Below are 60948 nucleotides of genomic sequence, written 5' to 3' on the forward strand. Positions count from 1 at the left end.
AAAAGAAAGCACTTGAACACTTGAGAAGACAGAAAAATCACTTATCTGATATCATGACATAACTGCCAAACACACCAAAATCACATTGATCAATTTCATCAAACATGCCAAACATTACAACCATATCAGGGTTCGAAGAGGATTCGAATCCAAGACTAGATCCACACGCAGACAACACTAAGAACCATCAGAACTTAACAAACCATAAACCACAAGCCTTTCAACTAGAAGAAAAACCATACATACAGTAAACCTAGACCAAGAACCACACCAGCTAGCCTTTTGATCATGGATGGCCACCTCCAACCTTGCCACCCAGCACAACAGGTACGGAAAGGGGCTTAATAGGTTTGAGATGGTGCCCAATAGAAATGAATGGGAAATGTCCAAAGTGGGGGATCAAACCAAACCCCGGATGTCCAAACCCATGTCCAAACGGTCCCTTGAAACCTCCATGGAAGTTGAGTGGATGGGAGAACTTTGGCTTGTTGGCAATGATTCTTCCTTCATTACTCGCAACGAAGGCGACAACAAGGAAGCCAATGATCAACAACATCTTGCTAAGCTTTTCCATCTTAGCTTTCTACTTTGCATGATGGATTGTTTTTCTCCCTCCTGTCTTATATATAAAAAAAAACTCCATATTGGATGTGTATGGTTGTATGGTTGGGGGAATTTCCTTTTCAGGTTAGTATAAATGCATGACACTGGAGTTTGGTCTTCCATGTTTGGGATGGTGTTTATAAAGAGTGAATGTGGATTTTAAGGATCCCCACCTAACATGAAAGAAGCACTCCAAACACCCTTCACTGAGCAATGGAACTACATGTGATTGCATTCATTGTCTTGCATCTGAACCGTTGTCTTGCCATTCTTGTGCAGTTGTTCTTATGTTTGCGTCCTTTGAATGGTGTTTGACTGAAGGGAAGGACCATCTGTCAGTGGGTGGTGGGGTAGCTGGAATAAAGGGCAAGATTCCTCCATTACTGTTCAAGTGCTTAAAACATTAAAACATCTGTTTCCAAATAGAGAATAACTTTTGGTACTCTGAAAGTGTGATGGTTGATACACAGGTACTGAGGAATTGAACAAATGGAGTAGAAGTGACTCAAATCAAACTGTTCAAGTTGTGAACCTCAGTTTAGATGGATTGTAAATTGAAAATTATTTTCACTTTGATTACTTAACTATCAGATTAGTGGACACTCAATTGATGGTTGAAATGAAGGATATCCGATGGCCATAGTTCATCAAACAAGTGGCCACGAATAAGTGGATGGAATTGTTCAAATAGTATGGGTTCGGCGCGATGACTTACACAAGTTGGGTCCCAAATTTTGGACAGTTTAATTTGGGTCAGTACCAGGGATCGAACCCTGGATCACTACATTGTCTCTACCAGTTCATCTAACAAGCAGGAGACTCGTATGAAGCGTATATGTATACTTTCATTGGGAGATGTGGACAGTCCAACTATTCTGAGCTGTCCATTGAGCCAACCTAAACTTAGTGCAAAAATAACACTGGCATGATTATTCTAACGTCTTAATGATGGATTTGCATTCCCTAGTGACTCTGGTGCCCACCTCCATACTGTTTGGTGCTGCACCATGATGTATGTGTTTTACACACATCTGTTTTGCCAGCTCATTTTAGTGAATGAGCCCAAAAACTAGGCAGATCAACAGTGGTGATTGAACGTCCATCGTTGAAAAGTTTCTAGAGCACACTGTAATGTTTTCTCCTGTTGAATAGTTTGCCGATGAATGGAAAACACAAATATCAGCTTGATCCAAAACTTTTGTGGCCCCCAATAAGTTTTTAAAGGTGGGCTTTCAAATCACCACTGTTTCCTATGGTGTGGTCCCCTTGAGATTTGGATCTGTCTCATTTTTGGGCCACCCTAAAATGAGGTGGCAAAATGGATGGATGGTATAGATAAAATACATACATCATAGTGGGGCTCACAGCTTTTTCCAGCACTGACCAGTATGGGGGTACTGGAGGAGTCACTACCAAATACGAGTCCCTAATGGCGTTTGGATTGTAAGTTACCTAAGATAAGTTACTTATGCCTAAAGTAGCTTATCTTAGTTTCTACTTACTAAGCAGATGAGTATGTTTGGCAAACAACATCCTTATCAGTCCTCTTTTTCGTCGCTCTTGATGCCTCTCTTCAATAGCTTATGAAAAGTAAAAAATCTAAAAAAATTAACTGAAGTGATTAAGTAGCTTTAAGTAAAAAAGTTACTTATCACTAATCATAAACCAAACTTGCTTATCTGAAATAAGTTACTTATCTATTGTTTTGAGTAGAAAAAGTAACTTATTTGGTAGTATCCAAATGGGCCCTAAACTTTTTCTATCAGCAGTAGATACGTAACTTATTTGAGATAAGTTTGATTTATGATCAATTATAAGTAACTTTGTTTATTATTTAAAGTTAACTACTTGCTTCAATTTAATAAGTAGAAATCAAGATAAGCTACTTAAGGCATAAGTAACTCATCTTAAGTAACTTATGATCTAAACGCCTGCTAAATGATAGCATATGAAAAGATATTATTTATGAAAAATTAGTCCAGGGCCTATGGTAGTTTTGAAACTGATGACATTTCTGTGAATTCACTAATGGAAACTCCAACCTCATAAACTTACCTTGTTTGGGCCTGTTTTTATAGGAATATCCTAACCACTCCATCAATCAGTTAGGAGACATTCCATCAATCAGTTAGGAGAGCAGAATTTGTATAGAAGACGGCAATTTTGGAAAGATAGGATCATTGTATGGGTGCAAATGGGTCTGGACAAAGGGCACCAAGACCAGACCCCTAAAAGATTCAGGTCAGAAATTTGAACCTAGAACCAACCCCTTAAAATTCATGTCAGGTTTAGGTTAGAACCAAGTAAAAAATAGCCAACCTAGGTTAGGTTAGAGTTTTCTTGAACCCTAACATAGCCTATTTATCACACATTATTTATAAAAATTGAAATTAAAATTTTACATAAATAATATTCCAAACCATCTTATGGTTGGCAGCCAATGATTTTGATGGTAAAAATAAAATACCTAATCCTAATTCAAAGAGTGAAATCAGATTATTAAGGTAGATTTGCACCCATGGGTCAAGATTTTAGACCCAGACCAACAAGCCATCACATCAGGTTTAGACTCAGACCGACAAGCCATCACATCAGGTCTGATGATCCGACAGATTTGCATTGGGCTGTTGTTGCACTTCTCTGCATGCATTGGGACTATCCTAGGAGCACTAGGACCGGACCATTCCACGTGAAACCCAAACAAAGTACATGCATACACATTGGCTGTTCACATGGAACACATGCATACACATCACTGATTGCAACTGGAAATCACCACGCTGGACTTTTCCAGTGTGATAAGCTGGACAATGTTCCTGTTTGGAACACAGGATTAAATGGTATGGAATTGCATTAGATGGAATTCACACCATTATTGCTCAACAATTGCATGTCTGGAAATACCATGGTATTTTGATGGTCCAATCCCCCGTTTGGGATCAACTTCCTCTTGCGAAAACACTGTAGTAAGGGACTGTTTGGACACACTTCCTCAAGAGGTCCCCAGAAAAGGTCTCCATCGTTATTCTCTTGAACGTAGAATGACAAATTCCAACCAATTTCTTTTACTGGATATTTGTCAATATACACAAGTGGTTTCAATCTTCCAATGAATGAGACTTCGAGGGCTACTTTAGAAGCTCAATGTTTCCACTAACGGGAGAATGCCATTTTCTTGGAAAGCATCTTCCACCCATATACTTTCCAAGCTCCCAAACAGGCTTATGGAGATCTCCTTGTCTGATGGGACCAATCAGATCAGCAGTGCCCATTATCGAATCATTGACCTCTTGTACAGCATCCTGAACTGCAGGAAACTAGGGATTTGCTGAAGCTGAGGAACCTAGAAATTGTCAAATCAATTTATCACATGTACACAGCACATATTAGAAAACTGATCTTTGATTGGATTGTATGAAATACCCTATCCTGTGGTTTTTGGACAACTACATCCCAAACCATGTAAAAAAAGAGAGTTTACCAGAACAATAAAGGCAACTTGGGTCCGCAACTGTGAGCATAAGTAAAACAGTTGGCAAAGACAATGTTCTCAAAACTAGAGTGCCGTTTGGAAACAACTAAAGTTCTCCATCTGCCCTAAGGCGAGCACCACCAATACACTTCCATCGATGGTTAAAAATGTAGAAAAAGTGAACTACAGCCTCCTCCCTCTTCTCCCGCCCTTTCTGCGAGTGCTGTCGTGGGGGATTGGGGTTTTATCCTCTGAAACAGTGTAAAGACAAAAGATGGGTATTAGAGACAATCTTTAGCGACTTTAAGCAAGCAGCAATATTGCTTATGATAAAAGAATTGTGGCAATTTAATTATAAACAAACTATGACTGAAACGAGAAAGAATGAAACCTGGCAGTCAGGGCAATGACGTTGAAATGTTAGTTCAGTTCATCAACAGAACTCACCATTCATTAGTCAAATTCTTTTTTTTTTTTTAAATGTAGGTAAAACTTCAAGAGATTCCAATGTTCCACACTTTTACTTGATCTCTATTCTCTATTCAAAACTAAGAAGCAAGGGTCATATTCTCACAATGATGGATTCTAAGGTCAAACTGCTTACCAGACGGGCCCTGCTGTGTATATGGCCTGGATCAAAACAACAGGGCATACGTACATAGTTATCACATGGACATGATCTTGGGCCACAGCATATATACCAAGTTGTGGTTGCCTGATGAGAGGGGTTTGAATCTCACAGGGGGGAGCCACATTGGCACATTTGGGATTGGGACAAAGTGCATGTCCACAGAGGACATCCACAAAATGGCATTGTAGAAAATGCAATCTTCTGTTAGAACAAGCAACATGCATCTGCAATTTATCCAAAAATGGAACCTTACATTCACCTTTTTTACTCTAATCATGATAGGAATGATCAAGATATATGTTTTTACATAGAGGTAGCCAGAAAAATCAATCTATTAGCACAAGTAATGGACAAATGCGCAACAATAAGACTGCCAATGGCAGTTTAATCAATAAAGAGATGCATTCATTGTCATAACAGATTAATTTCTTATGCCATGAAACCTATTCAAGTTTGCATCTGCCAAATATAACAGTCTACAACGCAAATACTGAAACTACTGTAACACTGCATGAAAATAAAAAGGGTTTATAAGCACGAAAAGGACATTACCAATGCGACCAATCTTCATTCCAGACCGTGCAAGAGCTCTGAGAGCAGATTGGGCACCAGGACCTGGCGTCTTAGTCTTGTTTCCTCCAGTTGCACGTAGTTTAATGTGAAGGGCAGTAATCCCAAGCTCCTAAATTGATATGAAGGGAGCAAAAAAGAGCAGTCAATGAAGCTGATACTGTGCTTTTCCATCGGGAAGACAGCAGAGTTGCTCATATGATAAAATAAAATAAAATAAAAACCTTGCAGCGTTGTGCAACATCTTGTGCTGCAAGCATGGCTGCATAAGGTGAGGATTCATCCCTATCAGCTTTAACTTTCATCCCACCTGTATGCAAAGAAATTTGTCAGACATTACATGTCTATTATTTGGTCGAGATCAAACTGGTGTTCCTTTTTCCTCTTACTTTTAGTTTTGGTGGATAACGATATTTTATTAAAGCAAAAGAAAATCTTCATGCATACAATCCTCGAAAGGCAAAATTACAATAACAGGAAAGAAAACCAAATAAAAAAAGCAAGGGACTAATAACTTTGAAACAAGCTAAATCCATGATACAAAGATTGATACCATGATCAGGAAAGGAAACCAAAACGCTTAGCCTCCAAATCAAGTATCTAATTATAATCTGGTCACAGAGGACAGTCAGTCTCCAATGTTCGGCTGAATGTGCGCCCTAATCCAATTTTGGCGAGGTGCATCAATTCAACAATGAACAGAAACCCCTGAACAATAATAACTAGTAAACAACTCAAACTTTCCACCAGGGCTTTGGCTACACTCAAATCCAGAGCCTCTACTGGGCTGGAAAGACCTTTCGAATGTCAAACCTTCCACCGGGGCTTTGGCTTCAGCTACACTCAAATCCAGAGAGCCTCTACTGGGCTGGAAAGACCTTTCAAATGTCTATCACTTCATCAAGGATTACAACCTCAAAATGGCAACCAGAGATGCACTTTGGAGTCCCTGCCAACCCTCTGTAGCCAGCTTAGAGACTCACAACACCCAGTTCCCATCTCTACATAAATTCTTCACACAAAACAAAAACCTGATGACCGTCCTTTCAATTCTATCAAAGAGGATAAGATTTGAAGATTCTCATCTTTAAATATCCAATTTCTACCTTTCCAGATTCTTCATAAGATTGTAGAAGGAAACATGCCAAACACATGAAAAAGAGGAAACATGAACTGACCAAATGCTTTTCCCTCTCTTCTCAAACATGCACGGTTCTAAGAGCAATATTATGGTGATTTGCCATGCTATGGCACCATTTGTCCCCTCAGACAGCATTAAATACCTGTCCCCACTGCCAGCATTAAATGCAATGGAATCTTAGCTATCATAAATGGCTGACGCCCAGCATGATGTGTGTGAAATCCAATCCATCCATCACTTGCACCAGTTCAGGCTTAGGCTTGAGACAATAAATTGGGCTATACGAAACTCAAGTGGGCCGCATGAAATGGAACAGTGCGGATAGAATTCACATCATCAAAACCTCATTGGGACCCACAGAGATTGTAGATCGGGCTGATCTTTGATTCCCCCCTTCATCTAAGCTGTGCTACCCTTTCGAACGGATTAGATGCCATATAAACATAACAGTGGACACTAGGAAGGTTTCAACGGTGAGCATTCCCATTCCCCTTGTTTCTTATGGTGTGGCCTATTAGAGTTCTGGATCGGTCCAATTTTCGCTGTGGAATCAGGGCCTAATTTGAATGTAAAGTCCTAATATGATCTAGCACATGTGATTGATGGACTGGATATTTTACACACATTATGGTGGGCCCGACACAGATCTATGTCATTCAAATTACCTCCATTGCATCTATTGGCACAGAAGGAGGCATGTGTCAAAAAAAAAGGTACGAATCACCTCAAAACAAGTAGCCATAGCAGCAATCCAGTTCTAAATAACGGTTACAAAGTGTGACTCACTGGAGACAAACAGGTGCAACACACAACCATCTTGGTCGGGTGACTCTTTTGTCCCTGCTGAACCCGATACAACTTGGGAGAAATGGGAGTTGCATCAGTTAGAACCTACAACCTCCTACTTAGAAACAGATCATAATACCCCGGGCATTATTATTCAAGTTTTATTGATTTGTGGATTGAATCTTGACATCTAACCTGGATATTCTTGAATTGACCAGCAAATACGACCTATTTTGAAAATTTAGTCTTTTAAGGGATATTTTTCCTGGATGACCTAAGAAACACTAATTGCAAATTCTAACCCATAGACTCAATCATTCGCCAATTCGACCATAAAAATAATTTAATAACCTTAGATCTCAAAATCCATCTAGTCACATCATGTAGTGAGCCACTCCCCATCATGGTAATCTAACCATCGAAGCATCACATCCGTTCACACGCATGACCACCCGACAAAGTGAGCCGATCACATTGTCCCTAGACCTTGCCTGAGTTCTTACCGTTGAAATCTCTATCTAATCACCACATCTTGAGATACTTCCATCTTAGTTCTCTTAGGGTATTTTAAAGCTTACACGCTTTGAACTTCGTAAGTTCACAAATACTTGACCATTTGAGATTCCGTCCAACCTTGATTTAGTACCTTGTACATTCTCTTGACCATCGGACCACTCAATCATAGTAAATCGACTAGTCATTCAATGCAATCTAGCAATAACAAAAACCTATTGATGCAATCTAGCAATAACCAGTCATTCAATGCTGTCTAGTTGTCTGGTTCTAAAAGTTCACATAGATTTAGTAAGGTTTAAACAAAGATAATAAAAGATAAAATACATTGCATACCAGTGACACGAACCAATGTTTCTCTCCCAGACAAATCAGTCACATGCTGCAATGAAACCAAAAGTTATCACCGACTGAGATTGGGAATGAGGTGAAAAGAAGAAGAAGAAGGGGATAGCACACTCACAATGAAAGTGTCATTGAATGAGGCATAAACATGGGCAACACCAAAAACATTCTCCCCTTCTCGTACAGTCGGTCCAAGTGTGACATTTTCCTCTTTGGGTTCCCTGGTCTTTCTTCTGGACTGTAGAAAACCCCACCATGATTTTATTTTTTTTCAAAAAATATATTAAAATGAGCAGTGGAAGATGGGAAACAAAAGGTCTAAAAAGGTAATCATAGTACTCCAGGCTTCCACCAACTTTCAACTACCAGCCCATAAATGAATCCTTCAAAGTTCATTTTTGCATGGAAAGAATTATAAAAATAGGATAACTTGCACTGACATGATAATACACCATGATGATACAAAACCTCTAAAAACAAAAGAATGCATCGAAGGCACTATTGCAATTGACAAAAGAAAAGTTTCCATATTAAAAATAAAATAAATATAAATAAATAAAAAGGTGCTTGCAGAAAGTATAATTCTCAACAATCAGCCAGTACCCAATTTGTTACTTATATATAGAATTCAAAAGAACAACTCAGCAAGGGTAGAAAAGGACTCTTGTGATGAAAAGAAGAAACAATTCCTCAAGTGCCTGCTAAAAAATCTGCCTGCATCGAGTGCTTTGCAATCCCAAGTCCCAAACATCTTCTCTGATCCCAAACAAAAGACTATCAACCCAAGTTTTAAAAATAGCTTCATAACTCAGACACGGAGATGTGTCAATCACAGATATTGTGCTTGTAAGACGTAGCAATGGTGGACGGTATAAAAGATGTATCCTATATAAATACAAATCACAACAGGAGAAGTTCTATAAATACTTATTGAGATAGAACACTAGACTTCTGTAAACAGTGTAAATATTGCCATGAGCATAACAAAAATGACACCAAAGGCACTGACAACAACATAGAACAGCAATTCTATGCATGTTTAGCGTGGATAACAAAAAGCAATTTTTCTTGCATTTTTATGGAAAGTTATAATATTATTATTTTTAAATAAATAGTGGTAACATTTGTACCTATAGAAAATACCCGATTGATACTTAATCATCAAACATCCGCACAGATATAAATGACACATCAGCCACATCATCTTATTCGAAACAATGGGTATCAGTTGTGGAGCCATCTGATGAGGCAATGACTGCAACCAAAATCAATGCTTTAACCAATAGATTAAACCGATGAGAAGTTTACCAGCTACTGATGCATCATGATGTGGTGTCTTAATGCAGCCATTCCGTATGAGATTCCATGATCCAATCCAGACCATCGACTTGACCAGCCTCACCATAGACAACAGATGACCAGCACCACCAAATCCTCTGAATCAGAAGATCTTCCCATCCAATCTTAAGCGTTTTATTTATTTATTTATAACTAACCTCAGCTGTTTCTTCTTTTTTCACTTACCCATTGGACAAATCGAATGCCTAGCATCTTCTAGCATGATGGATTTTCACGGCATCATCCATCCAAGGTGGGGCCCACCAGACCAACCATCCGAACACCCGCCGTGGGCCCCATTTGTACACACGAGTTGTATCAGGTCACAACGAACCAATAATTCCTCCAAAACGATGGAGATTAAAATCGAAGTAGTGAATTCTCTTAAGCAAAAACCCATGCATTAAACACTTTGTAGACCCAAATTTCAAAGAAATTAAGACAATAAGACCGACAATTTACATAAGAATGTGCTACATATATTCACAATTAGCAATCTATGCATCTCAAAAAGGAAAAAAAAAAAAAGTAGAAAGAAATCATACACAAAAATCATAAGAAAAAGCTCGTATTATCGATCACGACCGTTTAGATTTAGCATCTTCCACAGATGTTTAAAAGATGCACGTTCCATCACCGTGCGATCGACACCAGACTGTGAATCTCTCTCGAAAAAAATATATATATATCTTCCAGTTGTAGGGATTTACACAGTTCCAACGGCATATGTCAGGAAGCGGAAAGAGAAAGCAGAAGAGAAGAATCGCTTACCATGGCTGCAGAATGGGAGAGATGAGATTGAAGGCTAGGATTTTAGAGCTCTTCTTCAAATACCAGAGAAGAGAGCTCTCGCGCGCTTCCGGTTGTGTTTATACCACCGGTTAGGGTTTTGATGGGTTCCTCACTGGTGACTGATGTACGCCACCTGCGTGCAACCCGGGTTACAGGAATCTCTTGCAACCCCAAGCTCTGTGGGGCCACCGTGATGTTCGGTTTATATCCAGTACGTCCATCCGTTTCTTCATCTCAATTTAGGACATGAATCCAACGCTGTTGGAGATCCAAAACTCAAGTGGGCCACATCAATGGCGAATGAACTCCCACCATTGAAACCTTCTTGGGTCCACAAAAGGTTTGGATCAGGTTGATCTTTGAGTTTTCCTTTGTCCTGGGGAGGTGGGTGTAACCTTATGAACGGGTTGGATGGACTATAAAAATCATGGTCGATCCCAGCCCGTTTAGGGTTTTCAAAGACAGTTTTTTCAAGTGACCCTGCAGATATGATGTTGAATGCATGGTGGGGTACACCTAATGAACAACTCGGATCTTCCACAAAATATGTGGATGGGACAGGCTCAGTTGCTAGGGCTCAGGCCAGGGTCTGACTATTTGAGACCATCACAGGTCCGGGCCAAGCCAGCATTCCGGACTTGGACAGACCTTTTTTTTTTTTAACACACGCACACACACAACCTCACACTCACGCCTTGGTGGAATTTCACCACCTATGGGTACTCGAACCCTTGACCAGGTGTTGACAGGCCTAGTCCTCTGAGAAGGAATCATGTTTGGACGTGAAAGGAACAGTCCCCTACATAAGACATGAATGTACTTCATCCTGGCAGTTCATCAGGCTGGCCCACTGCAATGGGCCTAGCCTAAAAATCAGGTTTGCCATAACTCTGTCCGCTTGCCGGGTGAGCCACACTTGAATGGTGACTGTCTCAATTTATTTCTGACCATCATATGCATGGGCCACCATGCCATATGAGGGTCCCAATTTTTTATCCAGGCCAGTTTCAATGTGACCCACCCAAGCCAACCGAAAAACAGCTTGGCTTGGATCTTGCACGTGGCGTGTTGGCAAATTTGGAGGAGAGCAGAATAACTCCGGCCCCAGTCTCACCCAAGATATTGCGGGCATTACCATGGGGCCCACCTTCATGTATGCATTCTATATCCATGCTGTCCATCCATTTTGCCCGATCATTTTAGGACATGAGCCCAAAAATGAAGCAGATCCAATTCTCAGGTGGACCATACCATAGGAAACAGTTGTGATTGACTATTAATGGGCCACATAAGTTCTGGGTCAAACTGATATTTGTTTTTTTAAAACCCCCTTCATTAAGGTTTTTTGTGACCTCGTCAAGAGGTTGGATGGACAGCATGAATATACACCCTAATCCATAGCTCAAGTGGTAGACTGAGTGGGGAACACCTCGTTTCAACACCGAGGTCTTGGTATCCATTACCTAGTGGGGGTGGCTAACAGTGATGTGTGAACTGACAGTGGGGCGTACTAACAAGCTAACAAAACAACAACAAAAAAAAAAAAAAAAAAAAACCGGGTTGGATGGCAAATAAACATTAGGGAAATATTAGGGAGGGACCTATGAAGTTCTAAATGGTAGGGCATTTAATCATCACTATTTTCTATAGTATGGGCCGCCTGAGATTTGGATCTTCTTTATTCTTTCGCTCATGCCCTAAAATGATCTGGACAAACAGATGCAGCCACTTACATACTTCATGGATGTAGAATACATACATCAAGGTGGGCCCCACAGTAAGGAGAGTGAGGCAGGGCCGCACCTAAATGCTTTTCGCATGGAGTCGGATTCTTTCTCTGGGTGCAGCCACTCCCCATCTAAACAGCTTTTCCACATCCATTGATCGGGTTATCTCTTGCTTTGGAAATCCATGATAATGGATGTTTGGGACCACCTAACCGATAGCCCAAGGCAGATGCTGCAGTTGGGCGAATAAAACGTTGTTCACACAAATAAGAATTTCAATCATGGCTCTTAAATGGATTGGCTGATAACGAAAATGGATAATAAATCCAAGAAAACCATACATCTAGGATCCACAAATTGTGTCAGTTCTGTTAGTCATCCATCAGATTTAAGCTCCACCAGATGCACAGTCTGGATCATCTGCACATGCACCCATGTGGCCCATTGCGTCAAGGACCACACATGCATGCATGCCTGCACCTCTACACACGAACATTACATTCATGGGACATCTGAGCCATGCATCAGGTGTCCCTGGCATCGAACAGGCTGCTGACTTACAGAAGCAATGGATGGATAAATCAATAAATCAATAAATAAAACCAGCAGCCCAAATCTAATGCCTTCATGTAGCCAACCTGATGAGCTTATTCCAGACTACATCCAGTGGAGCCCACCTCAAACATGCCTTTTTGACGCTTTCAAACATTTGGGAAGAAAAAACAGAGCACAGGAAAGATGAGCCAGAACACACTAAAAGAAGAAATCTAACAACAGATCTTCAGATAACCATCCTCCGTTCCAACAAGAAATAACCGTGAAAAGGGAAGAATGCCAATGCTTGATAGAACTGACAGATTTCTCATTCCACGATCGGACATGTATAGTTTCTGAGGCAAAATTCGCTGCTCTCCATCCTGGTGTGGAGGCACAGAAACAGTCGTGTTAATATAAAGGAAAGGTCTCCATTTTCATTTTCCATTTTAGAGGTTCGTTAGTGCCACACGCAAGCACAAGACAGCACTTCTACGAGCTGCCACATGCACCAACATAGCACATTGACGCAACATTGAAAGCGCCCATCAGGTGGGTCCCACTGCATTAGTACTCTGTTTCAAGAATCAGGCGTCAGATGTTAGAAACAAATGGGTGGTGTGCAAAAACTCAGCCAATTTTTTTTTAGGCTGTCCATTTGTTTCATAATCTAGCACACTTGAACAGCAAACCAGCGCAGTTGTTTAGCAAGGATGTCGATACAGTGGGCCCACCTGATGGACAGATTGGACCTCACACCCATGTGGCACGTATGATGCCATGTAAAGGAGCACCACATACATGATTGTGTTGTTAGACTGTCTTATGTGGAACATATGGTGCCATATAAAGGAGCCCCCTAACATGATCTTAGACCTTGTTGTGGGATCAAAAGTTTAAATGGGTTCAGTAAAAAATGACTAAAATCACATTTCTTACTTCATCTGCACATCTAGAAAGAGAGGAGAGACCGATCTTGTTCTTGGATACTGAAATCACATCTTGACCCCACACGGAGAAACTGGAGATGCCGTCCGAATGGCCTCTAAAAACAGTTGACGGAGATGGGCAGTTTCTGCAACACATTTACCATCATTCTATGAGTAGATATTTGAAAAGACGTTTAAGTACATATTGCTGCATCCGCAAACAGATGGGTACAACATCTATAGATGCATTATCTATGATTTTCAAAATGTAAGTCAAAAGTGAAATCATTCTACAGTTCAAAGATGTTCCCACATATTTTCCCATATGTGCAAGCCCAAGGTGTCTAAGCTCATATTTGAGTAAGAATATATACCCTGAGGGAGCTTTGCTAAACACATGCGCTTGTGTAATAAAGCTCATGTACATGGCACAATAGATCTGAGATCCAATCCATCCATCAGAAAGGCACCACTATATTGTTGCCCTAGCCCAAGAATCAGGTTATCCACTCTCAGGTGAGCTACAATTTGCATGACACATGGACGGCTATGAAAAACTTGGCTGAAGTTTTCCAACCCATCCACCTGTTTCCAATATTGTGGCCCAAATGCTGTGTGGACCAGGTTTATTTTTGGGAAGAGATGGGAGTTCTGCACTCTCATTACCGGTACCATGCCCAGATAAAGGAGGGTTGTGTCGGGTTGGCAGCTGCTGTCAAACTTATGCCATAACTTCCATCATGAATGCGAACAATATGTAGAAGATCGGACCAACCTGATGGGTGGATTGGATCTTGCACTAATGTACCCTGTTGGCACATGTGTAGCGTGTACATGAGCTTTATTGCACGTGCGGGTGTGCTTAGCAAAGCTCTACCACAAGGTATCATATAATGATCAAGAGGAAAGTTTGAGAAGTTCACTTCAGGTTTTCAGATTCTGTGAGTGGGCCCATGGTTCAGTGATCCAAACCATCAATGGGACATGCACCAAAAATCCCCGAGATGGCAAGATTCCAAGTGGTAGCCAGCAAATAGATGGTTAAGAAAGTAAGTACAGCAATGGTCAACATTCAACATTAAAAAAACAAGGCAAAATATTCGATGGCTGGGATCTTCCAATGTGGTGGAGTGCTGTATAGAGTACAAACCCTCAGCTTGAGCATTGCAGAACACAGACACATGGGTCTTTGAAGAAAGAAGACCAAGCTGTTATGTAAAAGCGGGGAAATTCTCAACTTATACTACTCTTTCAAGTTAAATGTATTGGACAAAACAGTCTGAAATCTTCCAAAGAAGTGGTGAAAAAACGAAATGGCTGTAGAAACCGAAGGTGCATCGGAACTTGACGCCATCTGTTCAACACAGCTAAGCTTATGTGTTTCTTACAAAAGATTAACATCTAGATGCATACATGTGTGAGCAGATTTATCTGTTAATAACATAACAAGGTTTATGAACTTTGTTTTATAGGTAAGCAAAAGTTGAACAAGGGTTCTGGTTGAAATCGACTTGAAACTCAGGTGGGTTCTTGATCACGATTCTTTCTTGGGCGTGAGTATTTGGAGAAGATTTCAAGAAACTCTTTAAGTTTTTCAGGTCGTAAATTGAGTTTCCTCAGGTCTTTTGAAAACTGAGTTGCCACTTGACCACAAGTTGATTCCATGAAATTTCAAGTACCCAGAGTTCCAGTATGGTTGCTGTTGTCATCATCATAGTCATCTACAGGCATCTCGAATATTTGGAGAAGATTTCAAGAAATTATGAGTTTTCAAGTAGTTAATTGAGTTTCTTCAGGTCTTTCGAAAACCAAGTTACTAGAGTTCCAGTATAGTCATCGTCATCATGGTGATCATTTTTTTTTATCAGCAGCAACAAAAATTTGGGGTCATCGCCATCATCATCATCATCATAGACTTGTCCCCAAGATTCTGAAAATTGATTTCCAAGGGTGTATCAACCCGGCCCCAAAACAATAAGATATGAGGTGTAGTTGTACATCGGTGATTTTTTTATTTTTTTTTTAAACCAAAGAAGTGCAGAAAAATATCAGAAAAGAGAAGGAAAAAATATAAAAACACAAGAATATGTCACTCATTTGCGTTTTTTTACATGTATTCAACAGCTTATTGTACTATTCTTTGAAAAGGATGTTGTTTGTCAGCCTAACCTGCTAAAAGCTGAGCTTTTTAGTCTTTAACCTCTAAATTAGCTGCTAAAGCTTATGGGAATTAGAAATTCTTTGATTGATCAACAATTTTTACTATAACGGGTTTCATTACATATTTTAACCGATAATCACAGAAACCGTCACAAAATCTGGAATTAAAATAGATTACAATCACAAAAATTGTGACTGCGGTATGAGAGCAACATGCTATTGTAATTATAAGCTTCTCCCAGTAAACAGCACCATCAAATGAGTTTTTCTCCACTTCAATCCGTTGAATCATGCTTAAATCTTGTGTTTTGATCTCCAAAATAGATCTGGATCTAGTATTAAAAAAAAAAAAAAAAGAGTTCCCAGCCTTCCCTTACATTTGAAATGAAGGAAATAAACAGAAAGTGTGCGGAAAAAGTTAAAAAAGAATATCAAAATAACGAAGGCCTCTTATAGATGTATCGGTTCTGAAGTGGCCATTTCACCCCATGTCGAGTATCAATAGCGGCCTATATGATACCAATATTCGGAGCCATGCTTATCCCAATTATTGGAGGTTGGCTTTACAAATCTTGTTTCACCAATCAATCTCCACTTTTTGTCTGGCTTTGCTTTTGGGCTCTATTATCAATAAAATTTTGCCATTCAAAAGAAAAGGAAAAAAATAAATTAAAATCAATCGTAAGGGCCTGGCCTCAAAAAGAAAACAAGCCTTTATATCCCTTTTCACAATCTTGATCCAAGTCCTTGTAGGTCTTCCTCTCATCCTCTTTTAGGCACTTCAAACATAATCAAAGTTCTTCCTAATGGGAACTGTCTTAGATCTTTGTTGCACACAAGTGAATCACCTTAATCTATTCCCCATCACTCTCTTTTATATGACACTAGACTACTTTGGATGACTTCCAATTCTAGCATTCCTAACCTTCCAAGCATCCATCTCAACATCCTCACATTTGCAATACTCAATCTCTGCTCATGATGCCTTCTAGCCAATGTTTTAAGTATCGACGATATCGGCCGATATATCCCACGATACATCTTGTATCCCACTTGTGCGATACAAAACGCACAAATAGTATGATATATCCCACATGTTTGATCCAATGAGCATTTTCGATTTTCGATCCTTTTCTTTCTTCAATAAATCATGTTAAATTAGTGTTAAATTGTTACAAATTCATGATTTTTCATGTTTTGGATTGGGAGCTTTGATTTCGAGATTTGGAGGAGATGGATCGAGTTGTGTAAAATTGAAAATAAAAATAAAAATTTCCCAATTTCTCGCAAATCGGTTGCAATCTTTGTGTCCAGACATAAAATCAAACATGTATGTAATTTGACCTAGTGATTCTTCTTTTGCTTTTGAATGTATTACTTGTGTTTCCACACGTCTTCTTACATTTATAAATTATATGAATAGCCTTTGAATATACTTGCTTCAATTTAGTTAGATAGTACATAGATTAAGACCCCATACAAAGAGAACCTATTATGTGCACTTGTTTGTTTGTAATGTTTTGATTTATAAGTGTGTATTGATGTCTTTTTTAACAATCACTGAAGTTTGATTGAAAAAATCGACCAATTTCCCAATGTTTCCCCATGTTTCGAACAACAACGATACATTACATGATACAACCGATATATCCCATGCGATAACCGATACGTATCCGTATCCCAAGGGTGCAATACGTAACGCGATACCGATATTTCGAACACCGCTTCTAGCTACTGGGCACTCTTCCCCATATGACGTAGCTAGTCAAATGGTTTTATTATAAAATTTCCCTAAGTTCCACAGGCATATATCCATCACAGAACAATCCAGAGGCACATTTCCCTGTTCAAGTACATAACATTCCACTAAAATCATTTTACCATTATTATAGCCCTGTCCCAGCTATTTGGGGTTGGGATTATGAATCTTTTTTAACCAATAATTGGAATGGGAATTCTCATGGTCCTTTTGTGAGAGTTAGATGACCGGCAACCTACCTAACATCAATTCTCCTTACTTGAGCTAAGACCTGGTGGCAAATCACTACCAGGTAGAGTTCAATAACATTCTAATACAATATCGCACAAAAATCAATAAATAAAAATAAAAATAAACAAATTATTGTGCAAAATGCATATGGACACGCAATTTTCAGCAAATATTAGTACCTTCTCAAGTCCCAAACTCTGAGAGTTTTATCGAGAGAACTGGAAACAAGCAAATGATCCTCCGGTGCAGCCAACTGGACGTGTGCACATTGAAATGATCAACAAAAATTAGAAATGAAGTTCACTTAAAAATGAACTTTTCTTCTGATATTTAGTCCATATACCTTAGTAATATAGCCATCATGTGCTCGCCAGAAAGTGATAACGTTTCCACTCCTTGCATCAAGGAGCCTGCAATGACCCGAACTTAGCCCAGCTGCAATCCAAGATGATGAAGATGCAACTCCTTCCATTAGCAGTTTCTCCGACCCACAAGAGCAAATGGCAGATACAAGAGAAGATAAACTGTATTCTACTGTATCACTCTTCCATAAGTGCAGTTTCTGATCTTGAACAATGTCAATGAATCTGTATGGTACAATAATATTTTGAGAAGTTGCACCACGTCAATTTCAAAGTTTCTCAATATCTGAACAAAAAATTTCTAGAAGCTAAAAAATGTTGAATTACAAGAGATCCACAAGAATTACACACACACATATGGCTGTTGACTGCAATGGGAAACAGATTTATCTGTGTCAACTCAAAAGGCATAGTATCCAGACAAATACTTAGTTAGATGTCAACACAGATAACAACCATTGACTAAGGGTTCAGTGCCAATGCAAAATTAATACTATGGGGATTTTGCATTCAGCCCTTTACACAGAAGCCTAATACTGAGGCATTCCTGCCCTGCTATATATTCAAGGAGATAATATTCAGGGTCGGATCTGAATGTTATTATATTGTGATTTTTGGAGCTTTGGGTCAAATGCTGCAATTACACACTGCACAGTGCATAGTTTTTGGAGAAACCACAATAATGCTCTGTCAGGAAAAGAAATTGGGGAGTACCACAATACACTCCCATTCCAAATGGCCCCTGAATAAAGTAACTCCAAGGATATCAAAAGGTACACTTGAACAGTTATAATGTACGTGCAGAAGAGTGATATATGTATGTGTATGTCTCTCTCTTCCTCTTTCTCTACAAACTATGGTAAGTTACCTGAGGGAACCATTTCCCATGCCAACAACAAGCTTATCATCAGATTCTATGTGGCGCATGCACGTGTACAAGCTTCCATTGAATGCAGAAGACAAAATTCCACTGGATAGTGTATTGGAGTTCAGCATATTGGATTGATCAGATATGACCTTTGCTGCCATTGGTAAGGAACTAGCTAGATATGAGGAATTTGTAGATGGCTCAGCATACACTGATATCAATTTCCCAGTTTGACTGTTCCATACATGAATTGTTCCATCACAAGAAGCTACCCTCCCACTTGAAGACAACACGCAAATGTCATTCACAACCTGAAAGCACATAAGCCATTTTAAAAGATATGCTGATGAAAATATAAAACCATAATAGAAGAGATTCTGATAGAAGTGTAGGTGTGTGCAAGTGTGGGCCTTTAGTTCTTGGTTTTTTAGGGTTTAGTAGTTTATTTCTTATTTTCTTATTTGCCCTCTCCTTTCTTTAGTCTCTCTTTTTTCTTAAGGGCATATATGTAATTTTACCACTCATTATAAGTAAGGGTTAGGCATCCAACTTTAAGCACTCCTTTTCTTCTCTCTCAGATTATTTTCTTCTCGGACATGGTATCATAGCAAGGAAAGCTCCCTTCTTCATCTCTCTTTCCTCTTATTTTCTTTCACATGCTACAGTGCGTGCTACAGCACCATTCTATGATGTTGTGCTACAGTACCGTGCTATAATGTTGTGCTACAGTGCTGTGGTACAGATTCTTGGAGGTTTGGTTTGAGAGTCAGTGTGGTCTATTTGGCAATGTGATTTGATTCTTTGAGGAAGGGTCTTGCGAATGCTTCAGATTTTGTGATGTGTTGCTGATTGCTGAGTTGCTACTTGTTTATTTTTTAGATCAAATTTTCGGTGCTTTTTTTTTCTGTGCCAGTTTTCTCCAAAAATTCAGGTTGCCTCAAACAAGGTTTGTTGAAATTCTAGGTTTGGATAATTCTTCTTCGAAGTTTCTTCCAATTTTTGCAGGAATTTTCTGTTAAGGAAATTTTTATTTATTTATTATTGTTATTTTATTTTATTTTTTTGCATTGGCTAGGGTTAGCTAGAATTTCCTATTAGTGGAGATTTTTTGGGTGCTTATTTCCCTAATTTCTAGCAAGGCTTTTCTTTTTCTTCTTTTGAAAGATGAATATTATTAAAAGGCAAAGCCAAAAAAAGAAAAAAGAGACGAAGCAAACAACAAAACAAGAGAGCCCCCGAAGCTCTTGACCCACCCCACAGGAAAAGGAGGAGCCCACTCCCTGATAAACTGAAAAAACTTTACAAATGACCACACTGATAGAACATTTTTTGTTATCAAAACAATGGTCATTCCTCTCTAACCAAATGACCTAGAGAGGAGCAAGAAGAGCAAGCCTCCGCACCACCCAGGCAACATTAGCCTGCTGCAAGATTCCTCTCCACACGTTCGCAGAGAAAGAGCAATGGAGCAGCAAGTGATCCACCGATTCCGCATCAGTCATCCAAAGGAGACGGACATTAGGAAGGATGAGACCTCTCTTCTGGAGGTTGTTCATTGTGGGGATGAGATTCCTGCCGACCAACCATGCGAAGGTTGCAACCTCAGATGGAGCCCCATAGGACCACACTAGACTTGTGCAACTAGGAGTCTTAAACCTCAGGGGAAGAGAGAATGTCATAGAAAGATTTCACCGTAACAGACTTGTCGTGACTCCAAACGATTGAATCCTCAGTCGTAGGGCCCACCACAAAACCCTACGCATGAGAAAGGAGAGCAATAAACTCCTCTATTTCATCCTCCCTCAAATTTCTACGAAACAAGGGAGACCACAGTCCACTAGATCCACTGACAGAGAAACAATCCGCCACCGAGATGTCTAGGGCTGGACTAAGCCTGGCCAAGGTTGGGAAGGAGGATCCAAGGGGCAAGGTTAAACACCAGGGGTCCAGCCAAAATCTAATTCTTTCCCCATTATCCACAGAGAATGTCAAGTTACCGAAAACTTGGCCAGACACCTTATCAATCTCCTTCCAAAGATTGGACGCCCCATACATGGAGGACTTTTTAGACCGCCATCCTCCCTGCTCCGCACCATAGTAGGCCAAGACAACAGATTTCCACAAACTGACCTCCTTAGAACCCAAACGGCAAGCCCACTTACCTACTAACGCCAAATTAAATTGATCAAGACGTTTAACACCTGCCCCCTCCAAGACTGGCTCACATACCTCATCCCACTTCAAAAGAGGAAATTTGCTAGTCTGAGATCCACCTTGCCAAAGAAAATTTCTTCAGAGCCACCAATCTTTAGCAAAACTGATTTAGGACAACAGAACAATGACATAAAATAAAGGGGAAGGTTAGAAAAAGAATCTTTGATCAAAGTAATTCTCCCACTCAAACAAAGAAGGTTACTTTTCCATGGGATAATTTTCTCTTCTTACTTTCCAGAACCTTGTCCCAAAGGTGCAGAGCAGGCTTACCAATACAAAGTGGAAGACCTGGGTACATGGAAGGGAGGGAACCCACACGAAAGCCAAAGGCATAGGCTAAACCATCCACCTCCTTCTGAGACATATGGATCCCAAATAATTCACTCTTAGCGCAGTTAATTTTTAAGCTAGAAACCACTTCAAACCAACAAACAGTCATAGTAAGGCAGTCTACCGCCAAATCTGAAGGCTCAGAAAAGAGAATGGTATTGTCTGCAAATTGCAACCTATTTGAGGATAGTAATCAAGTCATTAAGCCTTTTTTGAGCATTTCTTTTAGCTGTAAGATCCCCTTCTTTTCGTGGTCGAGTTTGGACATTCGTTGGATTTTTTTTAGGACATTCATTCTTCTTGTTTTGCTGGTTATAGCATTGATTTGGTATTCTCCTAATTGTTTGAGATGGTATATGGCTTCAAAACCCGCATCCGAGACTGTAGTTCCCAACTCTAGAATAGAGCGGTTAGCTGTTCATTCTGAGAAACCTGGCTTACAAATTACAACACAAACTGAAGTCTAGCAATTATCTATAGTGATCTAAAGCAGTTGAGATTTTTGTTGGAGACAAACAGAAGTTGGAATATATAGATGGTTGTATATCAAAACCCCCTAGAAATGATCTCTCATATGCTGATCGGAAATCAAATAATTTGTTGGTTATGTCCAAACTCTTAAACTCTATGGAACCAGAAGTTAGTGAAGGTCTCTTTTTTGTTATTCATTGCACGAGAGATTTGGTTGACGCCTGTGAATTATATGAAAATCAGAATAATATGGCCCGCATTCTTAATATTTACCAGGAGATTAATCATTTGTGACATGGGGAGAGATTTGTGTCTAATTATTATGCCAATGATAGGGACATCATGCGCACGCGCACGCCCCCCACCCTATGCACATACTCAAGGAGGAGGAAGGCCCCACAACCAATCTGGATCGACGGCGACATCTATGGAGGACCTCCTAGTTAAGGGGCTGTGCTATGGAGCATTGGCGTGGACCTGATCATCATGTGGATTCCACCATTGGATCTCATAATCGTGGCCCACTACCCTGGATGATCTAGGATTTTGAGTTTTGGTTATTATCATTATTAGAAATATCATGAACGGTTTTGATTGTGTTGATTAGTTGCTATTTTTGTTACTTTGTCTCTAAGTATTAGTGTGTGCACATGGCGCGGCTTTTGGGGCTTAGGGTTTTCTTATAAATAGGCAGCCCCTTGTAGGTTATTTTTCATTGAAGTTTCTGAATAAAATTCTGCATTTTTTTCTTCTCTATTCCTCGGAGTTGAAGGATCTAATTGGGTGCGAAACCCTCCCTTCCTCGAAGGGTTAACTACCATGGTGCGAAGCCACAACCATCCAAAATCGTCCCCACCTCCTACACCCCAAATTCATCATCCCCCACAGCCTTCTCATCTTCAGATTTATCTTTCTTTGCACCCAAATTCTCTTTTACAACAGATTTTCAGATTTGGCCCACCAGAGGGCCGAAACTTCGGCGAAGCACCAAGCACATAGCAAACCGCGGATCAACGTGAAACTTGGAGTGAGGGTGGACCTTCCTTGGCCGACCAACCCCTAGCTGGCCATTTCCAGTTTCGTGGGCCCCACACATGTGCGGACAGAGACCCACGCACGTGCGTCTGGACTGGGCTGTTGTCCGTATGTGTGGACTATCTTAGGTTATTTTCTCTCCCCTATTTCACTCCTCTCTCGCCTTAAATCCCTAACCCTAACCCTAGATAATCCTAAATTCTAACTTTTTCCAACTTTTGCAAACCCTAGACTTTCCCCAAATTGAAACATGGTGAATCTCTTGAATTGGGAAATAATCCTTTGCAAGAATGAATGAATCTTACACTCCTTTGAGCATTTTTGGTTTTTAATTTTATTTGATCCAACCCTAAACGTGTGTAGGCTTGGACCCCCGTAGATTTCCCTTGTTGAATGTTTGATCGTATGTGGGACGTGAAATTTTGTGATTGTTTAAAATTGGTATGATCTAAAGCTTGAAATCTTGCATGTCATATTTAATTTCATGTCCTGGATCAACTAAGATGCATGGTTCATGGCAGGAACTATCTTCTCTAGATAATCTTCACTTTGCTTGTTCTACATATGCAGAGGCATATAAAAGAAGATTTGAGAAGTAACGTATCTTTGAGTTATTGGCAAGTTTTAATACTGAATTCGAACTTGTTCACGCTCAAATTCTTAGATCACCCTCTTTACCATCACTTAACAGTGTGTATGCCTTATTATTACGTGATGAGAAGTGTCAAACAGCTATAAGATCACCTTTTGGCTGAAGGGTTCGCAGGCCATAGGCTGTCGTGCAAGCTCAGACTCCTTAAAGGAAAAATCAAGGATTGGAAGGCCAACGAATTTAACAAAAGAGAGAACGAGACCGAGACCCTTTTGGTTTAACTTCAGCAGATAGATGTTTACAATGATGGCGAGGAGATTTCGGTCGAAACATTATCCAGACGTATCCAAATTATTCAATCTTTATCTGCTCGTGCTTTGGAAGATGAACTTAACTGGAAGATCAAATCTAGAGTGAAGTGGCTCAAAGAAGGTGATAGAAACACAAAATACTTCCACAATATCGCCAATCTCAGAGCTCATGGCAAAGCCATTCATAGCATCATGGTCGGAGATAATCTAATTGAAGATAAAGACGAGATTGCGGAATGTGCTGTCGATCACTTTCGATCCATTCTCTCATCCAATGGTTGGTCTAGACCTCGGCTTGATGGGATCGCGTTCTCTGTCCTGCAACAATCGGATTCTAAAATGCTAGAGGCTCCTTTCTCGGTCGAAGAAGCGAAGGCAGTCTTTGCTTTATCAGGGGATAAAGCCCCAGGCCCTGATGGTTTCACTCTGTCTTTTTTTCAGGTTTTTTGGGATACGGTTCATTCAGACATTATGGAATTCCTGCATGAGTTTCATGAGAGGGGGAAAATTTCCAAGAGTCTTGGAGCTTCCTTTATTGCTTTGATCCCAAAAGTGTCAGGTGCGTCATCTTTTTCAGAATTTAGGCCCATCAGCCTCATCGGCAGTCCCTATAAAATCCTTACTAGAATCCTGTCTTCTAGACTTGCTGCTGTTATGGGGAGCCTCATTGCAAAAAATCAAAATGCATTTATAAAAGGGAGACAGATTATTGATGGGGCTTTGATCGCTAACGAATGCCTACATTCCTCTCACAAATCTAGAAGAAAAACCTTATTTTACAAACTGGATATCGAGAAGGCTTATGATCATGTTGATTGGGATTTCATGTTGTACTTGATGAAGCGTATGGGATTTGGGGATAGATGGCGAAGATGCATCAGCTCGTGTGTGGAGTCTGGGCATTTCTCTATCCTCTTAAATGGTTCTCCTCATGGTTTCTTTACAACCTCTCGTGGTCTTCATCAAGGGGACCCTCTTTCCCCCCTCCTGTTTCTTCTGATTGGAGAGGCTTTATCTCAAATGCTTCTTAGAGGACAGGCTGCTGGGCTGTTTACAGGTGCTTTAGTCGCGGACGTTGTATATCCCACCTCTCACATACAATTCGCTGATGATACCCTAATCATGATCGAGGCTGACGAACCCTCTGTTTCCAATCTCCATACGACCCTCGGATATTTTGAGGCAGTCTCGGGTCTTAAGATTAATATGGCTAAATCAAAATTATATGGTGTGAATCTCTCGGATCAGGCCCTGAGTGTTTATGCGGAATCTCTGGGATGCGCTTCAGCCTCCTTCCCCACCACTTTTGTCGGTCTCCCCCTCGCTGTTGGTCCTCCCCCCTTCGGTCATGTGGGATAAAATTGTTGCCAAAATTCAAAAGAAATTGGCAACATGGCAATGTCGCTATCTGTCGCTCGGAGGTAGAATCACTTTAATTAAAGCAGCAATGTCCAATTTTCCTCTCTACTACATGTCCCTTTATAGATGCTCGGCTGCTGTTCTGAAACGTATTGATGAGCTCAGGAGAAACTTTCTTTGGTGTGGCAAGGACAATCATAGTAAATTTCATTTAATGGACTGGAAGGAACTGTGCTCTCAGTTCAGGTATGGGGGAGCAAACATAAAGAATCTTAAGATAATGAATGCGGTTCTTCTCAGCAAGTGGATTTGGCGTTTGGGTACAGAATCTGACGCTTTGTGGAACATCATCGTTAAAGGAAAATACGGCTCCTCTGCAGGTGGCTTGTGGACAAGTGACACCTCCCTATACAGAGCTTCCTTTGTCTGGAAAGGCATTCTTTGACACAAAACTAAGGTGCTATCTAATATTCGTTTCAGCTTGGGAAGCAGATCAAGAATCCGGTTTTGGGAAGATTAGTGGTTGGACGATAGCACCTTGAAAAGCAGATATCCGGCCATATACCGTATTGCAGCTAATAAAGAAGGTTCGATCGCTAGTTATTACTCCATCTCGGAATCCAGTGGGAGTTGGAATATTGTCTGTGTTAGAAATTTGTGGGATTGGGAGGCTCACGAATTTGTAGACCTTCTTCGTTGTCTCTCCTCTATCTCTTTGGACTCTTCCTCCCCTGACAAGCTGATCTGGAACAGCCACAGGTCCGGCAAGTTTTCAGTCAAATCATTATATGCGGCCTTGCTTCCCACCCCTGCCCTCCCGTCGCAGATTTGCCTATTCATATGGAAATATGGAGCTCCCCCTAAGTTCATATGCTTTAGTTGGCTCGCTGCAAGGAACCGAATCCTTACTATTGATAACCTCAGGAAGCGTGGGATGCAGATTGTGAGCATCTGCCACTGCTGCATGCGAAGCGAAGAGACAGTCGATCATCTCTTCGTTCATTGCCCCTTTATCAATCTCGTTTTATGGAATTTCTGGCCAAGATTTTATTTTACGGGATGCTCCCCTAATTCCGCTGCGGCCTTGCTTGCAGCTTGGCATGGTCACAAGCTTGACAAAGTGAAAACCAAAATTTGGAGATTGGCTATCATTGCAATTTGGTGGGCTATCTGGATGGAAAGGAATGATAGAGTCTTTAATGACACGCAGGCTACCGCTAAATCAGTGGGATCTTATGCAAAAAAAGTTGATTGTCGAATGGGTGACTAATGTTGTGGGTTTGAAAGACATTAATCTTCTTTTCCTAGGTGTCTAGTTTTTATGTTGTGCCTTTTGGCTGCTATCTCAGCAGTCCTTGTTGTTTTATTTCCTTTTAATGAATTTCTCTTGTTGATTTCAAAAAAAAAAAACAGCTATGAGATCACCTATGGTTGAGAAATCAGCTTCAGTGACAAGATTCATAAACTTTGATAACACCAATGCTAGACGTGGACGAGGTACAAGAAGAGGTTGTCGTGATGGTCGTCGTGGTCCTGGTCCTGGTCCTAGCCGTGGTCATGGAATGGATCGAGTATGTCCTCATCGTGGCAGACATGGACATGTGGGTTGATGCAGGACATGAAAATTAAATATGATATGCAAGATTTCAGGCTTAAGATCACATTAGTTCAGAAACAATTACACAAATTCCATATCCCACATGAAATCCAAACATTCAATTAAGGGGAATCTATGCGGGTCCAGGCCTACACATGGTAGGGCTGAATCAATAAAAATTATGAACCAAACGATACTCAAATATAAGAAATAATCATCTACACATGCATAGTAATCAGTCCCTAATCCAAGGGATTCAGATATTCCAATTCGAGGAACCCTACGGTAAGAAAATGGGCATAAAATTGGAGATTTGAGTAATTTAGGGTTAAGTTTAGGGATTTTGGGTGAAAGCGGAGTGAATGAGAGGAGAGATACGAACCAGAAAAGTACCGCACGCGTGGACAACAACAATGGCCCAGACGCACGTGCGTGTGATCCCGGCCGCACGTGTGCGGGGCGCACTATTCAGAAAAAGGCCACCTTGGCCCTGGTCGGCCAGGGATGGACTTCAAAACCCCCAAATATCAGCTCGATCCAATGTACGGTTTGTGCATGGTGCTCCGCCGAAGTTTCAGCCCTCTTGTAGGGTCAGATTCTGAAATTCTGCTGTGGGGAGGAGAATTGCTACAATAGATGATTAATTCGAAGTATAGATGATGGGGTGAGATGAGAAGAAGGGATGGTAGAAGATGGGTAGTAGAGATGGTGATGGATGGGGGCAAATCGGGATAGATGTGGCTTCGCACCACGGTAGTTAACCCTTCGATGAAGGGAGGGCTTCGCACCCAATTAGGCTTCACAACTCAGAGAGTAGGAAAACGCAGAATTTTTATTAATCTTCAATAAATCAAAAGAACTATAAGGGGTGTCTGTTTATAGGAAAAACCCTATACCCCAAAACTCGCGCTATGTGCGCAACCTATTACTTGGCGATGAAGTAAACTAAAATAAAAATCAATCAAAGAAATCTAAAGCGTTCACGATGTTCTAAATAACATAAATAAGCAAAACCTAAAATATGAAATCAATCCGACTAGTGGGCCGCGATCATGAGATCCCATGATGGGCTTTTCTTGGCTATCGAGCCCACTCTCTTGAACCAAAACTCCATCTTCTAACTAGAAAGCCCTCCCTGGACGTCGTCATCGATCCAGATCGACGGTGGGGCCCTCCTTCTGACGTACGTGCGTAGGGGGCGACCCAAAATAAAAATCAATCAAAGAAATCTAAAGCGTTCACGATGTTCTAAATAACATAAATAAGCAAAACCTAAAATATGAAATCAATCCGACTAGTGGATCGCGATCATGAGATCCCATGATGGGCTTTTCTTAGCTATCGGGCCCACTCTCTTGAACCAAAACTCCATCTTCTAACTAGGAGGCCCTCCCTGGACGTCGTCATCGATCCAGATTGACGGTGGGGCCCTCCTCCTAGCGTACGTGCGTAGAGGGCGGCGTGAGTGCGCGTGATGTCCCCATCAATTCTTTCCAGCTGCAAAGATTTCGTCACTGGCAAAATAAAACTCCTGAACCGCTCCAAGATATCAGGATCAAGTCTTTGAAGCTCCTCCTCAGTGAGCCACGTGCTGTCTAAAGTTGGGCGTGACTTCCATTTAACCACGAACTTCTGAAACCCGCCGTCCGACGTTGAAACTATCTGATAGTCTAAGATATCCTCTATTTCTTTTTTGGGTGTGTGAAGGTTATGTATGGGAGGTAGAGGCTGGAAAATGAGTCGAGAAGGATAGGTATGGAAGGTAGAGGCTGGGAAGATGGGTCGGGACGAGTAGGTATAGGAGGTAGAGGCCGGAAAAATGGGTCGGGACGGGTAGGTATGAGACGTAGAGGCTGGAAAAATGGGTTAGGAAGGGTAAGTATGAGAGGCAGAGGCTGGGAAAATGGGTTGGGATGGGTAAGTATGCGACGTAGAGGCTGGAAAAATGGGTCGGGAAGGGTAGGTATGCGAAGTAGAGGCTGGGAAGAAAGGTCAGGAAGAGTAGGTATGGGAGGTAGAGACTAGGAAAATGGGTCGGGAATAGGCCATGGTTCAAGGGATAAATATGGGGAATCAGGATGGGTGGGCGAAGGGCCGGACAAAGTATCAGTGGTCCCCTTAAAAGTAACTAAATCCTCCACATCGGATGTGAAACTAATTCTCATGGAAGGTGGAAGATCTACCTCATACACATCGAGACCGTTTCGTTTTGTAATTTTGAAGGGTCCAGCGCTACGCGCGTGTAACTTACGAACGACCCTCGGAGGGTACCGCTCAAGGCTGATGCGGACCATCACGAAGTCCCTAATATTGAATCCTTTGAAACGTTTATGCGAGTCTGCAGAAAATGTGCAATGTTCATTATTAGTCATGATCTTCTGCCTGATTTTTTGATGCCATGAATGAATGTGATGCGCAAAAGACTGTAGACTCTGACAGCCTATGGGACAGTGACATAGGGACAAGATCAATAGGTTTCCTAGGTTTATAACCAGTAATGACTTCACGAGGACTTAGACCTGTGGACCTATCGACAAAACTATTCAACGTAAACTCGGCTGTAGGTATTACGGTGTCCCATGTTCTGGTGTGCTCTATATCCCTCCTAGGGGGAGACTCACCGGTAGATCATTAGGAAAGACATCACGTAACTCATCCATTACTGGAATGCCCTCAGTGGGTGACTCTACACTAGCCTCTGGTGCACTCTCTCCAGCCACAAATCTGCACACGTTGTACCCCTCAAAATAGTGGTCTTGATATCTCTAATGGGGTGGGTGCACAGGTGCACACCCATAATTGATTCCTTGACCAACTCCATTCATTGGTCTATCCTACAGGCCACCTACCTGAGATTGAACATCTACCCCAATGGTGGGGTTTGTCCTGGCGATGGTCTTTAGTCGGGTAATGCGTACATCAAGCTGTTCAAAGCATTGGTCCATTTCCAAGCGCTTAATCAGAAACTCCAACTTCTGAGACAGCTTGTTTAGTGACTCTTGCAATTGTTTCATGTTTAGTGTAGGGTACCAACCAAAATTCAGCAATATAATTGTCAAAATATAAGATTTTTTATTTTTTTTTTAAGAAACAACCTAGTTTCTAAAAACGAAAAAGGAAAGTTTTTAAAACAAGTTAGGAAAGTTTCTTAAAAAAAACAAAAAACAAATTAGGAAAGTTTCTAAAGAAAAGCAACCTAGTTTCTAAAAACGAGAAAGGAAAGTTTCTAAAAACAAATTAGGAAAGCTTCTAAAAATACAAATTAAAAAAGTTTCTTAAAAAAACAACCTAGTTTCTAAAGAAAAGGAAAAAAGGAAAGTTTCTAAAAATAAAAAGTAAGTTAGTTTCTAAAAAAGAAAAAGGAAAGTAAACTAGTTTCTAACAAAGAAAAAGAAAAGGAAATTAGTTTCTAAAAACAGATTAAGAAAGTTTCTAAAAAAACAGAAAAGGAAAGTTTCTAATCCTAGAAATAGAAAACTATGTTCTAAAATAATTCAAATAAGGGGATAACAGAAAATTTCAGCAGCTTATGTCAGGGTTTATGGACCTCTAAATAGCCATATATGATGAGAATTGATGCGTAATGGACATAAACAATCAAACCCTACACATGTAATGAATTCCCCTACAAGAACCCTAGGCTTTGATACCAAATTTGATGCAGGACATGAAAATTAAATATGATATGCGAGATTTCAGGCTTAAGATCACGTTAGTTCAGAAACAATTACACAAATTCCATATCCCACATGAAAGTCCAAACATTCAATTAAGGGGAATCTATGCGGGTCCAAGCCTACACATGGTAGGGCTGGATCAAAAAAAATTATGAACCAAACGATACTCAAATATAAGAAATAATCATCCACACATGCATAGTAATCAGTCCTTAATCCAAGGGATTCAGAAATTCAAATTCGAGGAACCCTAGGGTAATAAAAGGGGCATAAAATTAGAGATTTGAATAATTTAGGGTTAGGTTTAGGGATTTTGGGTGAAAGCGGAGTGAAAGAGAGGAGGGAGACAAACCAAAGAAGTACCGCATGCGTGGACAACAAAAATGGCCCAGACGCATGTGCGTGTGATCCCGGCCGCACATGTGTGGAGCCCACTATTCAGAAAAAGGCCACCTTGGCCCTGGTCGGCCACGGATGGACTCCAAAACCCCCAAATATCAACTCGTTTCGATATACAGTTTGTGCATGGTGCTCCGCCGAAGTTTCAACCCTCTTGTAGGGCCGAATTTTGAAATTCTACTGTGGGGAGGAGAATTGCTGCAATAGATGATTAATTCGAAGTGTAGATGATGGGGTGAGATAAGAAAAAGGGATGGTAGAAGATGGGTCGTAGAGATGGCGATGGATGGGGGCGAATCGGGATAGATGTGGCTTCACACCACGGTAGTTAACCCTTCGATGAAGGGAGGGCTTCGCACCCAATTAGGCTTCACAACTCAGCGAGTAGGAAAACGGAAAATTTTTATTAATCTTCAATGAATCAAAAGAACTACAAGGGGTGCCAATTTATAAGGAAAACCTTATACCCCAAAACTCGCGCCATGTGCGCAACCTATTACTTGGCGATGAAGTAAATTAAAATAAAAATCAATCAAAGAAATCTAAAGCGTTCACGGTGTTCTAATAACATAAATAAGCAAAACCTAAAATATGAAATCAATCCGACTAGTGGGCCGCGATCATGAGATCCCATAATGGGCTTTTCTTGGCTATCGGGCCCACTCTCTTGAACCAAAACTCCATCCTCTAACTAGGAGGCCCTCCCTAGACGTCGTCATCGATCCAGATCAACGGTGGGGCCCTCCTTCTGGCGTACGTGCGTAGGGGACGGCGTGAATGCGCATGTGCGCGTGATGTCCCCATCATGGGTTCTTCACGGTTGGCATGTCCTCGTGGTCAAGCAGCCAATCCTTTTGCCTCTAATAATAGGCCCATGCACGCACACACCTAAAAGGATTTACACAAACTTCTTGTTAGGATTTACTCTAACACCTTTGCTCCTGTTGTTAAGATGAACTCTGTACAGGTGATCATTTCTCTTACTGCAAATATGCATGGGCCCCTACATGAGGAATACTTTTTTGAATGGTAATTTGACTGAGGAGAGGTGTATATGCTTCTTCCTAGATTTGCTTAAAAGAGGATGAAAGGAAGGTATGTCATCTTAAGAAGGTAATATATGGATTTAAGCGGGCTTCTCAAGCGTAGTTTGATAAGTTTAATTGGGCCTTAATTCATATTGAATTCATTCGTATTCACCCCGATCATACTGTGTTTGTTAAGAGGCATCCTTTTTTTTTTTAAGATTAATTTTATTAGAAGGCCCAAGGGGCACGACTAAGAAAATAATAGAAAGCAGACAAGAAGAAGAAAAGAACCAAGAAGCAACAAGACAAAAATACAAGAACCACGCCCCTAATTAGGAATCGCACTCCTTAATCAACGAAAAAACTTTACACGAGAGAAAGCCCATGAAATGGCTAGAGTCCCTGAAGCACCTCTTATTTCTTTCCCACTTAATACTCCTGCGAGCAACGCAAGACGCCAATGATTTAAATCTTTGTGGATGATGTCGTTGTTATAGGAGATGATGTTAATGGTATTTCTAAGTTGAAATTATATTTGAGCAAGGTGTTTGACATCAAAGATTTCGAACCGGTAAAATATTTTCTTAGAATTGAAGTCCCTTGTTCTAAAAAAGGCATCATTTGGTGTCAACAAAAATATGTAGATGAAAATATGCTATTGATTTGTTAACTTCAACTAGTAATCATCCTTTCAAACCTATTGATTCTCCATTGGAAGTCAATAAGAAGCTCAAGGCAGATGATGGAGAACTTCTTTATGGTCCTCGCATATACCAATGCTTGGTTGGTTGATTGATGTATTTAACAATGACTCACCTAGATCTATCTCATGCAGTGATTTTGGTTAGTCAATTCATGCATGCTCCCCATTTAGGTTACATTGAAGTAGCTCGCTACATTTTACACTACATTAAATCCCCTCCAAGAAGTGGCAATCTTATTTAGTTGTCTTAATAATCTTGATATTGAAGGATACTCTTATTCAAATTGGGCAGGTTCCCCAGATGATCGATAATCTAAAACAAGCTACTATACTTTTTTTTCGGCGGTAGTTTAGTTACCTAGAAGACTAGGAAGCAAACAGTTGTTGCCTGGTCTACTGCTAAGTATCGTGCTATGGCAAATACATTATATGAAATTATATAATTGATAAGCTTTGCTACTAAATTGGGATTGACAATCAAGTTGCCGTTCACAAAGCTTCTAATCCCCCATTTTTAATGACAAAACAAAACATATTGAAGCTAATTGTTACTTTATTCATAAGAAGGTTGTTGTTAGCATTATTTCCACTCCTTTTGTTCCATCTTTTGTGTAATTAGTAGATATCTTCACTAAGGCTTTTACTATAGAAATTGAACGACGTGTTCTTGACAAGTTAGGCGTGATTGACATATATACCTCAGCTTGAGAGGGAGTATAGGTGTGTGTGTGTGTGTGTTTTTTTTTTTTTCATGGCCTTGTTGGGCCCATGAGCTATGGGTCTTTAGTTCTTGGTTTTTTAGGCTTTAGTAGTTTATTTCTTATTTCCTTATTTGTCATCTCTTCTCTCTTTAGTCACTCTTTTGCCTTGAGGGCATATACGTAATTGTATTTGTACCACATCCAACCCCAAGCACTCCTTTTCTTCTCTCAAATTCTTTTCTTCTCTAACAAGTATAACTACGACCGCTCAAAAAGGAAAAAAAAAAGGATACGAAGTATAACTAAGATGTAATTGTAATTGACGTTTCATTAAAAAAAGTATATTCAAAATTCAGCATTCTTCTGTTAGGTAAGCAAATATCATCTCAGTTTCTGAAAATTTTGACCTAAAATATCATCTAAAGCCCCAGTGTGTGAGCCTCTCGCTTTCCGTGTGCGCATGCATATTACAGCCAATTTAATAAAGCATGTGTTTCTAAAACTCATAAAGAAGAAGAAGAAAGAACATTGGCTTTATTATCTGCTTCTAGGCTTTCCAGCAGACAAATGGCATGGGTGAATCTCTCAAAAGCACCAAATACATTGGGCAACAGGCAAATGAAAGAAGCAAACCTCCTCATGGCCATAATAACCAGAAACACAGTCCATTCTTGGCAATTCCCACTTTTGAACGGTTCCCTTGAATCCCGGACCAACTCCTCCTGTGAAAACTGTACATTCATCATGGCAAACAGCTAAGGTTCTCAGTGCCCCAGGATGTGCGCGTACAGAACAAATAATCGAAGACCTGATCTTCCAAGGAAGTTCATCTTTTAGGCCCCCAATGCGACTAAGAAAATCTGGTCCATCCCAACTAGCAGCAGGGCTAGGGAACCAGAACCATGGCTCACGTTTCCCAGGACCCAACGTGGCTACATGCTTGATGAGTGGAGTTCGTTGAGGATCATCTGGTGGCTTATAATTCATCGAGCTCTTGCCACCTCTAGCACCCTGTGATTGTGGTATAGACCACCCAACACCATTCAGCAACAGCCTAGCTGGGTTGTATTCAGAAGTTGGAATTTTGCTGAAAATGGGCCTTTGAGCGTTTATGCTTTCAGCAGCATTTTTAGATGTATCCCCTGTATATTCCCACTGCACAACAAGCCAAGAAAGATGACATAGAAGAAACAGTAATCTGCAGAAACAAACCAATACAGTTTGCAACAACAAAGACGAAACTCATAGTAGTCCAAAACAAACTAGCTCACCTTCCAATTGTGAAAACGCTGAAGGTACTGTTCTAGAAGCAACCATGTGGCACAGCACTGGCGCAGTTTCTCTATACCTAGAAGAGATGCGAAAAAAGGATATAAAAGCAACCTGTAAAAAACCAAACAACCTCAGATATCATGATATGATAATAATGCTTATAGTGCTATTAATTCACAGTAAAAAGGCTTTCTAAGCAAATGACTGAATGTTAAATGGCACCTACACAAGGTCCATGCGATTTCCAATTAGAGCCTCTTCATCTATCTTTGATCTGGAAAATTTTAGGCTTCTGCCCGAGGAACCAGCACCAGTGGTTATCTCCTGAGAGAATGCAAGTTCACCGAACAGCTCTTTAAGCTGTGGCAGGACATGTAAAGCTGAGAAATCTGGTCCAATCCTCTGACAAACTGCAATCAGTGTAGTCGCAGCAACCTGCCCCGAAGAAAAAATAAATGATAATTTCAATGAAAGAGTAGATGAGATTTGATTTTGTTGTGTGATCAACACAAGAAGATGCCATGCAATGACATACTGCAGAAACCTACAAATTAAAATGAGCATGACATGTGAAAAGGAAACATCTAAACCAAGATAAGAATCATACCTGAAGCACAGGAAGCTCCAGATGGACCTGCGTAAGAACCTTAACATGGAGGCAGATTTGGTCCTGAAACATACAGAACTTGCATTATCAATAGCAGGAACGGTTTCAAGAATAAAATGAACATGCAGTGCACTGTACTAGAATAAAATCAACCAAAACAACACCTGGATCAGCTCCTTGAGGACCACCTCCCTTGGCAACACTGCAGCCAGACCATCTAAAGCTACCAGACTATCGATCAGTGCTAAAGAGTTCCAACTCTGCAGAGGTTCGGGCTTATCAATGCATGAAACATCAATACAAGAAACAATAACATTCCTTAGCAAAGGTAGAAGTTGCCTGACAACAAAGTTCTCTCCCAGAAGCCCACCTGGAAAAGCCAATAAAGAACACTGACATAAAAACCATGAACAAGGAATAACAAAAAAAAAAAGAAAAAGAAATGATAAACCAGCAATACTCCCTAAACATAAATAGAACATATAACGGACTGAAAATACCAATTCTAACCAGGGCATCAATTCCATCAGTGCAGATTCCTTTCCCAAAACAGTGGATTAAAGGCAAGATTGTCTGGATCAGGATTCAAAGGTTAGTATTCCATAAACCAAATTTCGTCTTAACCCATTTTATAGATTGATTAGATCATAGAAAATCAAGTATCAACAATAACGATGACCATATGAGCAAATGCTAACCTGGTTAACTGTTACAGGTATGCCAAGTTCTTCGCAGGAGCCAATCAGCAGCACGGAAGCTGCCGAAGCTGAGTTCTTATGAGGTGAAACATATAAATTTGAGATGACCAACGGATGCATTTTCTCCAGATACGCATGCTTACCCACCTGCTTCCATACCTCACGCACAAACGAGTTTTGGAGGAGCAAAACCTTAAGATGAGAATAGTCAGTTGCCTGCAGGAAAAAAAAAATGACTTGTTAGGTAAGAAACTTACGCAATTAAGGTATTTTATTTTCCACTGCTCAATAACAGTTGAATTATCAGGCCCTGATGCATTCAAATGTGAATAATGTCCTCAGGTACCCATAGATTGGTCGGACAGACTACTGATCTGATGGCCACACTTTGGATGGGGAACTCTGAAAGAACTTTCAGATTGAAGTTCCTAACCACCCTATCTAAGCCTCTTTTTTTTCATATTGCCTTTTTCCTTGCCCATCTATTTGTAGGTCATGATGAGACATGGCATCGTAATGGCTGATACAACCGTATCGTATTTGTATTCGTCAGATATGATGTGCAATACTAGTCTGAATCGGATATTTCAAAAATGCAAGTCTGAATCAATCTGTCCACAAAAAAAAAAAAAAAAACCCATATCAACCTGACTGATACGGCCCAAAAGGCCCAAATTTGAAATTTATTTTTTTTTCCAAACCATTCTCAGTTTCCTTTTCTTTTTTCATTTAAATAGGAAGGAAGCTTAAAAAGTCATTTCAGACTAGATTTACATCTATTTGGGGATCAAAGCACAAGATTGGAGAAGGATTCGATGAATTAGAGTAAAATTAACCATTATGGGAAAAATTGGAAAAAAGGGTGAACCATCACTTTTTCTTCTTGTTGTTGTTGTATTTCAATGTAATATACCCTAACCCACTAAATCATTCTCCATTTGCATTCAATTAGGTTCCATTAGGTTGACTTTCAATAGATCAAGCCGACAAACAACATTCTCATCAAAGAATGGTTTGATACACCATTATTTATGTACTTTTTTTTTTAGAGATCCATTATTTATAAATACAAAAAATAATAATAATAAATAAAATAAAATCGTATCATTTTTTTCCCTTTTTTCTAATATTTTCCTTTATTATTTGGCATAAAAAAAATAAATAAAATAAAATTTGACCGATGTGGATATGATACACCTGTATCATATTGACTTTTCGTTGGGCCAATACAGCCCCCAATACCGATATTCAGAACTATAGATGTAAGGATTAGCAACTTTCAATATGGCATATTTGTGGGACATCTCCCCTCCGCGATGAGCCCATCAGATCAACAGTTTGAAGACTAAACCATGGGGTCCACTTGTACGAAACAGATGCACTCAGAGACTTTTCGTGTCCCAATGCATCAGGATCCAATAATCCATTCAGAAACAGATAGATGATGAAAACTGAAAAGAAACAAAGAAGCTGTAGAGTAATCTAACTTAATCATAGATCTCATAACTGGCCTGTAGAATTTTCTGCATGGCAGGTAAGATCAGAGTCTTTATTGCTTGAGGTTTCAAGCACTTCAAAAACTCTATCAGCAAGTATAATGCTGACTCGGCCTCAACATCCGATAAAGAAGCCATGATGAGTGGTAAGCAATAGGGTGCACACATCTCTGCAGCAAATGCTCCCATGGATTTCAGGGCTCCTCCTTTTGCAAACTTAGCTGCATACTGAAGACGTGAGCCGCTTCTCGCCAAAAGGTGAAGTGGCGCAAGAAAAAAATATGCTGACCTCACTGTTGCAGGGAAATATGGTGATTCAAGCAAACATTGTGCTGAAGGCCTCCTAATAGAAGAGAACAATCAGATATTATTACGTGTGGTGATAAAATGCAACATAGAATAAAACTGTTGAGAAGAAGACAACAAATAACCATCCACTTCATAAAGTCCCAAGGGGGGAACCATGGCCTTAGACTGAGAGCTTGGTTTATTAGCATCCAAACACCTGTAAGTTTTTTAAGTTGTGACTTAAAGTATGAAAGTCACTTACTATCCTGTTTGGATGAAGTTGTAAGTCATTTACTTCTGTGTTTGTGTAACTTATAAGTTAGTTATAGATATTTTTAAAAAAAAGTGCTGTTCACAGAATATATTTTCTATAATTTTTATTGCAATTGCCAACACATACCCACGGTTCAAACGTGGCTCCTAAAAATATGACTACAAAAACTGCCCAATTTCTTGATTTTTGTTATATTATACTAGCATTCAAAAGGATATTTATCATAAACTGCACATGAGTACCTTACCTCTCCCAATCTCTTTGGATGGATACTTCAACAAGCAGTTTAGCATGGGGAGGAAGCTCTTCGATCAGTCCAGGTAAAATGCTATTCTCCCAGTATGCAGCAAAAGAGACTGGATTGTAAAGTGGCCTGTTCAAATACATTTCAGCCAGCATGCAACCAACAGAAAATATGTCACCTGCAGCATCTTGAGAACAGGATCCCAGAGATGGTTTCTGCCTCCACAGTAATAACTCTTGAAAGCCCATAGAGACGCTGTCATCAGCTTCAAGATATTCAAGAAGGCTGCTTAAATCAATATCAGATACCTCCAAGGAGTCACCACGTGGCACACTTGGCATCTTATTTTTAAAATGCTCATTTGTCAGCTCTTTTTCTCTAGAGGTGTTCTCACCAAAATTATCTTGATGGAATGTATAGCAGGGACTCAAATTCCGACCATATTCACAAAATGAAATTGCTTCTTCCAATTTTCCCAAATCATTGGCCTCTGTAAAGAATTTCTCGGAGGCCACCTGTATAGGATCCGAAAAATCTTTTGATACCAGTTTGGAATTTATTTTGCTTTGGTTTCCTTGCAATTGACAGCTAAGCGGTGCAGGCTCTGTTGAGATATAATTTGAGTTTGGCTCAAAACCTCGGCGCATTGGATGTGGTCGAGTGAAGAGCTGACGGCGTCCCATTGACTTCGGCATCATGGGCACTGCCGTGGGCAACATAACATTCTTTGCTATAACAGCAGCTTCACCAGACATCTTGTATCCAAACGTTATGTCAAACCAGTGATGAATTTGTCGTGAGACACGATCACTTTCTAAAGCAGCCCGATGCAAGGAAATAAACTCTTCTGGACTGCTTGCCCATGCAGGTACAGCCAGATCACTCATCCCAGAATGAAGAGATATGAAAATTCGAGGGTCACTATAAAACTCAGGAATACATTCATCTGGAGTCCATTGGTAAAGTCTCTGCATATTTGCAGGATACTCGTTGGGTTCATAAACTGAACGAACAGCTGAACGCAGTACACTCAAAGGTAGCCTTCTTGCTTTATAACTGCAGACTGCCAATTCTGAAAGGCATTCATCCGAAACATGATGTGGAATCTCAGATGTTGAATAGGTGAAATCCAACTGCTCATCGCCTTTTGCTAATCGCCATTTGCTCTTTCGAAGGTCTCTCCAACCAGCATCAGAAGTTTCATCAGGTATCACACTAAAATCAATAACCCAGGGCATGACTATATGAAACGTGTGGTCACCCCATCTTCTCCCAGCTAATCTGTTTAATACAAGGAGGTAATCATAGTTACTCAATTCACCTTTCCACCACCGCTTGAAATCACAGTGCCAATCTGTAGAAGGTGACAGTTGCAAATCAGCATAAAGGGATTGAGAAGGACAATTTTCCATGCAGCATGTTACCCTTGGCGGAGATATGGAAGGCACTTGTTTATTCATCGACCTCAAGTTTCCTTTTACTCGTCGCTTATCAGACATACTAAGCCAAGACCAACATGAATCTGTCAACATTATATTGGATGGGCATAGATTGCCATGGGTAACCCCTAGACCATGGATGTATGCTAAGGCAGAGAGTATTTGGTAGATTAAAAATCTAATATGCCAATCAGACTTCAGTGCCTTGGGACTATAGTGCAGAATATTTTCCAGAGTATAAGGAGGTTTTGGATACAGTAAACTGATATATCCAGGCACTTTTAGCATGCCCAAAACAGGGGCTATGTTAGGATGCCTCACGCACCCAGCAATACTGCCCTCAGTAAATGAGGGCAGTCCAACTAAACCAAGAAAATTTGCAACATCTTGATCTGTTTGCTTTCCCTCAATGAGGAGATTAAGTGATGACATTATATGATCTTCAAGACAACCAGATAAATATTTGTGAACAAGGTCCTCAATTGTGGAGTAGGAACCAATGCCAACATAAGCAACCGGAGACAATGCAGCAATTGCCCTTGAGCATGAGTATATGTGGGAATAACTAGTACTGGAAATTTCAGACTCCACTACCGCTGGGGTTGTGCTGCTGAAGTTGACCGAGCACTGAGGATCATCCTCTGTGAAGGCCAGTGACACAATCTCATCATTGAGAACTCCAAAACTGGCTTCAGCCGGGCATTGACCAATATCTGAAGAAGGTGTATTATTCTTTCCATATGTATTGTTATCCTTGACATTTTCGGAAGGGTACCCATCCCTGCAAACAGGAGGATTAGGTCATATATAGGTCCATAAGATCTTAAATATTCGACTGCTAAAGTAGAGATCAGAAGTCTCACACATATTCTGACTGGCACTCATCTTCATGATTTGCTACTACTGCCAATACTAATTGAGGCGAAATCTCCTCGCTGAAAGTAATCATCATAAGTGAAGAATATTGTCATGGGATAAGCACAGAGTTGACATAAAAAGAAAATAACAATTGAGAATATGACAATACATGAAGAATCTAAAGAATTACCATACTACTTTGTCTCCTCCACTACTCAAGCCGATCTGCATTACAAAGTGAAGATTTCATACACCCGTAGCAAAAAAATAAAGAAATAAAATCAGAGGAATTAAACAGCCCCAGAGAATGAAATAAATCCCATCTTATTATAGCCATATAAAATGCAAGGGAAAAGCATACCCCAACGATGCTCGACGGAATAACCCACTAAAGAATTGAATATCCACATGATAAGTATAGAGATCTGAATTTTTAGTTAGTTTATTTGCAAGCAATTTGGCCTATGGTTGGAATGGGTGGTTCTTCCCGTAGAGAAAGAAAGCAAACAAACAGAAATGCCCCTGTACCTCACCAAACAATCTATCCAAACAGGGATGGGCACTTGTTGGACAAATATCCAACTCCATCTTGAGGGTTGAACTGTATGTACTCGTTATAGGATACAAGTGTCAAAATGTGGATCTCATATAGTCAAAAGTAAGGGACACACTAGAGCCAAAAAGTACAAACTATGGTAGCATTAGATGTAAGTCCCTAAGAAAGCCACCATGCATGCCAAATATGGTTGGCACACGACTCCATTGGAGTCGGCTAAAAAGGGCCCTCGCCACACACAATCAATAAATCTCTACAGTGCAAAGTTGCTTATCCTAGTTTTAGCTTCTTAGCTTAGATATTTCACTTCTATTCGGCCATATTGTAGCAAGTTCGAATTCCTTAATTTAACTTATATCCATTACTATTTAGCGTCATCACTACAGTACACCATAGGAGTAGATTAAATATCCACAACCTCCGCAGTCGGATCCCACCGATCACCAATTTCTTACTTGGTAGATCACACCGGTCGCGTCCTGCAGAATCCACACCTCGATTGTTCTGTCCACACAGGCAGTCGTAGGTGATTATTTTGTTTCTCTGCTTAGTTTACTTTTTCATTCGTTGATTGTACTACTCACCTTCTTTGATTAATGAAATCAGTGATTTAACCTTAATTTTTAATCATATCCATCCATCATCGCATTACTAAGAAACCTAAAAACGCTATCACTGTTGAAAGAAAAGTCCTTAACGCATGGCAAAAAGATCTCATTTTGAAGGACTAACTCTCCCCTTCTAAATCGTCTGATCGTTATAACATCGATAGCTGAACAGTTAGATCAACCTTCATAGGTCCAATCTTAATCCGACTAGTTTAGCGCCTGAGGTCACAAGTGTTCAATCGATTCGAATCAAGCATGACTCTGGCAAGCTCGGCACTATCCCTAATTACACACGATTGACCAAATTTGAGCTATTCAAAACACGTGTGGCCATGCATCCGAATTGAACAACAACAATATATGCTCGTTTGGCCACCACTTACGCGACTGTCAACTCATGATTAGGGTTGTGTTAGTATGTGCCCTATGATGAGTTCAGTCTCTAATTCTTTTCTTGGAGAATCCACTCATAATGAGTGGCTCGGGCCGATCGCTCAAACAAGTCCCAAAATACATGCCTTCAAACTTATTGCGGAGCTCGAAGTCCATGTCATCAAGGGTGAGTTTGGCAAATTCAGCCTCAGGAAGAATCACGGAGCATTGGTTCTTAGCTCTCTTGAACCTGGCAATAAATCACTCGGCTGATTTGCCAAGTAACTGACGGAGTCTGGACAAATCAGTCGTAGAAACTTCAGGCTCATTCCAGTGAAATTGCAAGTGAAATCTCTCCTCCATCTTGAGCCAAGTCTAGATTGAATTAGGGTGAAGATTTATGAACCAAGTAAAGGCCGCTTCTATCAAGGAGTTACTGAACAGCCTAAGTTTCAAAAAGACATGGGTTGAAACTTCACCACACTGCATAGTGAACCAACTGATATGCTCAATAGTGGTTGACTCGCATTCCTCGAAAAAGAGTGAACTCAAGGACCCTAAACCCCCTAGGCAGTTCAAAATATTAATCGACCTAGTCAAGAGAGGGCTTCTAAAAGATTGGTTGAGCAGCTCATCAGTCGTTAGGTTGGACACCATATTCTTGTATAAGTCTTGTGATATCATCACAGCCGAGACAGCATTGCGGCTACGCAAGATATTACTTTTGCGCCACTTGATTTCTAGCCATCAGGGGTTGAGAGATAAGAGATTAGCCCTCAGGCATCTCAGCCCTCTGATAGCCCTGTTGTGTCATCGGCACCACAGGAGGTTGCCCCCTTAGGTATTTGGCTCTAGGATAGTAATTTTACGACAACGGTGGCACCGGTGGTTTCCCCCCAAGCTAATGGTGCCTAAGTGAAATTGTCCCCTAGGAATATAGACATTCTAGGGATATGCAAACTCTTGTTGGCCGTTTCTCCTTATCGCCACTAGAGGTGGTACATGGCTGCCTTGGGGTTTGGCTCGACTAACCCTTGTGAGGGGTGTAGTTTGTCGTTTTGCGTCTAGTTCCACTGGGGAATTGTTAGCAGGTTGAAGGTTTACTGACGTCGAAAGTCTCTCAAAGAAACCTTCGATCAATCTGGCAAGGCTCTCTGCATGGGCCCTATTGCCTTCTACGATCTACCGCAAATCTCCTCACATCTCGAGGATATGATTCACGACTTCTCCTACAGTAGCACTCGGTTGAGATGAGGATCATGCATCAATGTCAACGGCCTCGACTTATTGTCTCTTATCTTGTGTCTCTTCTACAACCGCAGGGGGATTAGTAGCCTTTTTTGATCTACCAACCATATTGCTGCACTAAGAAATGCCAAAAGAGCATACCGTGTCCCCCCAAGCGATTAGGAATTATACGCAAGCCATATATTTATCCACATAATTTTGGCATCTTGGCCATAACACAACACCGTTTATTTTGGTGCCCTCTTTTTGATCCACATAATAAATATAGAGATCTGAATCTTTAGTTAGTTTATTTGCGAGCAATTTGGCCTATGGTTGAATTGGTGGTTCTTCCCATGGAGAAAGAAAGCAAACAAATAGAAATGTCCTGGTACCTGACCGAACAATCTACCCGAACAAGGATGGGCACTTGTTGGACAAATATCCAACTCTGGGTTGAACCATATGTACTCATTACAGGATACAAGTGTCAAAATGTAAGTCCCTAAGAAAGCCACCACGCATGCCAAATATGGCTGGCACACGGCTCCCCCCCCCCCCGGCCGGCGTATTTCTTCACGTAAATCAGAATTTTTACTAGATGAATGAGAAAAAGATTAGTAGTTCCAAATCTTTATTTGATGAATGAGGTTGGATTATCAGTACAGTTTCCATTAACAGCTTATTTGATGAATGAGGTTGGATTAGCAGTACAGTTTCCATTAACAGCTTACATGGTCTCAAAGAATGGAAGCTAACCAATCAGAAACTGGCATTCAGGACCATAACATCTTATTAAAAAAAGTTGGACATTTACCAATGGCTGTTCTTTGAATTTGGGTATCATATACAGCTCAGAAGTCCAACAGTTCATGAAGTACAACTACAGACGCGGATTTTCTAACACAGCAACAAGACATCAGAATTATATGTTGGAATCCTAGTATAACTGGGAATGTTAATCTCGAAGGGAAGTACACAATAGTTTAGTACAATCCCAAAGCAGTCCTTTTATATCTCTATGATTAGCAATCCCAATCTTAAAATTAGACTTGCATCCCAAATTTTGTTATTCAACTTAGCACAATTCACTTAAAATGACAGACTTATTGGCCAGGACCATCCACCCGGTGGGCCTTGCCATGGATGTGTTGTTGTAGAGAAACCAGACCAGAAGAAAATTCTAGCCACCTGGTTTCACCAGTTGATCATCTTCACTTTTTAACCGTCCACTTGAAGGCCGCCAATCGGGCAGATAGGATTACCCAACATACTCGATATATTTAAAGCCGCCTATCCACTAGGCATTGATCAAATGGACCATCCCGACTCCTGATCATCTACTTATGCAGCCACTGTGGGCCCCATCATCGATGAACTAACCCATGTACGTCAAGCACAACAAAGTGGAATTCGATTCAATGATCCACTCTAGAAACGAAAAACAATGGCATATATTACACCAAGAATCTGAATGACCAAAATTCAGTTATTCGATGAAATGGAATGCAAGCTAAATACGTTTTCCAACAATTATCAATCGAGTCTTGTTTGGAGTAATTTTCAAACTAAAGAAGGGTATGATACCTGTACGACAGCCCGAGAAGCGAATGGAAGAGCAGAATCGGAAATCCCGTAACGAAAGATGAGTTTATCCGAAAAATCGGTTTGGATTCGTTGCTGCAAGCATTCCAAGCACATCTGATCTTCTCCCATTTTCCTCTCTCTCTCTCTCTCTCTCTCTCTCTCTCAATTTCCCTCCATTTTCTCTCTCTCCACAAAAGCTGTTGGCAGCGGCAGCGAAGAGAGGGCGGAACGCAGGTCTTGGGTTCGAGAGAGGAGGAGAAATTTACGACTGTACGACCCATTTATGGCCCATTTACGAGACCAAGCCCACCTCATTTTACCCTGCAAGAATAAGCCCCAGCTGTATGGACGCCTAGCCAAAGGTCGAAATTGCCCCTACTGGCTGGTGCTCGAAGACGAGCGCTGACGCTCCTGGAACTCCGAGTTGTACGAACGGTTCAAAAGAAATCAAAGTTACATGGCCCCACAGTTATGTATTTATTATATCCACAACGTTCATCCCAAGATTACTTCGGAGCATTATAAAAAAAAAAAAAAACATATCCAACGATCAACTGGACCAGACCACAAAGATTAGCAAAAAATTGATTTTCACCATTGAAACTTTTGTAAAGCCCACCGTAACACTTATTTTCCATCCAATCTATTCGTAAGGTCACAGAGACCGAGATGAAAAGGAAAAATAAATTTCATAATGATCCAAAACTTCGGCGACCCCTAAAAGGGTTTCAATGACATTAAAACAACACGGAAGCGAAAGACTCTAAGCTTAGCTACAAAATGTTATGGTATAGTGGTTAAGGAATCAATTCACTTCATTTCACGGTCATTTCGCTTAACTTCACGGCCAATTCAATGCATTTCATGGTCAATTCCTTTCATTTCACTCTCATGTACCCAAAAATGAAGTAGATTCAAAGTTCAATGTGACACATAATAGAAAACAGTGGAGATTGAATGCTTACACAAAGTCATTATTCCGTGATATCCATGCATTTCACGGTCATTCTCGCCAATTCCGTGTTGATTCACGGTCATTTTGACGCATTTCACGGTCATGCCCCTTCACTTCGTGGTCATTTTCGTGCATTTCGCGGTCCATTCGCCTCACTTCACGGTCATTTCCATGCATTTCATGGTCATTCCCGCCTATTCCATGTTGATTCACGGTCATTTCGGCGCATTTAGCGGTCATGCCCCTTCACTTCACGATCATTTCCGCGCATTTCACAGTCCAATCGTCTCACTTCACGATCATTTCTATGTATTTCATGGTCCTTCTCGCTTATTCCGTAACAATTCACGGTCATTTCGGCGCATTTCACAGTCATGCCCCTTTACTTCACGGTCATTTCCATGCATTTCATGGTCCAATCGCCACACTTCATGGTCATTTCCATGCATATCACGGTCATTCCCGCCTATTCCGTGTTGATTCATGATCATTTCAGCGCATTTCACGGTCATTTCCCTTCACTTCACGGTCATTTCCGCGCATTTCACGGTTCAACCGTCTCACTTCACGATCATTTCCATGCATTTCACGGTCATTCCCGCCTATTCCATGTTGATTCACGATCATTTTAGCGCATTTCACGGTCCAATCGCCTCACTTCACGGTCATTTCCATACATTTCACGGTCATTCCCGCCTATTCCGTGCTGATTCACAGTCATTTCGGCACATTATAATCCGTGACGGTAGTCGGATTATAATTCGTAGCCATAGGGGCAGCCAGATCAGCGTGGCCCTGCTGGATAGGCCAGCAAGTGGAGTGGGTGCCGCTAGTTCGGTAAGCCCACCCCGGATTAGAGTTCTATGGCTACGGATTATGATATTTATAGCTACGGTTATAATTCATAGCACTATGTCTGACTGTAACAAATGTCTTTATCAGTCTGCTTTGAACATCTACTGTTGAAACCTTTTTAGAAGCTATGGAAATTTTGGATCATTACGAAATTTATTTTTCCTCTTCATCCAAGTCTTTTTGGCCTTATGAATAGATTGGATAGAAAATAAATGTTAGGGTGAGCCCTGCAAAAGTTTCAACAGTGAAAATCAATTTTCTGCTGCTCTTTGTGGTGTGGTCCCGTTGATCTTTGGATATGATTTTTTATTTTTATTTTTGGATAATGTTCCGAAATGATCTCGAAATATGGATGAACGTTGTGGATATAATAAATACATAGCTGTGGGGTCCACGTAACGTTGATCTATTTTGAACCGTTCGTATAACTCGGAGTTCGAGGAGCGTCAGCGCTCGTCTTCGAGCAGCAGCCGATCCGGTTGAAGGAAAAGGCAGGGGCATTTTCGACCTTTGGGTAGGCGTCCGTACAGATGGGGCTTATTCTCGCAAGGTAAAATTAGGTGCGCTTGATCTCGTAAATGGGCCATAAATGGGTCCTACAGTCGCAAATTTCTCAGAGAGGAATGGAGACGTTACGGTAGAGCGGGGAGAACCGAAATATTGTAGAGCGCTCTCTCCACAGCACACGTGGCAGCGTGATGTAATGATCTGGGACGTCCATCTAGTGGGCCGTCTCCAATGTTTCAGCCATCACACCTTTATATATACATATAATAAAAAAATAAAAAATAAATAAATAAACCCTTCTGTCAGCTTTCTTTACACCTTTGGACAGACAAATTTCTCATATGATGGGGCCTAGACTTGCATCGATTGAGTGGATTTAACCATCTGATCTGGGCCGGTGGATTTGGACCACTGATCATTTTATTTTTCTAAACGTCCATTTTGTGTCCAGCAATTGGTTGGTTGCGGTCGTTTGGTCGGTGAGGTTTTTAATTTATGCTACATCGGCGACCACCGGTAAAACTAAAACTTAATAGAAAACAGTGGAGATTGAATGCTTACACAATGGATAACAGTCGGGGTTGACCAGGTCATACCCGGTCGACCCCAACTCCCTGGAAACCCGGTCGACCCCATTTACGTAAATTTCAAAAAAATGGGGTCGACTGGGTAACCGTCCAGTGAGTTGGGATCGACCGGGTATGACCCGGTCGACATCGATTGTTTTCCATTGTGATGGCATTCAATCTCTACTGTTTTCTATCATATGGCGTACTTGAGCTTCTTATTTCCATGCCAATTTGGAGACATCATTTTCATCAATAGAGAAAGGGGTAGTTTCATCATCTGGTGGAGGATCTGAAGAGGAGGAGGCAGGCCACCATTTTCCAACTGAGAATCTCTATTTTCATGAAAAAGGGGGGGGGGGGGGGGAGACGGTAGTGATTTAGCATTAGAAAAGAACTCAATTGAAACCTTTGTCAATCTAAGGTTAGAGATTGTGGATTGGAGGATGGAGAAATGTTGGGGACTTGGCAATAATATGGTTTTACAGTTTAGGAGGTTTAAGGTTAGGGTTTTTGGGGGAGATAGGGTTTAGCAACATTAGGGGTTTAGACAACATTTCAATAGTCCTTCATTACATAAACAACATTCCAATGGCTTGACTAATTTGGTTGATTGACAGTTATGTGACAAAAAGGAGTTTTATTGCATTGACGCCTCATGCTGGGATTAGTTTCTTGGTTTAGCTTGAGTTGCGGCATGAATATGATCTTCTAGAACTAATTGCCCTTAGAAGTGACATCATTGTTCAGCATGACTACTAGTTGTGGTCATTACAAAGTTCTAGGACCTTTTCCTTTCAGCAGGTTATTTGATTCTAGTTCTGTTCATTCGCCAAATTTGTAGAATAATGTTCTGAACCAACCAACATTCAACTAATGACCTCAAATCTTACAATGTAACATCTTTGTATGATCATTCACCCCCATAACATGTAGAGCATCTTATGGCTTGAGTTGGAATGAGGGAACATGATTCATGTGGCAGACTCTAGTTAATAGGGATGAGGCTGAAATGATAATGATGATGAATGACGTTTCCTAGCAAGCATATTCATAATGAGGAAGTTCCACAAATTGCAGTTTTATTTATTTTTAGTCCCAACTCAAAAGCACTGAATGCAATTGCAACTTAAGAGACTAGAAGAAGCACATTATGAACACAACTTCCACATGAATGGTAATACTATTTGGTCATTCAACTCTATAATACTTTTGCAAGTCAATCCAATGGTGCATTGCAATTCACTATCTAAGTTTTGATTGAGTTGTTAGCCCAATATCAGTTACGATTCATGTTGAGGGATACAGGGGAGCACTTGGGCTAGTTTTAAGATGGGCTTGAAATGAACTTGACTTCCATGCAAGGTTACTTGAATTTCAACTCGTGCCTCTTTCCCTCTCTCCAAAGTATATAATTTAACTGAACTTATGCATTTGAACTGCCCTCTAAGGGCTTGTTTAGCCAACCGTAGTAGGTGGGGTTAAAGTGTCTGGAATTGTAAAACTTGCAATAAATGCATGTATAAGGTATTGTCCCTGAATCGAGTGCATCCCATGTTTTTGAACACCAAGTTTAGAATGTATACATTAAAAAGTAAATCCTAGGATTTACTTTTACATTGCATTTGGATTGAACATGGCTGAAGTAGCAATTCATCATCTGTGAGATAGGCTCATTTTCCAAAGCCAACAAAGTTAATTTTAATCCCATCTCACACTCCTTCCAAACATGTCATTCCATATTTCAACGTGTGATTAATAATACAATCTCATTTAACACAACTTAATACCATTGACCAAACAAGTCCTAACTATTTACAAGATAACCAGTAACCATGCTTATTGTTCCTTCAGATCATACAACAACCACGGAATAGGCGGGAATGACTGTGAAGTGAAGGGGCATGACCGTGAAATGTGCCGAAATGACCGTGAATCAACACGGAATAGGTGGGAATGACCGTGAAATGCATGGAAATGAGTGTGAATTAAGGCGAATGGACCATGAAATACGCGGAAATGACCGTGAAGTGAAGGGGCATGATTGTGAAATGCACCAAAATGACCATGAATCAACACGGAATCGGCGGGAATGATTGTGATATGCATGGAAATGACCGTGAAGTGAGGCGAATGGACCGTAAAATGCGCGAAAATGACCGTGAAGTGAAGGGGCATGACCGTGAAATGCGTCGAAATGATCATGAATCAACATGAAATAGGCGGGAATGACCTTGAAATGCATGGATATTCCGTGATATCCATGCATTTCACGGTCATTCTCGCCAATTCCGTGTTGATTCACGGTCATTTTGATGCATTTCAAGGTCATGCCCCTTCACTTCACGGTCAATTTCGTGCATTTCACGGTCCATTCGCCTCACTTCACGGTCATTTTCATGCATTTCACGGTCATTCCCGCTTATTCCATGTTGATTCACGATCATTTCGGCACATTTCACGGTCATGCCCCTTCACTTCACGGTCATTTCCGCGCATTTCACGGTCCAATCGTCTCACTTCACGGTCATTTTCATGTATTTCACGGTCATTCCCGCCTATTCCATATCGATTCACGGTCATTTCGGCGCATTTCACAGTCATGCCCCTTTACTTCACGGTCATTTCCGTGCATTTCACAGTCCAATCGCCTCACTTCACGGTTATTTCTATGCATATCACGGCCATTTCCGCCTATTCCGTGTTGATTCACGGTCATTTCAGCACATTTCACGGTCATTCTCCTTCACTTCACGGTCATTTTCGCACATTTCACGGTCCAATCGTCTCACTTCACGATCATTCCATGCATTTCACGGTCATTCCCGCCTATTCCATGTTGATTCACGATTATTTCAACGCATTTCACGGTCCAATCGCCTTACTTCACCGTCATTTCCATGCATTTCACGGTCATTCCCGCTATTCCGTATTGATTCACGGTCATTTCGACACATTTCACGGTCTGCCCCCTTCACTTCACGGTCATTTCCGCGCATTTCACGGTCCAATCGCCTCACTTCATGATCATTTTCATGCATGTCATGGTCATTCCCGCCTATTCCATTTTGATTCACGGTCATTTCGGTGCATTTCACGGTCATGCCCTTCACTTTACGGTCATTTCCGTGCATTTCACGCTCCAATCGCTTCACTTCACGCTCATTTCCATGCATATCACGGTTATTCCCACCGATTCCGTGTTGATTCACGGTCATTTCGGCGCATTTCACGGTCATGCCCCTTCACTTCACGGTCATTTCCGCGCATTTCACAGTTCATTCGCCTCACTTCACGCTCATTTCTATGCATATCACGGTCATTCCCACCGATTCCGTGTTGATTCACGGTCATTTCGGCACATTTCCGGGTCATGCCCCCTTCACTTCACGATCATAAATGAAATTGACCACTAAGTGAATGAAATGGATTTTTCGACTATCGACCTAATGGAATATTGGAAAATAACCAGGTTAGTTGGTTAAAGTAGCTTCTCCTACCTCAAAATCATATAGGGTACATCAAGTAACTAATTTTAGTTTAGAAGATATTTTTGTCAAATAAATAAAGAAAGAAATGACAAAGGGGAAAAAAAATTATATGCTTATATATACATATTTATATAAATGTGTTAGAGAAAATTATAAGTAGAATAAAATTCTCCATGTAAATAAAAAGAATTTTTTTTTTTTATAAAAAAGATGGATAGTTGTGACGGTAGACCATTTATGGCTACGATTATAATCCGTAGCCATAGGGGCAGCCAGATTGGCGTGGCCCTGCCGGACAAGCCAGCAAGTGGCGCGGGTGTTGCTAGTTCGGCGAGCCCACTCCGGATTAGACTTCTATGGATACGGATTAGGATATCTATAGCTACGGTTATAATTCGTAGCACTATGTCCGACCGTAACAAATGACTTTATCATTCTGCTTTGAATGTATACTGTTGAAACACTTTTAGAGGTCATGGAAGTTTTGGATCATTACGAAATTTGTTTTTCCTCTTCATCCAGGTCTTTTTGACCTTATGAATAGATTGGATGGAAAATAAATGTTATGGTGGGCCCTGCAAAAGTTTCAACAGTGAAAATCAATTTTCTGCTGCTCTTTGTGGTGTAGTCCAGTTGATCTTTGGATATGATTTTTTTTTTTGGATAATGCTCTGAAATGATCTCGAAATATGGATGAACGTCGTGGATATAATAAATGCATAGCTGTGGGGCCCACGTAACGTTGATCTATTTTGAACCGTTCGTACAACTCGGAGTTCGAGGAGCGTCAGCGCTCGTCTTCGAGCAGCCGATCCGCTTGAAGGAAAAAGCAGGGGCATTTTCGACCTTTGGGCAGGCGTCCGTACAGATGGGGCTTACTCTGGCAAGGTAAAATGAGGTGGGCTTGCTCTCGTAAATGGGCCATAAATGGGTCGTACAGTCGCAAATTTCTCAGAGAGGAATGGAGACGTTACGGTAGAGCGGGGAGAACCGAAATATTGTAGAGCGCTCTCTCCACAGCACACGTGGCAGCGTGATGTAATGATCTGGGACGTCCATCTAGTGGGCCGTCTCCAATGTTGCAGCCATCACACCTTTATATATATATATATATATATATATATATATATATATATATATATATATATATAAAATAAAAAAATAAAAAATAAACAAATAAACCCTTCTATCAGCTTTCTTTACACCTTTGGACAGACAAATTTCTCATATGATGGGGCCTAGACTTGCACCGATTGAGTGGATTTAACCATCTGATCTGGGCCGGTGGATTTGGACCACTGATCATTTTATTTTTCTAAACGTCCATTTTGTGTCCAGCAATTGGTTGGTTGCGGTCGTTTGGTCGGTGAGGTTTTTAATTTATGCTACATCGGCGACCACCGGTAAAACTAAAACTTTGATACTCTGGCAGAGAGTGGTGGATGATAAGCAGGCACTGAGAAATAGTACACGTGGAACGTATCTGATTCATTTTGAACTTGTAAGATTAGACAATGACGTGCAAATCGTTGGACTGAAAAAAAAAACTTGCAAGATTACAAATTGGATTGCGTACTGAGTAAACTCTTTTGGGCCCACCTTAAACGTATGTGTTTATCCACGCCGGCCATACGTTTTTAAAGCTCATTTTAGGGGTTGGATCCAAAATCGAAGCATATCCAAAGCTCAAGTGAACCACACCACAGGAAACAGTGGTAATAATGACTCCCACCGCTGAAACGTTGCTGGGATGAACGGTGATGTTTATTTGTAATACAACCTTCTCATTATATCACAAAAACATGGATGAACACGAATATAAGCTTGATCAAAAACCAAAAAATTTTCAACAGTAGACATTTAATTCACACTGTAAACTTCATGTGATGTTGTCCGTTTGAGCTTTGGATATGCTTAATTTTTGGGCTCAAGCCCTAAAATTATCTGTTAAAATGGATGGAAGAAGCGGATAAAATACATAAATCACGGTGGACTCCACAATCCACTTAAGTTACTCACTATGCTTAAGTTACTCAGCACGCAATCCGCTTCCGTTTAGATGTATCAAAAATATCCAGCGGTGAGATTTCAGCCAACAAGTGTCAACGACTAAGAAGTCCCGTTTGTTCAACCAATCTGATTTTGAGTCTGTACCTTATTTAAGGTGGCTTCTACAATTTTCGCGATTTTACTTGAGTGAATATGTGACACGTACGGATTCGGAGCGCCAGTGTATCAAGCATCATACTCTGCAGAGTAACTCCCCGTCGGTACATTCAAGTTAAAGCTGTCGGAACTACCGAACTAGGTAGTAACGAACTGCCAATGGCGCCTTGCATTGAAGGAAACGGAGGCGGACTGCGTACTTAGAGTAAACTCTGTGGGCCCACTGTGATGTATGCGTCTTATCCGTGCCGTCCATCCATTTTATCATCTCATTTTAGGGTATGAGCCCAAAATTGAAGCATATCAAAAGCTCAAGTGAACCACACTACAGGAAACAATGTGAATTGAACGCTTGCTGTTGAAAACTTCTTCGGCCATAGAAGTTTTGGATCAAGCTGATATTTGTGTTTATCCTTCATCCACCGGCCCTGATCAGATGGTTAAATCCACCCGGTACGTGTAATTGCCCAGAAATCAGGCTGGTTTGATGATGCGGAGGCTATACTAGTACAAGGAATGTGGACAATGATCAATTTGTGCCCAACCATCCCTTTGTACGCATGGGCCACCGGATGAGTGAACCAGATTGATATGGTCACGCACACAGATAGGGAAGCCGATAGGGCTGCGACCTAACACTGGTGTTGAGCACTATGGGACCCACTTGTGTTTTATGTTCGTTTTATATTCACACTATCCATCGGCTTGCCTAGCTCATTTTAGGACATGAGCCCAAAAGTCAAGTAGATCCCAAGCTAAGTAGACCACACCATAGGAATCAATGGGATAATGACACCCACAGTTGAAACCTTCCTAGGGCCCACCATATTGACTATTTGCCATCCAACTTATTGATAAGGTCATACACAAACCAGGATGAAGGGAAATCACAAATATCAGGTTAATCCAAAACTTTTGTGCCCCTAGAAGTTTTTAATTGTGAGCATCCAATCACCGCAGTTTCATGTGGTGTGCTTCGCTTGAGCTTTTGATCTGCTTCATTTTTGGGCTTATGCCTTCAAATGAGATGGTGAAACACATGGATAAAACACGTATGTCATGGTGCTGGTTGGTGTTGGGGCCACCACCCAATCTGCTTCCAATGGAAAGTGGGGCCGAGTGGAAATGGCCCAGGCCCCACAAGCTGATTCACTACTTCAACAAGACAGCCAACTGTGGTTCTATTGAACCAGATCCACATCAATCCAGGTCATTGGGTAGTAATTTGGGGGCGGAAAAGGCGGAAAAACAAGTCTGATTAACACAGCTACTGTTTCCTGCGCTGTTCTAAAGACAAACAGATAAGAATCTTAAATGTAAATTACCATTGGCCTGCAATTTGGAGTGCATCCAAACACACTTTCTGGCAGTAAAATGCCCCAAAAGAGAACTGGTATACCACTAACGAGAGATGTTTCAGTTATTACAAAGCAACTCTGCATACATGCAAAAACAAACAACAGCATCGTCGAGTTCAATTACTTTCGCAGCTACCAAGGAATTCTAGAAACAAAGGAAGAGAGTGATAAGAAACGGAGAGACTCATGCAGCCGACATGATGCAATCGATCGCTTGCTTGCAGATTCCAGTCATTGTAGCCTCAGGCCCATAGACCTGCCAACAAGAGATTGCCAGACAAAATTGAAATCAATGAAGACAGGTGGGAGAAAAGTTATAGAATGGTTAGCAGCTCAATAATGAGAATAGACCAAATTGAGAAATGAAACCGAGGATGCACGCCTGCAGTAACTCACATCATTTAGGTTGTCATTTAGAAATTACTAAAAACATTTGGGTTAAGACTGGCAGGGTCAGCTCAGTTGTGTCAGTGTTGATATTCACGCCTTTATTTTTTATGCATACAATGCTCTCTCTCTCAGTTGTGTCAGTGTTGATATTCACGCCTTTATTTTTTATGCATACAATGCTCTCTCTCTCTCAGTTGTGTCAGTGTTGATATTCACGCCTTTATTTTTTATGCATACAATGCTCTCTCTCTCTCTCTCTCTCTCTCTCTCTCTCTCTCTCTCTCTCTCCACCAAATAATCCCCTTTTCATTATTGTCAAATAAACTCTCTCATTTTCCATAGACAATCATAAAACACTATAAGGTTAACTTCCATCAAAGTTGTCCATTAAAGAGATCATTGACTTTAAATTTTACTGTTGGCCATATGAAATGATACTTTTGCCCCTCATCTTGAAAATAGGACAAGTTCTCATTTTACCCTTATTCAAACACAAAAATGATCAATTATTTAGATCGCATGCAGTATATGGCCCACCACTGGATGATCTAGATCATTTCGCCATGTTGGAGCCCACGCTACAATTGGAATCTAACACAAAACCAAGTAGACTTTTCGTGCTTGCTTAGGGGCAAAATGAATCATCATTTAATGTGGTCAATGGTCAAATTTAGCAGTCTATAGCCCCTGTAACAGACAACTTTGACGTAAGTTAATCCTGGAGTGTTTTATGACCATATACAAAAATGGGAGGGATTATTAGGCAATACTTAAAAGGGAGCCGGTTATTTGGCGTAAAGCAAAGCAGGAGGGTGGGATATTGCCAGAAACTCTTCTTCTTCTTTTCTACTCATGGTAATACATTCATGCGAAGTTGTACTATTATATGACCAAACATAGGGAAAGGATGTACACATCAAAACGGGCAAGTGTAAATGGGGGAAAAAAAAAGAGAGCGTTAGTGTTTCCAAAAATTTGCCTTCTATGTATAAAGAATGAGGAATCAGTGGAGAATATCTTCATCCACTGTCTTTTGCAAAGGGAGGGATAGTATTCTTTCAGCCTTCAACGTTTCATGGGTCATGCCAAGGTCTATGGAGGAGATCTTTCTGTCGTGGCATGACGGGGGCCCATCTCCATAGAAAGGCAGAATTGGCAGCTTGCCTTGCTTGCAATCTTCTGGTGAGTTTGGTTGGAAAGGAATGGTAGATGCTTTAAAAATAGCAGTAAGGCCTTAGGCTTCATTGTTAGAAAGGTTTTTCTGCTAATTAGGGATTCAGGTTCCTAACCCTTGGGGGTTTGGTGTGTTGTAGTTTTCGCCTCTCACTCTCTCCTTCTTTTTGTTGTTTTGTGCCCACCCACGCATGCACGCACACAATGACCTTCATGTTCAACTGAAATAGTTCTCGAAATCACTTAAATATTGTGCATTTCAAACTACAGAGTGGTCCACATAAAAGAAAATAAAATAAACAATATTTTGCTTGTCTTATGAAATGAGGATATAATGTTTTAGAGATACCAACAACCATCTCCAACTATTGAGTCCAATGTTAAGAAAACTCTAATCGGTTGAGACCAAGGTATTCAATAACGATAACAGTTGCCATTACAGCCCTGTAATGGTCAAAAAGAACTTTTTTAAGGAAGAAAATGTATCGGCCCCGTATCAGACCATTACAGGTCCACAAAGTTCATTATATGCCCATTACGGACCATTTTTTCTTCAGAATGGATATTGCAGTCCTAAATCACATAACATGCCCCACCATTACGAACATTATGTAACCGTTTTTTAATATATAGGTTAAGAGTTAAGACAATCCATAGATCAATAAATGAACAGTGTCATTTCTTACCTCAAGTGGAACTCCTAGCTCCACTCCCAGAGCCCGCATCTTGGCCAAACCAGTCTGATAGTTTGGACCACCTCTTCGAACATAGATGTGCATTCTGGACGCCTTTAGCTTGGATTCCTGCAAACAATATGATTAGTGAAAAACACAGTTAATTTGGGGGGAATTCAGTGCTTAAAAGGCAAAAGAGCACAAGTCAATGACAGGGATTATTACTTTTTCCACTCTTTATTTCCTAGAGTCACCAAGGCAGATTGACTCATAACTCAAGTCACTGCATTCTTAAACAACGATTAGGATACTTCAGACTCACCTTCTCCCTCAGGGCCCGAATAATGCCATTAAAAGTAGCAGCAACATCAGTGAAGTTAGCTATGCCGCCACCAACGAGAAGGGCTCTCTTACGACCATCAGGATCAGCAGTAGCACACTACAACAACATAAGGGGGGAAAGGGGGGAAAAGAAGAAGAAGATGCCATCATTACACAGTCAACAATAAATGTTACAGTACCTAAGCCAACTGAAAAATGGAACAACTCAGACAAAGCTTAATTTCTTACGTCAATAACAACTCTAGCATATTGCAAAACCTCATCCTCGTTTGGAGCCCCACTGTACTCTGCATAATTCCCAAGCTCTGATGCATAACCCAAATCGCCAACCTAATAAAAATACAACAAATTACATCGTAGTGTTCATGCCAGTAATTTTCATCCCTGCCAGAACTGTGTGTGAGAGGGGCTAGGATCTAAGAACACGTCAGAATGCAAGCTTTCAGCTAGAATATGTAGGAAGATCACAATTCATATTATACCAAGAAGAAGTATGGCAGTAGAGAGAGAAACAAGTCAAGCAAAGTAGGATTCACGAATTGTAAGATATGAGCTGTGGCCATGTGGGCACACTTACAGTGTCAGCATAGATAACGCTTGCACCCCCTCCAGCTACCATAGTCCAGATGCGGCCTTTGGGGTTTAAAACTGTGAATTTCAAGGAGGCACTTGTCTGCAATAAAACAGTGAGAGATCAGCATGCCACAGGGAAAGTGCCTAGTAGAATGCTCTTTTCTGCACCCAAGGCAGCAACCTAGTGCTTTGTAAGTTTGAAATTCCAAATAATGAAATAACATCTGCAGAGGATACATAAACATCCAACGGAACTTGTGCCAAATTTTCGAAGTTCAAGCTAGTGTAAAATGTGCAATACCTTTTCATCCAGTGAATGGATGAAGCTTTCTGAAGGGCTCAGGACTCTTCCAAAAGGCAGTGGAAACTCGATGTTCCCCCACCTGCACAGCATAACCAAATCTATTGAGGACAATGTGATCCATCACAGTTCTTGGAAAGAAGCATCTTTGATAAGGCAGTCATGAGGTGTTGAAGAAATAAACATGTACTTTTTAAAGTTCTTAAAGGCAGCTGTGTCATCCAGTTCGCCACGCATATCCAATGGGTATGGCTCCCCATTAACCAATGTAAATGGATTCATCTCCAGGAAAGTGAAATCTAGATCTGTGATGGACATAGTCAACCAATTTCCAATCAGCAATTAAAGCATATGAAAAAATCCACTTGATGGAGATAGTCAACCAATTTCCAATCATCAATTAAAGCGTATGAAAAAAAAAAATCCACTTGCCAATATAAATGATTGATCTCTATGAAAGTGAAATCCAGATCTGTGATGAATACAGTCAATCAATTTTGAACTAGCAATGCAAGCAATAAACATCTAAGACAGCATTGGTAGAGAGAGGGAGTACCATAGTGAAATATACATCCAGTTTCCAATTCATACTGACCAGATATTAGACATACAGGACAAACTAATACCACGCTGCCTTCTACATAATATATTAATACATTGAAACCTCAGACACTTCTTAACAATAAAAATCCATACTCCAGACAGCTCCTCAGAAGCAAAACATTCAAAAAATACCATCCAATGGTTTTGTATCCTTTTAACAATGATATAAGTATTCATGCATGCTACTGAAAGAAAGGGGAGTAATTGGTTTTCATCCCTAAATGCCAGCATACCTTGAAATACTGCAAAAACTCCTCTAATGAAGTCCCCAATTTTCCCTCGAACCTAAGCCAAAAGAAATGTAACAAGTGTGTGTCAGGCAAACCACAACAAATCAAACCGAATAGAATAAAGCAACCGATGTATTTCAAGGAATGGAATACTAAAGCATGAAGAAGATAGTGTTATCCGTTATCTTGCTGCATCATGGGCATATAATATAAAGATTTTAAAAAAGAAAAGAACAGGAAAGAAACATTACCTGATCCAATTTCTAAGTTTTTATTTTTCTTCTAAAAGGTGATCTAATTCCTATTTAAAATATCATAACACAGCAATTTAAAAAAAAAAAAAAAAAAAAACCCTTGAAGAAACAGGCATCACCTCCAAGGGAAGTGTGGCAATCAGTGGTGCGCATGCCTCGGAAGTCATAGGCTTCTCGGTAGGGAGAAAGATGGTCTTAACCTGCACATCCCCAGAACCATTAAAAATAACAGGAACTACAAACTACATTTCAAGAAATCAATCTACCAAATATGAAGATAATTGCCCAACATACCTTGTCCCAATTCTCCTCGATCTCGATTCCCCCACATTCTGAAAAGCTAATGGTGCAACCAAGTCTTTCAGACATAATCGAGAGGTAATATTCTTGGTCGTGGGGGACGAATGGCTCGGCGATGAATGTGGTTATAGGCGCCTTGCAACCACCCATCTCAACCTAAGAAAATCCAATTTCCCAATTCCCCATAAAATGGAATCCAATAGTATAAAAACTATCCATCAAGCATCTGAATCAGGGATTCCCAGAGAAATTCAAAATCCAGAGTTACCTCAACGCCAAGGCGTTCTTTCACGAACTGAGCAACCTGAGCTAGATCTAAGTTGAGGGCCACCAATCCACTCTTCCCGCGCTTCCCGAACAACATGTCAGGCTTTACGACTAGTCTCGTCGAGGAAAGCCATGGCTCTTTGTTCGTTAATTCAGCAAAGTCCGTCGCTTCCGTTACCTTAATTAATCCAAATCCAAGCAAATTAACAGGAATCATTTTTCTAGCCAAAGAAAATAAGTCCCATTTCTTCAAAAAAAAAAAAAAAGAAAGAAAGAAAAAAATCAGTGAAATACATAAATTCCACTAAAAAAAGAAGTAAATAAAATCAAAATCATTCAATCAAAGTCTAGAAAGGGAAAAAAAAAACCGCATTGCAAAATCATTGAATGATGATGATTATCATTATATAAATGCATGATTCCACTCAACTGAAAAGGAAAATCGCATCCTTTGCTAAAAATGATTAAAAATACATAAGGAAAAAGAAAAAAAAAATCGGAAATTTACCCAGAAAAAACCTCGAAGATAAGTAAAGCAGATCGGATCAGGACATTATATACATAAGAAAAAAGCAAATTTTCAGAAATTTTAAACACACACACACACACACAAAACCTGAAATATCAGCAGAGCAGATCGGATCAGGAAATTACCTGAGCAGAGCATATCTCCAATCCAATCCCTGCAAGCCTCTTCAGATGCTCCTTCAACAGCCGCTTCGAATCGTACTCTCTGATCTTCTTCCTCGCCATTCCTCACCCACCAGATCTCTCGATCTCCTCGCGAGATCGAGATCTATAAAAGAAAGAAGAAAAGGGATTCAAGAATTCAGGGAGCTCTGTTGACTCCAGTGCGCACGATAGAGAGAGGCGTAGCTTAGTGAGGTAGAAGGCTTATAGAGAAGGCGAGGTTGGTGGGGAAGGCGTGAGAAGTAGTTGCGATAAATGGAAGTAAGAAAATGTGGGGCCTTTGAATTCAAGAATCAATGCCTTCCTCTCTTCTTTCCTCTGCCTATGGACGCAGGGAGTGAGAGAGTTGAAAGGGGCGCGGATTAGCTACTGACACGCTGAGTAGACTCGCTACTGAAGTGACGTCACCTTATTCTGTGGGTCCCAGCACATCCATCTCGAGAGATCATTTCAAGGCATGAACCAAAGAATGAATAGATCCAAAGCTCTAGTGGTCCCCACTAAAGAAAACAGTGGAGAGACTGATGCCCGCCATTAAAAACTTCTAAG

General features: G+C 40.6%; 3 protein-coding genes across 10 annotated transcripts; all 3 read right to left on the bottom strand.

Moving 5' to 3' along the window:
* Window positions 1–3989: 3989 nt before the first annotated feature.
* On the bottom strand, window positions 3990–10715 carry LOC131225198 (small ribosomal subunit protein uS11z-like). The gene is made up of 6 exons (XM_058220676.1): window positions 10171–10715; window positions 8180–8299; window positions 8053–8098; window positions 5501–5586; window positions 5259–5388; window positions 3990–4326 (listed from the first exon to the last, which is right to left on the bottom strand). The coding sequence occupies exons 1-6, from the start codon at window positions 10171–10173 to the stop codon at window positions 4259–4261; spliced, it is 453 nt and encodes a 150-aa protein (XP_058076659.1). The 5' UTR covers window positions 10174–10715; the 3' UTR covers window positions 3990–4258.
* Window positions 10716–12200: 1485 nt separating this feature from the next.
* On the bottom strand, window positions 12201–44913 carry LOC131225196 (protein GFS12). 8 transcript variants are annotated; one of them, XM_058220674.1, is made up of 18 exons: window positions 44705–44800; window positions 40545–40579; window positions 40360–40431; window positions 40091–40277; window positions 38061–39338; window positions 37267–37594; window positions 35756–35971; window positions 35558–35630; window positions 35222–35427; window positions 35058–35120; window positions 34677–34885; window positions 34450–34561; window positions 33812–34333; window positions 18762–19072; window positions 17875–18118; window positions 17711–17784; window positions 13383–13527; window positions 12201–12835 (listed from the first exon to the last, which is right to left on the bottom strand). In XM_058220674.1, exons 3-18 carry the CDS (start codon window positions 40385–40387, stop codon window positions 12686–12688), a joined length of 4146 nt encoding a protein of 1381 aa, XP_058076657.1. In that variant the 5' UTR covers window positions 40388–40431; window positions 40545–40579; window positions 44705–44800; the 3' UTR covers window positions 12201–12685. The 8 variants fall into 8 exon arrangements, with proteins under 8 accessions (XP_058076657.1, XP_058076651.1, XP_058076650.1 ...); XM_058220668.1 differs by having other exon boundaries at window positions 13392–13527; window positions 38061–40277; window positions 44705–44910; XM_058220667.1 differs by having other exon boundaries at window positions 38061–40277; window positions 44705–44910.
* A 9691-nt stretch (window positions 44914–54604) lies between these two features.
* On the bottom strand, window positions 54605–60701 carry LOC131225323 (ATP-citrate synthase alpha chain protein 2). The gene is made up of 12 exons (XM_058220840.1): window positions 60364–60701; window positions 59711–59887; window positions 59437–59598; window positions 59262–59342; window positions 58892–58943; window positions 58246–58360; window positions 58056–58137; window positions 57759–57854; window positions 57410–57511; window positions 57162–57278; window positions 56852–56968; window positions 54605–54858 (listed from the first exon to the last, which is right to left on the bottom strand). Exons 1-12 carry the CDS (start codon window positions 60460–60462, stop codon window positions 54787–54789), a joined length of 1272 nt encoding a protein of 423 aa, XP_058076823.1. The 5' UTR covers window positions 60463–60701; the 3' UTR covers window positions 54605–54786.
* Between the last annotated feature and the right edge of the window lie 247 nt (window positions 60702–60948).

This window comes from Magnolia sinica, chromosome 14, assembly GCF_029962835.1.
Source record: "Magnolia sinica isolate HGM2019 chromosome 14, MsV1, whole genome shotgun sequence".
Lineage (NCBI taxonomy): Eukaryota > Viridiplantae > Streptophyta > Magnoliopsida > Magnoliales > Magnoliaceae > Magnolia > Magnolia sinica.

Bases quoted from the DNA above. Each gene is read 5' to 3' on its own strand.
- LOC131225323 (XM_058220840.1), bottom strand. From the start codon at position 60,462: ATGGCGAGGAAGAAGATCAGAGAGTACGATTCGAAGCGGCTGTTGAAG. The intron at 59,888-60,363 runs GTAATTTCCTGA...GGATTAATTAAG, and splicing joins TGGAGATATGCTCTGCTCAG to GTAACGGAAGCGACGGACTT. The intron at 59,343-59,436 runs GTATGTTGGGCA...GGGGATGTGCAG, and splicing joins TCGAGGAGAATTGGGACAAG to GTTAAGACCATCTTTCTCCC.
- LOC131225198 (XM_058220676.1), bottom strand. The intron at 8,099-8,179 runs GTGAGTGTGCTA...GTTTCATTGCAG, and splicing joins CATTCAATGACACTTTCATT to CATGTGACTGATTTGTCTGG. The intron at 5,587-8,052 runs GTATGCAATGTA...CTTTGCATACAG, and splicing joins AACATTGGTTCGTGTCACTG to GTGGGATGAAAGTTAAAGCT.
- LOC131225196 (XM_058220667.1), bottom strand. From the start codon at position 44,833: ATGGGAGAAGATCAGATGTGCTTGGAATGCTTGCAGCAACGAATCCAA. The intron at 40,580-44,704 runs GTATCATACCCT...TTTGTAATGCAG, and splicing joins CTTCTCGGGCTGTCGTACAG to ATCGGCTTGAGTAGTGGAGG. The intron at 12,836-13,382 runs GTGATTTTAGTC...CCTCCACACCAG, and splicing joins GTGCAGATGAAGTAAGAAAT to GATGGAGAGCAGCGAATTTT.